The sequence below is a fragment of the Gossypium hirsutum genome, chromosome A09, assembly GCF_007990345.1.
Source record: "Gossypium hirsutum isolate 1008001.06 chromosome A09, Gossypium_hirsutum_v2.1, whole genome shotgun sequence".
Lineage (NCBI taxonomy): Eukaryota > Viridiplantae > Streptophyta > Magnoliopsida > Malvales > Malvaceae > Gossypium > Gossypium hirsutum.
The window spans coordinates 84,191,876-84,252,509 of record NC_053432.1 but is presented as its reverse complement, the minus strand read 5'-3'; the positions used below and the strand labels follow the sequence as shown (position 1 = coordinate 84,252,509).

Sequence of the window (60,634 nt, the reverse complement as noted above, 5' to 3'; positions counted from 1 at the left end):
ATGAGCGAGAGTTCTCTAGATTGAGCAGGTATGCTTTAGAATATGTTCCAACCGAGGCTGATAGTTGTAAACGATTTCTACGGGGACTGCGAGATGAAATCAAGATTCAATTGGTAAGTCTCAGAATTACTGAACTTGTTGATCTGGTTGAGCGAGCAAAAATGATAGAACAAGTACTGGGTCTGGATAAAAAATCAGAAATTGGTAAATCAGTTGGGAAATGTATGGGAACTACTAGTTCTAATCCATTACCGAAGAGATTCAGAGAATCAAGAAGTGACTGGAGATCCAGTTTTAGTTCAGATAGAAGTGGTAGAAGCAGAGGTAAAGAGATGACAATATCTACTTGTAGTGTGAGAGGTCCATCCCGAAGTATAGAAATTCCAGACTGTGAGCATTGCGGAAAGAAACATTTAGGTGAATGTTGGAAGATAACTCGACGATGTTTTCGATGTGGGGCCACAGATCATTTCATTCGAGATTGTCCGAAAGGTGAAAGTGCCACACCTGCAACATCTCAAAGATCAGTACCTACTGTTCGTGGCAGAGGATCTAGTAGGGGTGGTTTGGGTTCTGTGTCTAGAGGTGGAGGTGTCAAAAGAAACAGCAATATAGTTACACAACAGTCAGAGGCCAGAGCACCGGCCAGAGCGTACATAGTCCGGACCCGTGAGGAGGGCGATGCACATGATGTTGTTACAGGTATATTTCTATTGTATTCTGAGCCTATTTATGCTTTAATTGATCCAGGTTCGTCACACTCATATATAAATTCAAAACTAGTCGAATCGGGGAAATTAGAATCTGAAATGTCTAAAGTTTCTATAGAAGTGTCTAGCCCTTTGGGACAAACGGTGTTAGTAGATAGAGTATGTCGGAGGTGCCCGTAAATAATACATGATAAAATGTTTCTTGTGGACTTGTTGATCATGCCTTTTGGTGATTTTGATATCATTTTGGGTATGGACTGGCTATATGAACATGGGGTAGTTTTGGATTGCTATAAAAAGAGGTTTAGTATTCAGACAAAAAATGGGAATAGAATTGAAGTGAATGGCATCCGTACCAGTGGTTCGACACGCATTATTTCAGCGATTTAGGCTAATAAATTACTGCAGCAGGGTTGTCCAGCATACTTGGCATATGTTATTAATTCTGATTCAGTTGGGAGTCAGTGCAGTCAGATTAGGACTGTACGTGAATTTCCAGATGTATTCCCAGAAGAATTACCGGACTTACCACCTGACAGAGAGGTTGAATTTGCTATTGAGGTGTATCCAGGTACAACACCAATTTCTATACCTCCGTATCGAATGTCGCCCACTGAGTTGAAAGAGTTGAAGGTGCAGTTACAAGATTTACTAGATCATGGATTTATTAGACCAAGCATTTCACCCTGGGGAGCTCCAGTATTGTTTGTTAAAAAGAAAGATGGCTCTATGCGACTTTGTATTAATTACCGACAGTTGAACAAGGTAACAATTAAAAATAAGTACCCGTTGCCTCGCATTGATGATTTATTTGATCAATTGAGAGGAGCTTCTGTGTTTTCGAAGATTGACTTAAGGTCGGGTTACTATCAGTTGAAGGTAAAAGAAAGTGATGTACCGAAAACAGCTTTTCGTACGAGGTATGGCCATTATGAGTTCTTGGTAATGCCATTTGGGTTAACAAATGCCCCAGCTACTTTTATAGATCTCATGAATCATATCTTTCAGCTGTATTTAGATCAGTTTGTGGTGGTTTTCATTGATGATATATTGGTATATTCGAAGACAGAGGCAGAACATGATCAGCATCTTCGAATAGTTCTACAAATTTTACGAGAGAAACAGTTATATGGAAAGCTTAGTAAATGCGAGTTTTGGTTATCAGAAGTGGTATTTCTGGGACATGTAATATCTGCAGATGGAATTCGAGTTGATCCGAAAAAGATCGAAGCAATTGTTCAGTGGAAGGCGCCAAATAATGTATCGGAGGTACGTAGTTTTCTCAGTTTAGCTGGGTATTACAGGAGGTTTGTAAATGGATTCTCGAAGATAGCACTACCAATGACTAAACTATTGCAGAAGAATGTTCCTTTTTTTTGGGATGATCAATGTCAGAAAAGTTTTGAAACATTGAAGCGAATGTTAACCGAAGCACCAGTTTTGACATTGCCAGAATCGGGTAAAGAATTTGTAGTGTATAGTGATGCTTCTTTGAGTGGTTTGAGTTGTGTATTGATGCAGGATGGGAAGGTAATAGCCTATGCATCTCGTCAATTGAAATCACATGAAAGGAATTATCCCACTCATGATTTTGGGTTAGCGGCTGTGATTTTTGCATTGAAGATTTAGAGACATTATCTTTATGGTGAAAAATGCTACATCTATACTAATCATAAGAGTTTGAAGTATCTTCTTTCTCAGAAGGAATTGAATTTGCGACAAAGGCGTTGGATCGAGCTTCTGAAAGATTATGATTGTGTTATAGACTATCATCCGGGAAGAGCTAATGTTGTAGCTGATGCATTAAGCAGAAAAGCTGTAATTGAATTAAGAGCAATGTTTTCACGGCTTAGTGTAACAGCCCGATTTTGACTCTAATTGGACATAGTGGTTTCGGGACCACAAGTCCGAGTTAAAAAAATATTTTAATATTATTTCATGTGTTTATTATATGTTAATTTACATGTGTGAAAATTTCGTGAATTAATTTTATTGTTTGTGTGCTTAATTTAATAAAAGGACTTAATCGCATAAAATGTGAAATTGACTAATTAATGTGTAAAGTGCTAACTTGCTAATGTCTTTATAATGTGAAGTCCTTAATAGGAAATTAGGCCATTATTCAAGATAGTGGATCGCATTATGCTTATAAATTATAGTTTTTATATTATGTATAAAGGTTATAATAATATATTATATTATAATGTTAATATATTAAAAGACAAACAAATTAAAAGCCACATTTTTCATCTTATTTTGACCGAAACTAGAGAAAAGAAAAAGAAAGAAACCTAAGCTAGGTTCGGCCATCTTTTGAAGCTTAATTCAAGGTTAGTTTTTGTTCGGTTTTTGATGATTTTTACGTTTTTGAGATCGTTGCTTTGAATACTTCAAAACCCATGTCTTAATTTTGTGAATTGATGAATATTTTGAATTATGCCATTGATGAATATTTGTGTTTTGGGATGTTTGATGATGAATAATGGAAGATATGTCTTAGATTAACATGTTTTGTATTGGTATTTTTGATGAATTTGAGTATTTAGGGCTAAATTGTGAAAATAAATTTTTGAGGGACTAAAATGTGAAATAAATGCAATGTGTGGACTTGTATGAGAACCATGAATATTCGGCCCTTGTGTGTTATGGGCAAATTTTGTGTATTTTGTGTTTTGTGCAAAAAGGACTAAATTGCAAAAAGTGCAAAATGTTAGGGGCAAAATGGTAATTTTCCCATTTATGTATTGTTGGACTCAAATGAATGTTTTGATGAATAAAAAGGTTAAATTTGACTATGTTTAGATCAAGGAACGAAGAAAACGAATTTGGATCGGGGGAAGTCGAAGATAATCGAATAGTCGATCGTGTTTGCTGATATCCGAGGTAAGTCTATTAGCTATTTAATGTCATAAAATCAGTATATAAATAAGTATATGAGCTGTTTTTGGATTAATTATAATTAAAAATATGATAGTTGAAATAATTAAAAGTATGAGTGAATTATATATATATTATGCAAATCTACATCTATATGTTCTCGTATTGAACTTAGGTATGCCATTTATACAAGTTTATAAGGGGTTCGACTATGCAACTATGCATGTATATGTTCTTGTGATAAATTTAAGTATGAAACTTATATATGAAAAAGGGAGATTCGATTAGGTATGTATGTTCTTGTAAAGGTTCTTGAACGGGGTTGAAGAGATGAAATTATTAGCTTGGATTATCTTAATGTGTTCGAAAGTACGATATTAATAGCATGCTTCAATGTGTTAAGTTATATATATATATATATTCGGATGTATAATTTAGATATTGAGTTGAATTTGATGACTGAACTTTTTATACCGATGTGGGTTAAGGATATAGTTGATAAATTATTGAGCTGAATTTTTATTTGAATTCTATATACCATTATGATATACAACTCCTATGAATTGAGATTCTTTTGTTAAAGCTCAGTATCATTCGGTTTATCGTTAGTGACATAATTCAGACTATAAGTCTAGCAGGCTTAATGCCGGTGACACATTTCAGACTATAAGTCTAGCAGGCTTAATGCCGGTGACACATTTCAGACTATAAGTCTAGCAGGCTTAATGCCGGTGACACATTTCAGACTATAAGTCTAGCAGGCTTAATGCCGGTGACACATTTCGGACTATAAGTCTAGCAGGCTAAGAGCCGGTGTATTGAATCAGGTTTTAAAACCTAGCAGGCTAAATGCCGGTGAATCCGTTTAAAGCATGTGATAATATACAATTGATACCTCTATGATTTTGATTATATGAAATCGATGTATACATAAATGTTCAATCACATGATTTTAGTCATATTAACTTGATGAGCATATATATATACATATATTTGGTCTAAGCAATTGATAGATATGTATATATATATATATGTTGCATTCGGCATAGGTGGATATATTTATGTGTATGCATTCGGCATAGGTGAAAATAAGTGTATGTATCTATGCATTCGGCATAGATGGGTATAGGTGCATATGTGCATTCGGCATTTATGGATGATAAGCATAAAAATTTGGCTTTTGATATATGTAGTTGAATAGTTGTATTTAAATGGATTCGATGAAGTGCGAACAATAAGTACTCTAGAAATCAGTATATGCTGTTAAGGATTATGCTAGTAACTTGATTATATGCATATAATGTATATACATTTGTCCGTTTATGTGTATTAGATAAATATACATCCTTTTAGACTTAAACAAAATGACTCAATAAAGTAGTGTTTGATTAGTAATCATATTTGATGATTGTAATTTCAATAAATTTACTTAAAGAATTATATGATTCTTTTATATGTATTATAGATATGCTCTAGACTTACTAAGCTATAAAAGCTTACTTTGTTTGCTTTCGTTCATTCGTTTTTATAGATTTTTTTTGAGACGCGTTACGAGCTCGGGGATCATCAGCACCGCCCATCACACTATCGACTTCTTTTGGTATTTTGTTAAATATTTGAACTCGATCTTATGGCATGTATAGGCTTGATAATGTTTTGGATAATTTTGAATCCTATTGTGTAAATAGCAATGCGAAAAGAGTTTAACTTCCATGCTTGAATTTGATTATATATGTTCATGAATTGGACTTGCATTTGGAATTAGATATTAAAGTTATATTTATGTGGGCTTGGTTTCGTAATGCCTCGTAACCCTGATTCGGCGACGGAGACGGGTTAGGGGTGTTACATTTTATTGGTATCAGAGCTACGGTTTAGTCGATTCTCGGAACTAGCGTAGCATGTATGAGTCTAGCTATACATGCCATATTTTTATATCGAGATAGTGTGATGACTGCTGACGTCTAAAAATGTGTTTTCGTATAGTAATGGATCCCGAACGAGCCGTAGCTGATGATGTTGAGAGTATAGCGCCTGCTCCCGCGCAAGGGACAGAGCCAGTAGATTCTCGACCAATCTCGAGTAACCAGGAGGGAGAGGCTAAACAAGCCTTCTACCAAATGATGAATGACTGGTTTACTCATTATGTCCGAACTAATCCGGTTACACAACAACCTCCACCCCCGACTAATCCATCTTCGATTCCTGTTATACCCCAAGTAAGTGATCCGATGAGATTACTTAAGCCTCCGGTTGACAAAATTTGAAAACACGGGGCCGAAGAGTTCAGAGCTACTGATGATGATGATGCTGAGCGAGCTGAATTCTGGCTTGATAATACTATTCGAGTGTTTGATGAGTTGTCTTGCACCCCTGATGAGTGCTTGAAATGTGCCATATCCTTGCTACGGGACATTGCATATCACTGGTGGAATACACTAGTATCGGTGGTTCCGAAAGAGCGAGTGACCTGGGAATTCTTTCAGACTGAGTTTCGTAAGAAATACATCAGCCAGAGATTTATTGATCAGAAACGTAAGGAATTTCTTGAACTGAAACAGGGTCGTATGACAGTGACAGAATATGAACGGAAATTTGTGAGACTTAGTAGATATGCTCGAGAGTGTGTTTCAACTGAAGCTATCATGTGTAGAAGATTTGAAGATGGGCTGAATGAAGATATTAAACTGTTAGTTGGTATACTTGAGATAAAAGAGTTCGTAGTACTTGTTGAACGAGCTTGTAAAGCTGAGGAGCTCGGGAAGGAGAAGAGGAAAGCTGACTATGAAGCTCGAGATTCTCGTAAAAGATCATTCAGTAAATCATTTCAGTCGACCTCAAGGAAATTCAGAGCGGATCATAGCCAATCTAAAGCTACTGCAGGGTTTCCTAAGTATGATCGAGATCGACCCCCTGTGAGTTCACGAGCTACTTCAGTTGCTAGCGTTGGTAGTGTTCGACAAAATAGATCAGAGTGCAAGCATTGTGGGAAATGGCATCCTGGGGATTGCAGATTCCATGATCGGTCTTGCTTCAAGTGTGGTTCAAAAGATCATTTCATTCGAGAGTGTCCGATGGTAGCTGAGCAAAACACTGTGCAGGATACCAGACCGAGTAATGTGCCAGTCCGAGGTAGACCGCCGAGACAATTGAGTAATGTAAGTGGTAGTCAGAGAGGAACCAGGGACACAGCAATTCGATCTGAGGCCCGTGCACCTGCCAGAGCTTATGCCATCCGTGCTCGAGAGGAGGCTTCTTCTCCAGATGTTATTACTGGTACTTTCACTCTTTATGATACTAATGTTATTGCATTGATTGATCCTGGTTCGACTCATTCTTATGTGTGTGAGACTTTAGTATTCAGTAAGACTTTGCCTGTTGAGTCTACTGAGTTTGTAATTAAAGTATCGAACCCCCTGGGCCGGTGTGTTTTGGTTGACAAAGTGTGCAAGAATTGTCCGTTGATGATTCGAGATTTATGTTTTCCAGCTGATTTGATGTTGTTACCATTCGACGAGTTCGATATAATTCTGGGTATGGATTGGTTAACTCTGCATGATGCTATTGTAAACTGCAAACGGAAAACTATTGATCTACGGTGTCAGAATGATGAGATTATTCGGATCGAATCTAATGATCTGAATGGTTTATCAGCAATAATATCCTCGATGTCGGCTCAGAAGTATGTGAGAAGGGGTTGTGAAGCTTACCTTGCATTTGTTCTTGATAGTAAAGTGACCGAAAAGAAGATTGAATCTGTACCAGTAGTGTGTGAGTATTCAGACGTGTTTCCCGAAGAATTACCGGGTTTGCCACCTATTCGAGAGGTAGAGTTTGGTATTGAGTTAGTACCAGGGACGACTCCCATATCGATAGCTCCGTACCGTATGGCACCGACCGAATTAAAAGAATTGAAAGTACAGTTGCAAGAGCTGACTGATAAAGGTTTTGCACGACCGAGTTTCTCTCCTTGGGGTGCACCAGTTCTATTTGTGAGAAAAAAAGACGGAACGATGAGAATGTGCATTGATTACCGGCAACTCAATAAAGTGACTATAAAGAATAAGTATCGTTACCACGGATTGATGATTTGTTTGATCAGTTGAAAGGGGCTACTGTGTTTTCAAAGATAGATCTGAGATCAGGCTACTATCAGTTGCGAGTTAAAGACTCTGATGTGCCAAAGACTGCTTTCCGAACTAGGTACGGACATTATGAGTTTCTTGTTATGCCTTTCGGACTTACTAATGCACCTGCTATTTTCATGGATTTGATGAATCGGATCTTTAGGAAGTATCTGGATCGGTTTGTGGTAGTATTTATTGATGACATTTTGATCTACTCTCGAGACGAAAATGAGCATGCTGAACATCTGAGACTTGTGTTACAAACTTTGCGAGATAAGCAGTTGTATGCAAAGTTTAGTAAATGTGAGTTCTGGTTACGTGAAGTCAGTTTTCTGGGCCATGTTGTATCAGCATCGGGTATTTGGGTTGATCCGAGTAAAATTTCAGCTATACTTGATTGGAAACCTCCGAGGAATGTTTCGGAAGTTCGAAGCTTTCTGGGGCTCGCTGGCTATTATAGACGTTTTGTGAAAGGGTTCTCTATGATTGCGACCCCGATGACAAGGCTACTACAAAAAGACGTTAAGTTTGAGTGGTCAGAAAAGTGCCAGAAAAGTTTCGATCAGTTGAAAGCTCTTTTAACCAAAGCTCCAGTCCTAGTTCAACCCGAATCGGGTAAAGAGTTTGTTATCTATAGTGATGCATCTTTAAATGGTTTGGGCTGTGTATTGATGCAGGAAGGCAAAGTTGTAGCCTATGCCTCGAGACAGTTAAAGCCGCATGAAAAGAACTATCCGACGCATGATCTGGAATTGGCCGCTATTGTATTTGCGTTAAAATATGGCGTCACTATCTGTTTGGGAAAGATGTCATGTTTATTCCGATCATAAAAGCTTGAAATATTTGATGACTCAGAAAGATCTGAATTTGAGACACGTCGATGGTTAGAATTGTTGAAAGATTACGAGCTCGTGATTGACTATCATCCGGGAAAGGCTAATGTTGTGCTGATGCCCTAAGTCGAAAATCACTGTTTGCTTTGCGTGCAATGAATGCACATATGGTTATGTCTGATGATGGTGGATAGTAGCTGAGTTGAAAGCAAACCGTTATTTGTTCAACAGATTTGTGAAGCTCAAAAAGCCGATGATGATTTAATTGCAAAACGAACTCAGTGTGACTTAAATGTTGATTCAGAGTTTCTAGTTGATACTGAGGATTGTTTGAGATTCAGAAACCGATTATGTGTTCGAAAAATCCAGAGTTAATTCAGATGATTTTGAATAAGCCCATAATAGTCGATTTTCTGTTCATCCGGGTAGCACGAAAATGTATAATGATCTGAAACAACACTATTGGTGGCATGGAATGAAACGAGACATTTCTGACTTTGTTTCGAAATGTTTAATATGTCAGCAAGTAAAAGCCGAGCATCAGGTACCTTCTGGATTGCTGCAGCCGATCATGATACCTGAATGGAAATGGGACAGAGTTACGATGGATTTTGTATCCGGTTTACCGTTAACACCCAGCAAGAAAGATGCAATTTGGGTTGTTGTTGATAGATTGACAAAATCGGCTCACTTTATTCCGTTCGTATTGATTATTCGCTTGATAAACTTGCTGAATTGTACATTTCTCAGATTGTAAAATTGCACGGAGTGCCTATTTCTATTATTTCGGACAGAGACCCGAGATTTACATCGCGGTTTTGGAAGAAATTACAAGATGCTTTAGGTACGAAACTACATTTTAGCACAGCTTTCCATCCGCAAACAGATGGTCAATCGGAGCGAATTATACAGATACTTGAGGACATGTTGAGATGTTGCATTCTCGAGTTTGAAGGTACGTGGGAACGATATTTACCTTTGATTGAATTTGCTTATAATAACAGCTTTCAATCTAGTATTAAAATGGCACCTTATGAGGCTTTGTACGGTCGTAAATGTCGTACACCACTGTATTGGACCGAGCTCAGTGAAAATAGGATACACGGGGTTGATTTGATTAAAGAGACCGAACAGAAAGTGAAAGTGATTCGGGACAGCCTGAATCAGCATCAGATCGTCAGAAATCTTATGCGGATTTGAGAAGAAAAGATATAGAATTTCAGATCGGCGATAAAGTGTTTTTGAAAGTCTCACCGTGGAGAAAGTACTCAGATTCGGTCGTAAAGGCAAATTGAGTCCAAGATTCATTGGACCGTATGAGATTATAGAACGTGTCGGACCGGTTGCTTATAGATTGATGTTACCACCTAGTTAGAAAAGATTCACAATGTATTTCATGTTTCGATGCTCCGTAGATACCGATCTGATCCTTCACATGTGATTTGTCCGACGGAGATTGAAATTAACCCTGATATGTCATATGAAGAAGAACCGATTAGCATTCTGGCTCGTGAGATCAAGGAATTACGAAATAAGAAAATTCCGTTAGTTAAAGTATTGTGGCATAAACACGGAGTTGAAGAAGCAACTTGGGAGTCAGAGGATACAATGAAGGAGCGTTATCCAAACCTATTCACCGGTAAGATTTTGGGGACGAAAATCCCTAAAGGGGGGAGAGTTGTAACAGCCCGATTTTGACTCTAATTGGACATAGTGGTTTCGGGACCACAAGTCCGAGTTAAAAAAATATTTTAATATTATTTCATGTGTTTATTATATGTTAATTTACATGTGTGAAAATTTCGTGAATTAATTTTATTGTTTGTGTGCTTAATTTAATAAAAGGACTTAATCGCATAAAATGTGAAATTGACTAATTAATGTGTAAAGTGCTAACTTGCTAATGTCTTTATAATGTGAAGTCCTTAATAGGAAATTAGGCCATTATTCAAGATAGTGGATCGCATTATGCTTATAAATTATAGTTTTTATATTATGTATAAAGGTTATAATAATATATTATATTATAATGTTAATATATTAAAAGACAAACAAATTAAAAGCCACATTTTTCATCTTATTTTGACCGAAACTAGAGAAAAGAAAAAGAAAGAAACCTAAGCTAGGTTCGGCCATCTTTTGAAGCTTAATTCAAGGTTAGTTTTTGTTCGGTTTTTGATGATTTTTACGTTTTTGAGATCGTTGCTTTGAATACTTCAAAACCCATGTCTTAATTTTGTGAATTGATGAATATTTTGAATTATGCATTGATGAATATTTGTGTTTTGGGATGTTTGATGATGAATAATGGAAGATATGTCTTAGATTAACATGTTTTGTATTGGTATTTTTGATGAATTTGAGTATTTAGGGCTAAATTGTGAAAATAAATTTTTGAGGGACTAAAATGTGAAATAAATGCAATGTGTGGACTTGTATGAGAACCATGAATATTCGGCCCTTGTGTGTTATGGGCAAATTTTGTGTATTTTGTGTTTTGTGCAAAAAGGACTAAATTGCAAAAAGTGCAAAATGTTAGGGGCAAAATGGTAATTTTCCCATTTATGTATTGTTGGACTCAAATGAATGTTTTGATGAATAAAAAGGTTAAATTTGACTATGTTTAGATCAAGGAACGAAGAAAACGAATTTAGATCGGGGGAAGTCGAAGATAATCGAATAGTCGATCGTGTTTGCTGATATCCGAGGTAAGTCTATTAGCTATTTAATGTCATAAAATCAGTATATAAATAAGTATATGAGCTGTTTTTGGATTAATTATAATTAAAAATATGATAGTTGAAATAATTAAAAGTATGAGTGAATTATATATATTATGCAAATCTACATCTATATGTTCTCGTATTGAACTTAGGTATGCCATTTATACAAGTTTATAAGGGGTTCGACTATGCAACTATGCATGTATATGTTCTTGTGATAAATTTAAGTATGAAACTTATATATGAAAAAGGGAGATTCGATTAGGTATGTATGTTCTTGTAAAGGTTCTTGAACGGGGTTGAAGAGATGAAATTATTAGCTTGGATTATCTTAATGTGTTCGAAAGTACGATATTAATAGTATGCTTCAATGTGTTAAGTTATATATATATATATATTCGGATGTATAATTTGATATTGAGTTGAATTTGATGACTGAACTTTTTATACCGATGTGGGTTAAGGATATAGTTTATAAATTATTGAGCTGAATTTTTATGTGAATTCTATATACCATTATGATATACAACTCCTATGAATTGAGATTCTTTTGTTAAAGCTCAGTATCATTCGGTTTATCGTTAGTGACATAATTCAGACTATAAGTCTAGCAGGCTTAATGCCGGTGACACATTTCAGACTATAAGTCTAGCAGGCTTAATGCCGGTGACACATTTCAGACTATAAGTCTAGCAGGCTTAATGCCGGTGACACATTTCGGACTATAAGTCTAGCAGGCTAAGAGCCGGTGTATTGAATCAGGTTTTAAAACCTAGCAGGCTAAATGCCGGTGAATCCGTTTAAAGCATGTGATAATATACAATTGATACCTCTATGATTTTGATTATATGAAATCGATGTATACATAAATGTTCAATCACATGATTTTAGTCATATTAACTTGATGAGCATATATATATACATATATTTGGTCTAAGCAATTGATAGATATGTATATATATATATATGTTGCATTCGGCATAGGTGGATATATTTATGTGTATGCATTCGGCATAGGTGAAAATAAGTGTATGTATCTATGCATTCGGCATAGATGGGTATAGGTGCATATGTGCATTCGGCATTTATGGATGATAAGCATAAAAATTTGGCTTTTGATATATGTAGTTGAATAGTTGTATTTAAATGGATTCGATGAAGTGCGAACAATAAGTACTCTAGAAATCAGTATATGCTGTTAAGGATTATGCTAGTAACTTGATTATATGCATATAATGTATATACATTTGTCCGTTTATGTGTATTAGATAAATATACATCCTTTTAGACTTAAACAAAATGACTCAATAAAGTAGTGTTTGATTAGTAATCATATTTGATGATTGTAATTTCAATAAATTTACTTAAAGAATTATATGATTCTTTTATATGTATTATAGATATGTTGTAGACTTACTAAGCTATAAAAGCTTACTTTGTTTGCTTTCGTTCATTCGTTTTTATAGATTTTTTTGAGACGCGTTACGAGCTCGGGGATCATCAGCACCGCCCATCACACTATCGACTTCTTTTGGTATTTTGTTAAATATTTGAACTCGATCTTATGGCATGTATAGGCTTGATAATGTTTTGGATAATTTTGAATCCTATTGTGTAAATAGCAATGCGAAAAGAGTTTAACTTCCATGCTTGAATTTGATTATATATGTTCATGAATTGGACTCGCATTTGGAATTAGATATTAAAGTTATGTTTATGTGGGCTTGGTTTCGTAATGCCTCGTAACCCTGATTCGGCGACGGAGACGGGTTAGGGGTGTTACATTTTATTGGTATCAGAGCTACGGTTTAGTCGATTCTCAGAACTAGCGTAGCGTGTATGAGTCTAGCTATACATGCCATATTTTTATATCGAGATAGTGTGATGACTGCTGACGTCTAAAAATGTGTTTTCGTATAGTAATGGATCCCGAACGAGCCGTAGCTGATGATGTTGAGAGTATAGCGCCTGCTCCCGCGCAAGGGACAGAGCCAGTAGATTCTCGACCAATCTCGAGTAACCAGGAGGGAGAGGCTAAACAAGCCTTCTACCAAATGATGAATGACTGGTTTACTCATTATGTCCGAACTAATCCGGTTACACAACAACCTCCACCCCCGACTAATCCATCTTCGATTCCTGTTATACCCCAAGTAAGTGATCCGATGAGATTACTTAAGCCTCCGGTTGACAAAATTCGAAAACACGGGGCCGAAGAGTTCAGAGCTACTGATGATGATGATGCTGAGCGAGCTGAATTCTGGCTTGATAATACTATTCGAGTGTTTGATGAGTTGTCTTGCACCCCTGATGAGTGCTTGAAATGTGCCATATCCTTGCTACGGGACACTGCATATCACTGGTGGAATACACTAGTATCGGTGGTTCCGAAAGAGCGAGTGACCTGGGAATTCTTTCAGACTGAGTTTCGTAAGAAATACATCAGTCAGAGATTTATTGATGAGAAACGTAAGGAATTTCTTGAACTGAAACAGGGTCGTATGACAGTGACAGAATATGAACGGAAATTTGTGAGACTTAGTAGATATGCTCGAGAGTGTGTTTCAACTGAAGCTATCATGTGTAGAAGATTTGAAGATGGGCTGAATGAAGATATTAAACTGTTAGTTGGTATACTTGAGATAAAAGAGTTCGTAGTACTTGTTGAACGAGCTTGTAAAGCTGAGGAGCTCGGGAAGGAGAAGAGGAAAGCTGACTATGAAGCTCGAGATTCTCGTAAAAGATCATTCAGTAAATCATTTCAGTCGACCTCAAGGAAATTCAGAGCGGATCATAGCCAATCTAAAGCTACTACAGGGTTTCCTAAGTATGATCGAGATCGAACCCCTGTGAGTTCACGAGCTACTTCAGTTGCTAGCGTTGGTAGTGTTCGACAAAATAGATCAGAGTGCAAGCATTGTGGGAAATGGCATCCTGGGGATTGCAGATTCCATGATCGGTCTTGCTTCAAGTGTGGTTCAAAAGATCATTTCATTCGAGAGTGTCCGATGGTAGCTGAGCAAAACACTGTGCAGGATACCAGACCGAGTAATGTGCCAGTCCGAGGTAGACCGCCGAGACAATTGAGTAATGTAAGTGGTAGTCAGAGAGGAACCAGGGACACAGCAATTCGATCTGAGGCCCGTGCACCTGCCAGAGCTTATGCCATCCGTGCTCGAGAGGAGGCTTCTTCTCCAGATGTTATTACTGGTACTTTCACTCTTTATGATACTAATGTTATTGCATTGATTGATCCTGGTTCGACTCATTCTTATGTGTGTGAGACTTTAGTATTCAGTAAGACTTTGTCTGTTGAGTCTACTGAGTTTGTAATTAAAGTATCGAACCCCCTGGGCCGGTGTGTTTTGGTTGACAAAGTGTGCAAGAATTGTCCGTTGATGATTCGAGATTTATGTTTTCCAGCTGATTTGATGTTGTTACCATTCGACGAGTTCGATATAATTCTGGGTATGGATTGGTTAACTCTGCATGATGCTATTGTAAACTGCAAACGGAAAACTATTGATCTACGGTGTCAGAATGATGAGATTATTCGGATCGAATCTAATGATCTGAATGGTTTATCAGCAATAATATCCTCGATGTCGGCTCAGAAATATGTGAGAAGGGGTTGTGAAGCTTACCTTGCATTTGTTCTTGATAGTAAAGTGACCGAAAAGAAGATTGAATCTGTACCAGTAGTGTGTGAGTATTCAGACGTGTTTCCCGAAGAATTACCGGGTTTGCCACCTATTCGAGAGGTAGAGTTTGGTATTGAGTTAGTACCAGGGACGACTCCCATATCGATAGCTCCATACCGTATGGCACCGACCGAATTAAAAGAATTGAAAGTACAGTTGCAAGAGCTGACTGATAAAGGTTTTGCACGACCGAGTTTCTCTCCTTGGGGTGCACCAGTTCTATTTGTGAGAAAAAAAGACGGAACGATGAGAATGTGCATTGATTACCGGCAACTCAATAAAGTGACTATAAAGAATAAGTATCTGTTACCACGGATTGATGATTTGTTTGATCAGTTGAAAGGGGCTACTGTGTTTTCAAAGATAGATCTGAGATCAGGCTACTATCAGTTGTGAGTTAAAGACTCTGATGTGCCAAAGACTGCTTTCCGAACGAGGTACGGACATTATGAGTTTCTTGTTATGCCTTTCGGACTTACTAATGCACCTGCTATTTTCATGGATTTGATGAATCGGATCTTTAGGAAGTATCTGGATCGGTTTGTGGTAGTATTTATTGATGACATTTTGATCTACTCTCGAGACGAAAATGAGCATGCTGAACATCTGAGACTTGTGTTACAAACTTTGCGAGATAAGCAGTTGTATGCAAAGTTTAGTAAATGTGAGTTCTGGTTACGTGAAGTCAGTTTTCTGGGCCATGTTGTATCAGCATCGGGTATTTGGGTTGATCCGAGTAAAATTTCAGCTATACTTGATTGGAAACCTCCGAGGAATGTTTCGGAAGTTCGAAGCTTTCTGGGGCTCGCTGGCTATTATAGACGTTTTGTGAAAGGGTTCTCTATGATTGCGACCCCGATGACAAGGCTACTACAAAAAGACGTTAAGTTTGAGTGGTCAGAAAAGTGCCAGAAAAGTTTCGATCAGTTGAAAGCTCTTTTAACCAAAGCTCCAGTCCTAGTTCAACCCGAATCGGGTAAAGAGTTTGTTATCTATAGTGATGCATCTTTAAATGGTTTGGGCTGTGTATTGATGCAGGAAGGCAAAGTTGTAGCCTATGCCTCGAGACAGTTAAAGCCGCATGAAAAGAACTATCCGACGCATGATCTGGAATTGGCCGCTATTGTATTTGCGTTAAAAATATGGCGTCACTATCTGTTTGGCGAAAGATGTCATGTTTATTCCGATCATAAAAGCTTGAAATATTTGATGACTCAGAAAGATCTGAATTTGAGACAGCGTCGATGGTTAGAATTGTTGAAAGATTACGAGCTCGTGATTGACTATCATCCGGGAAAGGCTAATGTTGTTGCTGATGCCCTAAGTCGAAAATCACTGTTTGCTTTGCGTGCAATGAATGCACATATGGTTATGTCTGATGATGGTGCGATAGTAGCTGAGTTGAAAGCAAAACCGTTATTTGTTCAACAGATTTGTGAAGCTCAAAAAGCCGATGATGATTTAATTGCAAAACGAACTCAGTGTGACTTAAATGTTGATTCAGAGTTTCTAGTTGATACTGAGGATTGTTTGAGATTCAGAAACCGATTATGTGTTTCGAAAAATCCAGAGTTAATTCAGATGATTTTGAATGAAGCCCATAATAGTCGATTTTCTGTTCATCCGGGTAGCACGAAAATGTATAATGATCTGAAACAACACTATTGGTGGCATGGAATGAAACGAGACATTTCTGACTTTGTTTCGAAATGTTTAATATGTCAGCAAGTAAAAGCCGAGCATCAGGTACCTTCTGGATTGCTGCAGCCGATCATGATACCTGAATGGAAATGGGACAGAGTTACGATGGATTTTGTATCCGGTTTACCGTTAACACCCAGCAAGAAAGATGCAATTTGGGTTGTTGTTGATAGATTGACAAAATCGGCTCACTTTATTCCAGTTCGTATTGATTATTCGCTTGATAAACTTGCTGAATTGTACATTTCTCAGATTGTAAAATTGCACGGAGTGCCTATTTCTATTATTTCGGACAGAGACCCGAGATTTACATCGCGGTTTTGGAAGAAATTACAAGATGCTTTAGGTACGAAACTACATTTTAGCACAGCTTTCCACCCGCAAACAGATGGTCAATCGGAGCGAATTATACAGATACTTGAGGACATGTTGAGATGTTGCATTCTCGAGTTTGAAGGTACGTGGGAACGATATTTACCTTTGATTGAATTTGCTTATAATAACAGCTTTCAATCTAGTATTAAAATGGCACCTTATGAGGCTTTGTACGGTCGTAAATGTCGTACACCACTGTATTGGACCGAGCTCAGTGAAAATAGGATACACGGGGTTGATTTGATTAAAGAGACCGAACAGAAAGTGAAAGTGATTCGGGACAGCCTGAAATCAGCATCAGATCGTCAGAAATCTTATGCGGATTTGAGAAGAAAAGATATAGAATTTCAGATCGGCGATAAAGTGTTTTTGAAAGTCTCACCGTGGAAGAAAGTACTCAGATTCGGTCGTAAAGGCAAATTGAGTCCAAGATTCATTGGACCGTATGAGATTATAGAACGTGTCGGACCGGTTGCTTATAGATTGATGTTACCACCTGAGTTAGAAAAGATTCACAATGTATTTCATGTTTCGATGCTCCGTAGATACCGATCTGATCCTTCACATGTGATTTGTCCGACGGAGATTGAAATTAACCCTGATATGTCATATGAAGAAGAACCGATTAGTATTCTGGCTCGTGAGATCAAGGAATTACGAAATAAGAAAATTCCGTTAGTTAAAGTATTGTGGCATAAACACGGAGTTGAAGAAGCAACTTGGGAGTCAGAGGATACAATGAAGGAGCGTTATCCAAACCTATTCACCGGTAAGATTTTCGGGGACGAAAATCCCTAAAGGGGGGGAGAGTTGTAACAGCCCGATTTTGACTCTAATTGGACATAGTGGTTTCGGGACCACAAGTCCGAGTTAAAAAAATATTTTAATATTATTTCATGTGTTTATTATATGTTAATTTACATGTGTGAAAATTTCGTGAATTAATTTTATTGTTTGTGTGCTTAATTTAATAAAAGGACTTAATCGCATAAAATGTGAAATTGACTAATTAATGTGTAAAGTGCTAACTTGCTAATGTCTTTATAATGTGAAGTCCTTAATAGGAAATTAGGCCATTATTCAAGATAGTGGATCGCATTATGCTTATAAATTATAGTTTTTATATTATGTATAAAGGTTATAATAATATATTATATTATAATGTTAATATATTAAAAGACAAACAAATTAAAAGCCACATTTTTCATCTTATTTTGACCGAAACTAGAGAAAAGAAAAAGAAAGAAACCTAAGCTAGGTTCGGCCATCTTTTGAAGCTTAATTCAAGGTTAGTTTTTGTTCGGTTTTTGATGATTTTTACGTTTTTGAGATCGTTGCTTTGAATACTTCAAAACCCATGTCTTAATTTTGTGAATTGATGAATATTTTGAATTATGCCATTGATGAATATTTGTGTTTTGGGATGTTTGATGATGAATAATGGAAGATATGTCTTAGATTAACATGTTTTGTATTGGTATTTTTGATGAATTTGAGTATTTAGGGCTAAATTGTGAAAATAAATTTTTGAGGGACTAAAATGTGAAATAAATGCAATGTGTGGACTTGTATGAGAACCATGAATATTCGGCCCTTGTGTGTTATGGGCAAATTTTGTGTATTTTGTGTTTTGTGCAAAAAGGACTAAATTGCAAAAAGTGCAAAATGTTAGGGGCAAAATGGTAATTTTCCCATTTATGTATTGTTGGACTCAAATGAATGTTTTGATGAATAAAAAGGTTAAATTTGACTATGTTTAGATCAAGGAACGAAGAAAACGAATTTAGATCGGGGGAAGTCGAAGATAATCGAATAGTCGATCGTGTTTGCTGATATCCGAGGTAAGTCTATTAGCTATTTAATGTCATAAAATCAGTATATAAATAAGTATATGAGCTGTTTTTGGATTAATTATAATTAAAAATATGATAGTTGAAATAATTAAAAGTATGAGTGAATTATATATATTATGCAAATCTACATCTATATGTTCTCGTATTGAACTTAGGTATGCCATTTATACAAGTTTATAAGGGGTTCGACTATGCAACTATGCATGTATATGTTCTTGTGATAAATTTAAGTATGAAACTTATATATGAAAAAGGGAGATTCGATTAGGTATGTATGTTCTTGTAAAGGTTCTTGAACGGGGTTGAAGAGATGAAATTATTAGCTTGGATTATCTTAATGTGTTCGAAAGTACGATATTAATAGTATGCTTCAATGTGTTAAGTTATATATATATATATATTCGGATGTATAATTTCGATATTGAGTTGAATTTGATGACTGAACTTTTTATACCGATGTGGGTTAAGGATATAGTTTATAAATTATTGAGCTGAATTTTTATGTGAATTCTATATACCATTATGATATACAACTCCTATGAATTGAGATTCTTTTGTTAAAGCTCAGTATCATTCGGTTTATCGTTAGTGACATAATTCAGACTATAAGTCTAGCAGGCTTAATGCCGGTGACACATTTCAGACTATAAGTCTAGCAGGCTTAATGCCGGTGACACATTTCAGACTATAAGTCTAGCAGGCTTAATGCCGGTGACACATTTCGGACTATAAGTCTAGCAGGCTAAGAGCCGGTGTATTGAATCAGGTTTTAAAACCTAGCAGGCTAAATGCCGGTGAATCCGTTTAAAGCATGTGATAATATACAATTGATACCTCTATGATTTTGATTATATGAAATCGATGTATACATAAATGTTCAATCACATGATTTTAGTCATATTAACTTGATGAGCATATATATATACATATATTTGGTCTAAGCAATTGATAGATATGTATATATATATATATGTTGCATTCGGCATAGGTGGATATATTTATGTGTATGCATTCGGCATAGGTGAAAATAAGTGTATGTATCTATGCATTCGGCATAGATGGGTATAGGTGCATATGTGCATTCGGCATTTATGGATGATAAGCATAAAAATTTGGCTTTTGATATATGTAGTTGAATAGTTGTATTTAAATGGATTCGATGAAGTGCGAACAATAAGTACTCTAGAAATCAGTATATGCTGTTAAGGATTATGCTAGTAACTTGATTATATGCATATAATGTATATACATTTGTCCGTTTATGTGTATTAGATAAATATACATCCTTTTAGACTTAAACAAAATGACTCAATAAAGTAGTGTTTGATTAGTAATCATATTTGATGATTGTAATTTCAATAAATTTACTTAAAGAATTATATGATTCTTTTATATGTATTATAGATATGTTGTAGACTTACTAAGCTATAAAAGCTTACTTTGTTTGCTTTCGTTCATTCGTTTTTATAGATTTTTTTTGAGACGCGTTACGAGCTCGGGGATCATCAGCACCGCCCATCACACTATCGACTTCTTTTGGTATTTTGTTAAATATTTGAACTCGATCTTATGGCATGTATAGGCTTGATAATGTTTTGGATAATTTTGAATCCTATTGTGTAAATAGCAATGCGAAAAGAGTTTAACTTCCATGCTTGAATTTGATTATATATGTTCATGAATTGGACTCGCATTTGGAATTAGATATTAAAGTTATGTTTATGTGGGCTTGGTTTCGTAATGCCTCGTAACCCTGATTCGGCGACGGAGACGGGTTAGGGGTGTTACACTTAGTATCAATGATGATGGGAGTTTTTTGGCCAAATTAAGAGTAAAATCGGTAATGTTTGATCAGATTAGATCAGCTCAGTTGGAAGATGACAAATTATTGAAGAAAAGAGAGATGGTACAGAATGGCATAGCAGAAAATTTTAGTATTGATGATTGTGGATGCTTGAGGTTTCGAAATCGGATTTGTATTCCAAATACTTCTGAGCTCAAAGAGTTAATTCTACGTGAAGCTCATGATAGTTCGTTTGCTATGCACCCCGGAGGCATGAAAATGTATCGAGATTTAAGAGAATTATACTGGTGGCCAGGGATGAAAAGAGACATAGTAGAATTTGTAAGTAAATGTCTGACTTGCCAACGGGTAAAGGCAGAACATCAGGTTCCTACTGGATTGCTTCAGCCTATTAATATTCCTGAATGGAAATGGGATCGCATCACGATGGATTTTATTACGGGATTACCGTTGTCAGCAAGCAAAAAGAATGCTATTTGGGTGATAGTTGATAGACTTACCAAGTCAGCACATTTTATAGCAGTCAAGACTGATTGGTCGTTGCAGAAGCTTGCAGACATGTATATTCGAGAAATTGTTAGACTACATGGCATTCCGATATCAATAATTTCAGATCGAGATCCTCGGTTCACATCGAGATTTTGGAGACAGTTACATGAGTCGTTGGGTACTAGACTTAGTTTCAGTACAACTTTTCATCCCCAAACTGACGGACAGTCCGAACGGGTAATTCAGGTACTAGAAGATATGCTTCGAACTTGTATTATTGAGTTTGAAGCAGGTTGGGAGCGATATTTGCCACTAGCTGAGTTTGTCTATAATAATAGTTTCCAATCTAGTATTCAGATGGCTCCGTATGAAGCGTTATATGGTCGAAAATGTAGATTACCGGTATGTTGGACGGAATTGAATGAAAGAAAAGTAATTGGGCCAGAATTGATTCGTGAAACAGAAGAAACAGTCAAGAAGATTCAACAGAGATTAAAAGCAGCTTTTGACAGACAAAAATCTTATGCTGATCTGAAACGTCGGGACATTGAATATTCAGTTGGAGACAAAGTATTTCTTAAGGTTTCTCCTTGGAAAAAAGTTTTGAGATTTGGTCGGAAAGGTAAATTGACCCCACGTTTTATTGGGTCGTATGAAATAGTGGAAAGAATTGGACCAGTTGCATATCGATTAGCTTTACCTTCTGAATTACAAAGGATTCATGATGTTTTTCATGTTTCGATGCTACGGAAATATAGATCAGATCCTTCTCATATAATTTCTACAGAAGATATTGAAGTTCGACCTGATCTATCATATGAAGAAGAGCCGGTTCAAATTTTAGCACGAGAAGTGAAAGAATTAAGAAATAAAAAGGTTCCTTTAGTGAAAGTCCTATGGAGAAATCATAATGTTGAAGAAGCGACTTGGGAACCAGAGGAAACTATGAGAGTACAATATCCTCATCTCTTCTCAGGTAAATTTCGAGGACGAAATTTATTAAGGGGGGAGAAATGTAATGACCTGAAATTCACGGGCACCGGAAAAGTGAGTTATAGGGCCTAGTGGTGTGTCTAATTAGGATCTAATTAAGTGAATTTAGCTTAATTTAGAGTAAGTAATAAAAAGGATTAAATTGAATAAAGGGTAAAAGTTTAATTATAAAGCAATAGAAAATAAAAAGGATTAAAATGACAATTAAGCCATTGACTACAAATGAGGTGGCATATTGGTGAAAAAAAATCAAAGATTTTTTTTAGGTTTTATATATTATAATGATTATTATTATGGTTTTATATTAAATTGTTATGATTATTTAATTGATATTATATTATAAATAAATTAAATAGAAGACAATTGTATGATAATAAAATATACATGTGTAAGAATTGTATGGGTACATTTGTAATTTAAATATTTAATTACTTATAATTTAAGTATAAAAATATTTTATAATTATTAATTGTATTAATTAAATCATGAGATTTTTATTTAATAAGCAAATTAGATAATGACATTTGTAATAATATAAATATGTACACTTGTTATATAATTATTAATTTACTTAATATTAAAGTAAAATATATTTTAATATATTATATTAATATTATATTATGTTAATAAAATAATAAAGTATAAAAGAATTAAAGAAATAAAGAAACAAAAGGAAATAGAAACAGAGTTGAAAATGGGAAGCAGGGGAGAAAAAGAGAAAGAAAAAGGGAAAGAAAAATAAAAGAGAAAACTAAGGATTTGAAGCTTGGAGTTAATTTGGTAAGTTAATTAAGTCCTTTTTAGTTAATTTTGATGTTTTTGGAGCTTTGAAACAAGATTTTGATGAAATTAAGTTGATAGTTCAAGAGTTCATATGTTTCCAAGTAGGGTTCATGTTGGAAAAATTATGGAATTAGGGATTTAATTGAATGAATTCTAAGTTAGAATTGATTAAGGGATTAAATTGTAAACTAGGCTATAAGTTTTATGTTGTGGGGACTAAATTGAAGAAATTTCGAAATTAGGGAAATATGCTGGAAATTTTATAGTTAAATATAAGTTTAGACAAAATTTGAATAGAAAAAGAGAGTGAATTGGATTAAGAAAATAATTAAGTTTAGTTAGGATTAAATTGGGAATAAGGTAGGAGTTGTTTAGAAATTTAATTATTTATTATAATTAATGCTGTAAATAATAATGTAAATTACTATTATTTTCGTAGCCAACAAAGAACCGGAAGCATCAGCATCGAAAGGAAAGGAGAAAGTCATCGAGGACTAAAACGGGAGAATTACGGTGTGTATTACTATAATTCAAATTTTAATTATTATTGATTGCTGAAATTTTAATTGTTATGTATGGTAAATAAGACTTGAGGTAAGTATGTGAAATCGATATGAATATTGAGTGAAAATGAAAGTGATATAAATTGAATCAAGTTGAATTGAATAAGTAAATTATGGAATATGTGATTATTTGAAAATTGTATTGATTGAAAATAAATAAATTGTGACAAATGTATGGTGTTGATGGTATACACTTGTGTGAAAATTAAATTGTATATGAATTAAGATAATAGATATTTGGATTGAATGGGTATTGAAAATTTTTCTGTAAATGAAATTGAAATTAGAAAAAAAAATACCCTATTAACTTGTCGGACTAAATCCGATACAAATGGCATGCCATTGGATTTGTGATGTGATGAAGAGATTGTAGTTCGGCCGAGAGGATGTTTCTGTTATTATATACTTCGGTTTATCCGAATAGGCATTTAATGCCTTATTGGTGTGTTTGGGAGGATATATTATACCGGTGTGTTATGAAGGATTTACAATATTCCGGGTGTGTTTGGGTTGGACATTCTGGTGTGTTTGGATGGAATCCGCGTATCTGTCATAGTCCGAGCTTTGTTAATAGGGTAAATAATTGAAATGAAATTTTGAAAATGAGATTATTTGTTTTAGCACTATTGAAAAGTACGAGAAAGAATGTATGAACTAAATTATGAATTGAGTTAGTATGAGAAAAATAAATTATGAATTTAAGATTTATGAAGTAAAATAATTTTACATAAAAGTAGTTTAAATAATTATAAATTTTATGGTTGATGTTTGTAATTTATTAATGTTAAATAGTCTTGATTTATAGTAATACCACTGAGTATATCCATACTCAGCGTACGGTTGTTTCCGTGCGCAGGTTAGTAGGAATCAAGTGTCCCGGCTCAGGATCCAGAACAATCCCGACTCCAACACAAACTTGGTGATGTATATTTTTCTTTTGGGTAAAGGTGGCATGTACATAGGTAGTCACCTGAATATGTATATTACTTTGGGTAGTGAAGGATGAATTATAAAATTTAGATGGTTAAATGAAATGGTAAGGAAAGTACATGATATTTTGATACATGAACATTAAGTTGTTAAATGAATGAAGTTTTTAATCAATTTTGAATGATGCTATGATACTTATTAAATTAAAATTTTGTTAATAATATAAATATTAGTATATGAATGTGAAATATTGGTGTTGGTTGTTTTGGTTTGAATTTGCAGGAGGTTTAGGTAAAAATAAGCAGAAATGCTGCCAAAATTTTTATAAAAAAAATTGGAATACTCGAACAAGTCCCGTTCTACTTTTAATACGTGTTTGAACTTCGAGAGTTCAAGATAGGGACTTAATTATTATATTATACTATGAAAGTTATATTAATGGTAAATTATTCGTAAGTTGTCTGATATGTTCGGTAATGCCTCATAATCTCGTTCTGGTAACAATTTGGGGTTAGGGGGTTTACAGAGTTCCCTAGCATCCACAATTTCAACTGATGAATTCATCTATGTTCAAATCAATATTCAATAAATAACAAATCTTTCAAATTCATTAAACATATTACCTTACCTAGATTTTTCATTTGAAGAACAACTTACAGATAAGAGTGCATAGTCAGATCAACTGAACACACTAGACAGAAGCTCATAAGAGCTAATCCAACTGAAACACGCCGGACAGAAGCTCATAAGAGCTAATCCAACCGAAACACTCCAGACAGAGAGTATAACACGAGAGTTCATAACAACTGCTGAACCGCGGGTAATATACAAACATCTCCCTCCAATACCATCTCCACTCTAAACCCCTAAAACACAAATCACGATTGTACTTTATCCCGCGTTCAGTCCAAACCGAGCATCAAATTTAATATTTATATCAAATTACCATTAATTATCAACAATTAAAAATAAATATATAATTTGTACCATGTTAATCTACTCAAAAATTCATATTGATGTTAAATTCTAACTGTACAAATTTACCTAGCTAAATTGCAGAAATGTCAAAGTACATGGGCATTTTGGTAATTTTTTATTCTCATTGATTTTCCACTCGATCTTGATCTAAATTAATAATTTCATTCAATTTATTAATAAAGATAGTAAAAAAATTATTTTATGCAATTTAGTCATTTTTGACATTTTTACAAAATTGTTTCTAACATTTTGCTTTTATTCAATTTAGTCCCCGAACCTAAAACATGTAGATTAACCATTTTTACCCAATTTTGAGCTTAGCTGAGTGTTTATAGCTCCCAATACAGCCCATATTTATAAATAAATTCACATAAAATCCCTGTATTTTTATTATTTTAACCATTTAGTCCCTAATCGGGAAATTCATCAAAAATTATTTAACAAAATACTTTTAAATACTAACTAACACTTCAAATTAATTCACAAAATTCTTCAATGGAAAAATTCAATATCTTTGACAGTTTCAAAATCGAAGGTACAAACTAGCTAGACCTAGTTGCAACGATCTCAAAAACATAAAAATTAAAAGAAATGGGTGAAAATAGCTTACAAAGCACCCCCAAAAAACTGGCCGAATGGGTTTTCATCACCCACCATAACCATTTGGTTAAAGCATTTGAAACAAGGAAGAAGATGATAATTTTTGGTTAAGTTATTTTAGTTTATATTAATTAATTATATTATAACCTTTAAAATTTAGAAGATTTACCATGCAACCTTCCTAAGAATATCCACTCACATTAAATATGGTACAATTACCATCCAGGTCCAAGAATTTACCTTTCCATATCTATTAGATCCATTTAACTAATATCATTCAACTTTTGTACATTTTTCAATTTAGTCCTTTTCACCTAATTAACCTTTTAAATATTAAAATTTCATAACGAAACTTTAATACAACCTTAATAACACTCCATAAATATTTATAAAAGTATTTACAACTTGATATATAGAAACGATGTCCCGATACCTCATTTTCTAAAACTACTTGACTTTAGGGTTTTACAACTTCAACTTAATTTATCATTTATATAACATAAATTACCAAATCAAAAACCTTTTTAAAACCGTATTTGACTCATAAATATTAAATGATAATAGTTATAAACTTACTCGTCGGATTTGTGGCCCCAAAACCACTATTTCTGATACCACTGAAAAACAGGTTATTACATATTGTCTATGTATGAATCTTGCGATAGTGCTATCACTTTGTTCTTTCGATCAGGATTCGAATGCCCAGAACAAAATTAACTTCTCCCAAGTCCTTCACTTAAACTATTGGGTTAACCATAGTTTAAACGATGACAATATCCCTACATTATTCTCAACTAGTAGAATTTCACCTGACATATAGAACGAGAAAGACCACCTTTTCATCCCCTAAATGTTTATAAACACAATGTTCTTCTATGTTTTGCTCAAATTCAAAAATATTAACCGCTTGATCAAATCCTTGATTCCATAAGCGGGATGCTTGCTAAAATCCATATATAAAAATATATATATAAAAAATAAGATTGATTTTTTTATTAATTTTTAATATTATATTAGTAATTATTACTTAATAAACTATTTTTTTTATTAAATCTTGTAATTAAGTTTGATAATAATCATTTTATTAAATCTATTTAAAGTAAGGTGTCTACATCAAGAAAACAACATTATCAATCCAAATAATCCTTCTAAAATATATATTAAATTAAGTTCAATAATATTTAAACGTTGACTTAATTTTTGGGTTTTGTAAACATCATTATTAAGTGAATGGAAACAACAACTCGGAAACCAATAAATTCAACATATATACATAGATAGATAAAAGATTAAAAAAACTGTTTACTAATTAGTAAAAATGACATAATTAGAACAATGATATGATAATAAGCATACTAATGGCGTTGGTATTGATAATAAGCTGTTTAGACTCCAAGGACCATGTCGGGACTATAGGGAATGCCGGAACTCGGAATCCAAGTCTCGGATTCAAGATAGACGCGAGGAGTCCATTTGTTGGCTTCATTTATATCTATCTTTTTTATACCTTTCCAAGCCACCCTACGGCTGGTATCGGCACCGGGTCCCCTGTTTCCAAACTCGGCAATAAAAGAAGTGTCTATTCCTATGGTGCCTGTCATGGGGGCATAACCCTCTGGTTGAATAATGTCGTCGATCTGAGATTGCATTATGATAGACCTAGCGAATTGATTCCAGGGACGCCCCAAGTATGCCTTGTTCGTATCTTTCACTGGGATGTAATCAAGGGCGCCCGAGATGGTGCAGTTTTGAAGCACAATGGCTGAGTTTGTTCCAAGATCATTCCTTCCCTGTGCAGTAACCATGCAATTTTAGCCAGGCCCTGGCTTCCTCACGATGAGCATACAGTTCTGGAAAATGCTCGCCGCATCCCCGAAGATGAAATCCACCGTTCCAGTAATGAGACAGTTGGTATATAGCTGTCTCTCTCTATGAGCGTAAAGAGTGTCTTGGTACCCAGTGAAATGGCAGTTGAACATGATGACCCTATCAGCAGTGGCCCTAAAAGCCACTGCTTGATGACCTTCGGGTCCTGTTGAGTTATCGAATCCAATGTCCTTGGCCATGAAACCAGCCCCATCCACACCTAAAATATTTCACAAACATACATACATATATACTAGTTAGCCACCTCACCTCACCACTAAAACTTATATATGTCTATAATACTGCTTACCAACAGTTGCAGTGCGGTATGTTCTAACCGGTGGATTCTTAGCGACACTAATGTCATTTGTGATGACGGTCTTGGTTGGGCCATCACCGATGAATATAACATTAGTCATCTGCTTGGTCACGTTGATTTTTTCCTTGTAAGTACCAGCCTTAATGTGAATAACAAATCGATAGGGACTTTTCACGGGGACTTCAGCCAATGCCTTGTTAATAGTATCATATTTCCCGCTACCATCTTTAGCAACCACAACGTTAGGCTTCAAATCCATTGGTTTTGCTTGAAGGAGTTTCCGGTCAGCTTGACTAATCCACTCAAGCATATCCTCAGCCGAAAAAAGCTTACAATTGAACCCCGTGCTGTCGACGTTACCGACGTTTGGAATGTTAAGTTCCTTCACGATGGTGGATAACCTATTAAGCATCGCTAAAGCATTGCTAGTAATCTCCATGCTAGTCTTCAAGATTGATTGCATCTTCTGCGATGATTCGTTACTTGATTGCGCAAATGAGTCTATACATGTCTGTTGACTCGTGAATGCACCGCTTAGCCAGGTCTTCAGTTCCAAAAGGTATTTTCCAATCTTGCTCATGTCATATTCCCCTAGCATGTCGAAAGACTTTTGAAAGTCATCAATGGCTAAGTCCAACACCTATTGGCAGACACCAAGTGCCGCTTTGTTGTTCTCATCCTTGATCAACTCTTGGACTGTCACTGAATGGGCCAATACGTTCTTTATCTCGACTAGCCCGGCTTGGAAACCTGTCCTCATCAGCTCCTTAACGTCGCTAGAATTTGACGACGCCAAGCTTTTCTGGCATGTCTCTTTATAATTCGTGGGTTGACATAAGGCTTGCACAGCTTTGTTCGAACTCGATATCTCTTCACCATCGTTCTTGCTTTTTATGTGCGTAACACCCACCACCACGGCTACCACCATGGCCACCAGGAACACCGTACAGATACCAATAATAGCATTATTTGCCATTTTTAAACAACTTTTTTACAAAAAAAAGTATCTTTTTCTCTCTTTCTTTCCCCTGAAGAAAAGAAAGCAAGAAAGAAGAAAACCTTATTTGAAGTTGTGGGGCTGTTTATTGCTTATCACTTATGGCCCTTTGAGCAAAGGCTTGAATAATATGCTATTGAAGGTCCATATTTATATTGAAAAAGGAATCAGGTAAAACTAAAAAAATGGCCATATTTAGTTTAAAATGTTTCACGGTGGAGAGTGCCCTACGGATGTGAGAATTTGTTTATATTTCATGGATATTAATCGCTCTATAAAACTATGGTGTTTTAATCTTCGATTTCTTATTCTTCTAAAATCTCTGACTTTGAAGTTGTTTAAAAAAAGGCTAATGCTAGGATGTAATTTATATACTTTTTTTATTTATAAATGTTTGAGTAAAATATTTTTTAGATAAATTGATATTGTAAGTATCGAAATAATTAATATATAAATTTAATTTAAATGCTAAATTGTAAATTAAATATCACTTTTTTAAATCTTTTCACATTCCACAAAAAATTAACTTTCGTATTTTACTATTTTTCTTTGACACTTATAAATTAAAGCTTTGTGGATTAAATGGTAATTAATGTTGTTCGAAACATTTGTAAGAAATAATATCATATTATATCATAAATAATATAATATAATAATGTATATATTCATTCTTTGTGGCATTCTTCTTTTCTCAAATTTATTTTTTAATTAAAATATTATTATGTAAAATTATTTAAAAATTTATTTTTATCTAATATGTTTAAATTTTGACTGTTAATATGCATTCTTTATAGTGAAAGCAAACCTGTTCATAAGTTGAAATTGTAATAATAATAATTACTATAATCATAATATTAATGCGGTACAATAATATTACATATATTTAATTCAAATCATATTATTAAATAAGTTTGCTGCCTCCTTCAAGGATGACGAACATGGCGGTAGATGTGATGTCTAAAGGGGTTAGAGATTGCGCAATTGGGTTGTACGTCTTCACACAGCCACTTTTAATAGTGCAGGACATTTTTTTACAGGATCAGTGTTAAATAATGTATTTGATTTTTTGGTTGAGGCTTAAACTTAACTTCCTATTTTGTAACTAAGAAAACTTTATTGTCTCCTTTGGCTATATACTCCTATTCAATTGCCTCTTCGTAATTTCAACCAATTCCTTGCCTGCAGTTATATTATCTCCACCCATCACCTCAGCTATTTCAACGTAACCTTCTTCCCATCTGAATGGCCCACCGCTAGTATCCGATCCATCTTGAAATTGGACTTGCCAACACTTACTTTCCTTGCCTCAGTTATTTACTCCCACTTTAATAGTCTCGTTTACACCCATGTTATCAGAACTAAACAACGTCACCCCATTCATGTCCCCTTCAATATTTGACTTTCTACCATCACCAACCCATAATTCAACATATTCACTCATATTCGACAAAACTTGCTTGTCAATAATATTTTTTTTCCAATTCCCCGCCGTTAGCAGTAGTTGTCTCTAGCCATCTTCTCTCGTGAGCACCTGTTCAACTCCATCTTTTTCCAATTGCTTGAAATTTTCACCCGTAACTGTAACTTCCCTAACTCAAACCAGACATTATGATTGGATCATAAAAGCTACATTGGCCACCGAAATTGCCTAATAGAACAATTCAGTTTTCATAACTTTTATTTTTATGATTTTTAGAAAACTTAGAGTAGTATCATATCTTTAGCAAAAACATAAGATTTTACATCGATTTAAACTTAAGAGTCCAAATTTAATGTGTTGTGACATTTTTGGGTAAACTTAGTTGATTTTTGTTTTGTCATTTTACTTTCAAAACTCTTGTTTTGCAGCGAAAAAAGTGAAACCATCAGTTATTACTTTAAACCATATTCTATAAGAAAATTAATTTGGTTTGTTCAGTTTAATGAAATTGAATGCATGCAAAAATCCGAACTTAAAAAGAACCCATGCCATAACCCAAAATTAAAAAATTATAGTCCCAAAAACCACAACAAAATAAATTTAAATTTAAATTGTTTCATCAAATATGTGGAGAATGCTTCTATTAGGCCCAAACAGTTAGTCTTGTCCCGATGAGAAACGAAAGCTCTTCTCGACGACGTGAATGTCTTGACGTCCTTACTAGTAGAGTGCTGGGAAATGCGCCCACATTGTGGTGAACATATAATTGTTTTCTATTGATTGAATGATGAATAAATAAATGAAGTTAATTTCATTTTATGTCTTTTATATTTTGCATGCATAACTGATCTATCATAATTCGGTGTAGCAGATCAAACTAGTTTTCGTATTTGAAGAGTTTGAATACAAGCATTTTCGTTACGTTTTAGTTAAGTTTTATTTACTTTTAATAAAATGTGCAAATTGAGTCTTTTATTAACCTTATGGGTAGAATAAGGCCTAAGGGATAGCTAACGCACTTGGTGAGTGTGCAGAAGACCTTTAGAAGGTGTACTAAACTAATATTGGTCGCTATGTTACAACATGCGATGCTTGATGTTGCAACATAATAAGCAAAATGAAGAAATTTCAAGACTACCATCAATACGACACAGACTAAAGGTGTCGAGGCACAGACTGAAGATAGCTACAGAGGAGTATATTGGTTGCTAGGTCGCGATACAGTTCCTAGTATGTCACGACATCGACTCTGTGATGAAATCAAAACACGAAGTAAGGGTATTTTGGTCTATACAATTAAACATTCAAGCTCGGGAACATCAGCTAACCCAGGGTTAAGGATGATAGCCACCTGAAGGCTATAAATAGACTCATTTGTCACTTGTTATGGACATCAATCCTTTGGCCTAAATTCTCTTTGTAAAATTCAGTGTAAATTTTTTTCGTTTTTAGGTTTTAGATTTTTTTTCGGTTGTTTTTGTTGATTTCAAGAGATCTAAATTGTTGAAGCATTCAAACATTGGGGATTCACAATTGACATCAATACAATCAGACTCTTTCATTTACTTTATCTTATCGTTTTAATTAGTATGTTTTCTCTTTATATTGATTTCATATTGTCTATGAAAGCCATGAGGAACTAATCCCTTTATGGGGGATTAGCGAGTGGATGTATGATCTATTAACTATTTTGTAGGGTTACTCAACGGATTAACTATTTGGAAAAGGAAGAACATAAAACAAACCCTAGGCTTGGCAACCCCGAAAAGTCATCAAGGTGGGAATTAATCCAAATTGGTACTTTCCATTCATGAACACCTTTACCCTAAACCAACCTAAACTGTGAGGTCAAAAGATAAGTAGTTCTTGCTGACTTGTTATGTTAGTGGAAGGCCAGAAGATCCTGCTAGGGTAGCGACTAGTTGATTGACGAGGAACCCGAAGTGACAGCTGATGAGGATTACTAAAGCGAGCTAATCACCCATAATCAATATTTGATTTACTCTACTCTTCTATCTATTGAGTTTTGAAAAAAAAATAAAGAACACACAAATTTTACGTGGAAACTCTTTCGGGAAAAAACCACGGGCAGAGGAGAAGAAAATTCACTATGTCGAAAAATTGAATCAATACAAGAGGAATAGACTATGTCTAGTTATAGGCTTGTAAAGCCATATTCTAGTAGGATTGAAACACCTTATCCTAATCAATATAAAATAGATGAAATTTAATAAGGTTTAAAAAACCTTATTCTAAAATAAAATAAAAGAAGTCTAGTTCTATATGGATTTTACTTTTATTTTATTTTCCATCGTATTTTATTTAAATAAGAATTTAGGTCACTTAATTCTAACAATCTCCACCTTGACACAAATTCTCAATGAACAAGTTCTTCATTGCGAACTTTCAATAAACAAGTTCTCCACCTCTTCCATAAAACCCCTTAAGGGTTTAACTTCAACAATGAACACCAATCAAGTCTAAGCAATGCTTAAACTTGGTTATAGGAAGTGACTTAGTCATCATATCTGCAGGATTTTCATGAGTACTAATTTTGCTCACAACAATATCACCACGAGCAATAATATCACGAACAAAATGATACCGAACATCAATGTGTTATGTTCTCTCATGAAACATTTGATCTTTTGTAAGAAAGATGGCACTCTGACTGTCACAAAATATTGTGCTGATTTGAAGGTCTTCATTGAGTTCACTAAAGAGTCCCTTCAACCAAATAGCTTCTTTACAAGCCTCAGTAATCTCCATGTACTCAGCTTCAGTGGTAGACAAAGCGACTGTAGACTACAAAGTAGCTTTCCAACTGATTGCACAACCTCCGATTGTAAAGACATAACCTGTGAGAGATCTTCTTTTATCAAGGTCTCCAGCGAAATCAGCATCAACATACCCTATGACTCCATCTTTAGTTCTTCCAAACTGTAAGCAAACATCAGTAGTACATCGTAAGTATCTTAGAATCCACTAAACTGCTTTCTAATGTTCTTTACCAGGATTCACCATGTATCTGCTAACTGCACTGACTGCATATGATAAATCTGGACGTGAACAAACCATAGCATACATGAGAGATCCCACTGCACTAGAGTATGGAACATGTGACATGTACTCAATCTCATCATCTGATTGTGGATACAAAACTGATGAAAGTCTGAAATGGGCTGCTAAAGGATTACTAACAGGCTTAGCACTCTGCATATTGAACCTGCAAAGAACTTTCTCAATGTACCTCTTCTGACTTAGGTACAATTTATTTGTTTTTCTATCTCTGAGAATCTCCTTTCCAAGTATCTTCTTTGCTGGTCCTAAAGCTTTCATCTCAAATTCTTTACTTAGTTGTGTTTTGACATTTCTTATCTCTCCTTTATCTTTTGCTGCTATCAACATGTCATCAACATAAAGAAGTAGATACACAAAAGAACCATCACTGTTTTTCTTAAATAAACAAAACTGTCAAAACTACTTTTGAAATCATGAGAAGTCATAAAGGAATCAAACCTCTTGTACCACTGTCTTGGTGACTGTTTCAAACCGTAAAGGGACTTTTTCAACAAGCAAACATAGTCCTCTTTTTCTGAGACAATAAAACCCTCTGGTTGTTGCATGTAAATATCTTCCTCAAGTTCTCCATGCAGAAATGCAGTTTTTACATCTAACTGCTCAAGCTCCAAATCATGCATGGCCACAATACCAAGCAAAGCTCGAATCGAACTATGCTTAACAACTGGAGAGAACACATCTGTGAAGTCCACTCCTGAAATTTGACTGTAACCCTTTGCAACAAGTCTTGCTTTATATCTGGGTTCTTCAACTCCTAGAGTCCCTTCTTTCCTTTTAAACACCTATTTACAACAAACAACTTTTTTACCTTTAGGAAGTTTCACAAGGTCCCATGTTCTGTTTTTGTGGAGTGATTCCATCTCTTCTTGCATAGCAAACATCCACTTTTTTGAGTCTTCACAGCTAACTGCCTCAGAATAATTAGATGGCTCTTGATTCGTATCTATATCTTCAGCCATATTTAAAGCATAAGCAACTAGATCAGCCTCAGCATACTTCTTTGGAGGTTTAATTTCTCTTCTAGTTCTGTTTTTGGTGATAGAGTATTGTGGTGAAGAAGCAATTATATTCTCAACTTTTGTTCTGGCTTGAGGAGTTGACTCTGTATTAATCTGATGCTCCACCTGTTTTTGATTTTCTTTATTGGAAGATTTTTTAAGAGATAACTTAGGTAGCATAGCAGTTTCATCAAAAACAACATCTCTGCTAATCACAACTTTTCTATTTTCAGGACACCATAACTTATACCCTTTTACACCAGCTTTATAACCAAGAAAAACGCATTTAATGGATCTCGGTTCTAATTTTACATTATCAATATGAGCATACACAGGACACCCAAAAATCTTTAAATTAGAATAATTAGCAGGGTTATCAGACCATACCTCTTGTGGAGTCTTTTTCTCAATGGCAACGGATGGAGATCGGTTGATTAAAAAACATGCAGTAGAGGCTACTTCTGCCTAAAATGACTTCGATAAGTTGGCATTTGACAACATACATCGAACCTTCTCCATGATCGTTCCGTTCATTCGTTCTGCAATGCCGTTTTGCTGTGGAGTATGACGAACTGTCAAGTGTCTCATGATCTCTTCTGACTTGCACAATCTATTAAACTCATCAGAACAGAACTCTAAGCCATTGTCTATGCGGAGGTATTTTATCTGTTTTCCCGTCTATTTTTAATCATAATTTTCCAAGACTTAAATGCGGAAAACACATCGCTTTTCTGCTTTAGGAAGAACGCCCAAACTTTTCTGGAAAAATCATCAATAAAGGTTAGCATATAATTAGCTCCATCTCTCGAAGGCACTCTGGATGGCCCCCACAGATCAGAATGAATATACTCCAATATTCCCTTCGTGTTATGGATTCCTCTAGTGAATCGAACTCTCTTTTACTTCCCAAAAACATAGTGCTCACTAAAATTTAGTTTGCAAATTCCTTGCCCATCAAGAAGTCTTCTTTTACTCAATTCTACTATGTCATTCTCACTCATATGCCCTAGGCGCATATGCCAAAATTTAGTAATATCATCATCTGACAAGGAAGAGGAAGCGACAGCTGCATCACCAGTAATAGTAAAACCCTACAAAACATATAACTTGGAAGTTTTTCTTTGCCCTTTCATCACAACAAGGGAACCTTTGGAAATCTTTAAAATTCCACTTTCAGCTGTATATTTGTACCCTTTTGAATCAAGAGTACTCAACGAAATTTAATTTCTCTTTAATTCTGGAACATGTCGTACCTCATAACTGTTCTGACAACTCCATCAAACATCTTAACTTTAACTATTCCAACACATGCGATTTTACACGAAGCATTATTTCCCATCAAAACAACACATTCAGATACTGTTTCGTAAGTTGTAAACCAATCTCGATTGGGACTCATGTGGAAGGTGCAGCCTGAATCAAGTATCCATTTCTCGCTTACTTTAGAATCATTGATAGAAGCAACTAGAAGTTCATCATCGCTGTAATCTTCTACAACATCAGCTTCATCGGAATTTTCTGGTTATTTTTCCTTTTGATTCGCAGCCTCCCTTTTAATCTTATTTTGTAGCTTATAGCACTCAAATTTAATGTGCCCTTTCTTCTTGCAGAAGTTACAAGTTTTACCTCTATTTGAAGACTTCGATCTACCTTTAGATTTACCACGAGGATTTCGTTCCTGTATCCTACCACGATATCATCAGCATTCTGATCTTGTCTCCCACGAACAATGAGACCCTCTCCCTAAGAGTCGGGTTTAACCACAAGATACTTCATCTTATCATACAAGGTTAAAGAATCATAAACCTCATCAACTGTGAGAGATTCGCGGCTATATAAAATCATGTCTCTAAAGGTTGAATAAGACGGGGGCAACGAACAAAGTAGAATCAACCCTAGATCTTCCTTATCATACTGAACCACCATGGCCTCCAAGTTTGAGAGAATTTCTTTAAACACTGTTAAGTGTTCGTGTACAGATGCACCTTCCTCCAAACGATGAGCATAAAGACGTGCTTCATATGCAACTTGCTTGTTAGAGTTTTCGACATACATATTTGTTCTAACCTCTTCCATAATGCAGCGGCAGTCTTCTCTTTCATCACATCCTGCAAAATTTTGTTGGACAAATGCAGATGTAATTGTGTTAACTCCTTTCGATCCTTACGCTTCTTCTTTTCATCTGTTAATGTCGAAGGCATCTTATCTATCCCTAGCAGGGCATCCTCCAGATCCATTTGTGCAAGAACTGCTTGCATCTTAATTTGCCACAACGCAAATCTAGTGTTCCGATCCAACAGCGGAATTTCATACTTCAAAGATGCCATTACCGTGATCGAGATGAATTACCCGGAAGCTCTGATACCAATTTGAGAATAAAATAAAATAAAAATAAAGAACACACAAATTTTACGTGGAAACCCTTTCGGGAAAAAACCACGGGCAGAGGAGAAGAAAATTCACTATGTCAAAAAATTGAATCAATACAAGAGGAATAGACTATGTCTATTTATAGGCTTGTAAAGCCATATTCTAGTAGGATTGAAACACCTTATCCTAATCTGTAACAGCCCGATTTTGGGCCTAGTAGAAATAGTGGTTTCGGGACCACTATTTTGAGGCTAGAGAAAATTTTTTTAGTATTATTTTATGTGTTATAATATAATTTTATAAGTGCATGTAAATTTTGGTAAGTTAATTTTAGCAATTTCTAGTCCAATTTCAAAAAAGGACTAAATCGCGTAAAAGGTAAAAGTTGTGTTTTAATACCTAAAGGTGTTAAATTGCCTTGCATCTTAAATTGGGGGTATTTAAAGTGAAATTAGGCCATTGAAAGTGTGATGGCCGGCCATGGGAGACAAAATTGTTGAAAAGTCAAAATTAGGAATAGCCCGATTTTGGGCCTAGTCGAAACAGTGGTTTCGGGACCACTATTTCGAGGCTAGAGAAAAATTTTTTAGTATTATTTTATGTGCTATAATATAATTTTATAAGTTCATGTAAATTTTGGTAAGTTAATTTTAGCAATTTCTAGTCCAATTTCGAAAAAGGACTAAATCGCGTAAAAGGTAAAAGTTGTGTTTTAATACCTAAAGGTGTTAAATTGCCTTGTATCTTAGATTGGGGGTATTTAAAGTGAAATTAGGCCATTGAAAGTGTGATGGACGGCCATGGGAGACAAAATTGTTGAAAAGTCAAAATTAGGTGAAATTTGGTCACCAATTTTGACTAGTTTTATTATTAACAAATCAAAAAGAAAAAGCTATCATTTTTCTCTTCTCCTTCACCGAAATATGCAGCAAAGAAAGGGCTTTGAAGCTGGAAAATTTCAGCAACATATTTCCCTTGCTTGTAAGTGATTTTAATGTCTTTGCTTGATGATTTTTACATTTTTAGAACCCCTAAAGCATGAGCTTTCATATGAGTGGTCTATTTTGCAAAATGATGAAGAGTCTAGGGTTTTGCCATGAGAGTAAATGTGTTGTTTGCTGTATTTTTATGGAAGATTATGAGTCCTAGTTGTCTAATAAACAACTTTTGTGAAAGAAATTGCATGAAAACACCTTAAAAAGGGCTAGATTGCTAAGTTGTAAAATGAGTTGTAAATGTGTGAAATAGTTGAAATTATGAGTTGCTACAGTTATGAAAATGGTTCATCTAGACTCAAGAGTAAAGAAATGTGATAAAAATTATTTTACGAGCCTAGGGGTAATCTGGTAGTTTTGGCAAAATATAGGGGCAAAATTGTAAAAATTGCCAAAGTGTGTCAGTGGACTAATTTGATCAGTACATTATTTTAATAAGTTGAATGTGATATTTTAGATGATGAAAATCGAGATTTGGACCTAGAACGGAAAGAAATCGATTAAGGGATAATTACGTTTTTTTTTTCACCTTTGTGGTATCGAGGTAAGTTCATGTGTAAATAATGTAGCATAATTGTTATTTTTAAGTTATTGATGTTAAATATATGATATGCTGATTTTTATCATGAAATATATGCTTTGTGGTTATTTTCGAATAAAATGCAAGTTATGTGTATTATCTGTTATTTTACGGAAGATGGCAAGGATATGTGTTCGAGGAAAATCCCGTTTGAACCTTAGGAATAGATTAGGATACAAATGACATGTCACTAGGATGGTTGAGCATCCGAACTCGTTGATTTGAGTCCGAGTTCACTTATGGATGCGAACGTTCGAACTCGTTGAGTTGAGTCCGAGTTCGTGAGATGTAACTAGGCATCCGAGCTCGTTGAGTTGAGTCCGAGTTCACTTATGGATGCGAACGCCCGAGCTCGTTGAGTTGAGTCCGAGTTCACTTATGGGTGGGTTACATGGTAGCTTGGCTACATATGTGGCACTTATGTGCAAACTTTCCATGTATCCGAATTATATTCCGATGTGTTCAACACGTAAAATTCTACTCAAATGGAGGAATACTCGAGATGAAAGGGACGTATTGATAAATGTTGTGAAATGGATACTTTGAACAGGTATGTACTTAACCCTTGGGTTGAAAACTCAACATAACAACAATATGGTAAGATGGTAAATGAAAATGTGATATGAATGTCTCGGTGATGATTATACAAACGATGTTGTATTAATTTTGTGAACAATGATCATGAATGAGTAATTTAGCCTTGACAGATTTGAGTTACTGCAGTAGTGTAACTTTGAAAATACACTAAAAATAGTGTAAAATGAGTTAGAGGCATAATAAAATATGGGATTAAAGCTTAATGAGTCTATTTTCACATGAAAGAAATAGGGGAACAAAAAGAATTCCATATTGTGTGATATTTGAATTCTTGTGAAACAGGGTCTGAATGAATTCAAGATCCCATGTTCTGACTTTAGAAATTCACCATAAATTTTAAAAAAATTAGTAAGAGTCATAACTTACATGCATGGATTCCTTATTGAGTATATTTTTAAGGAAAACAAATGGCATGGTCATTGGAATTCTTTACAGGGAGAAATTCGGTTTGTAGTGCACAAGGGTCAGAGTAGTCATACCCTGAAATAGGGGAAACTTTAACTAATAAACTGTACTAAATGGCTTGACCAAAAATTCTAGAAAAAAATTAGTAAGTATACATATGAGTCTAGTTTCAATAGAAATAGACGAGAACATTATTAAGGTCTTGTACTATGAGATAATTGAACTTTAGTACAGAAGGGTCGGAACTGTCAGACAGTGAATTAGGGGTAACTTTGAGAAATAAACTGTACTATTTGGCTTAACCAAAAATTCTGAAAATTTTATGGAAGAAATTAAAATAAGTCTAGTTTCAGGGAAAATTAACGGAACTTAATTCGGAGTTTTGTATCTCCAGATATAAATAATTTAGTGACCATTGGTCAGAAAGACAGCTTGTAGTGAACTTGAGAATATGTTGTAAACATTGATAAAACAAGTTAATGAGTGCTTATTATTTTCATATGAACTTACTAAGCGAAAGCTTACCCCCCTCTTCTTTTCCATGTTTTCTAGAGTTTCCAAGTTAGCTCGGGCTGGAGGCCGTCAGAGATATTATCACACTGTCAAGCTAACGCTATTGGTGTAGTGATTTCAAGTACTTTGAGCCTACGGCATGTATAGGAGTTTAAATATTAGAGTATGTGATATGGCTTTAATCATATGTGTTGGCCTATTTTGATTATGGGGTTGTAAATCTATTTTAATTATGCATGCATGTGCTATTGTATTATGTGATGAGTTTATAATGATTATAGTATGAATGTGGTAAAGATGTGAGTAAAATCTATGATATCTATTGCATGTGAAATTGCCATAATCATGACATGTTAGGAATGTTTAAGTACCTAATTTTGCCATGTTGTATGTTATTGTATAAGCATGCGTGTATCTATTGTGACTGTGACAAAATGGCTTGGAAAATAGCCTTGTATTTGTCCAGGTTTTTGGACACGGGCGTGTCCCTAGCACATGGGCGCGTGCTCTATACCCACACGGGCGTATGAAGCCTTGATGCAAGAGATTTTTTAAGTTTTTCATGAGTTCTCGGTTGGGTCCCGAACCACTCCGGATGTATGTTTTGGGCCTCGTAAGCCCGTATATGGGACAGATTGTATGTGAAAATAAAAGTTTTTAATTATTTGAGATTTCATGGCCCTGTTTAGTATGGAAGTGTTAGTAAAAGTCAGGTAGCACCTCGAACCCCGTCCCGGCGTCGGATGCGAGCGAGGGTTGTTACACTAATTAATATAAAATAGATGAAGTTTAATAAGGTTTAAAAAACTTTATTCTAAAATAAAATAAAAGAAGTCTAGTTCTATATGGATTTTACTTTTATTTTATTTTCCATCGTATTTTATTTAAATAAGAATTTGGGTCACTTAATTCTAACAAGTTTTATTTCTTTTATGTTATTTGATTTTATTATTATTAAAAACCTTAAAAAACCCTTTTTTATATACTTTCATATTATAATTTATTTAAAGTGCTAATTAGATCTTTTGGTATTTAGGTTAGAATTAATCTAACACTTGCTTTTCTTGGGTACGATCATCGGAGTACTCACCTACTTCGTTGTAAAAACTATATTACAACTCGACCCATATAGTTGTTGATACTATATCGTAATTATCTATTTTATTGCAGTATTCACACTCTGGGCGTTAGTACGTCTAAAGGCGGTCAAGTTGTTAGCGCCGTTGCCGGGGAGGCAACGTCACTAGATTGATTTTAATTTTTTTCATTTTAAAAGAATAATTAGGAAATTTGTGGTTTATAGTTACAACTTTCAAATTATTTTGTTAATTACATTTGTTTATTCTTAGGAATCCTAGGCACAAAACAACCAGTCAGCACAAAGCCATGGATTATTTCTATTATATGTGGTTCGACGAAGACTTTGATTATGATCAAAATACTTACGAAGAAGGAGTGTATGAAGATTAGGAGATCCAAGAGATTCAATGATTACTCTTACTCGAATTAAGTCAACTTCGAAGAGAAACCCCAGATCTTTCCCAAGATAATAACAACCATATTGATATACCATCAGAAAGGTACCATGATGTGCTAAGTCCGAAGTTGAGAAAAGAAGAGAATGACATTATAGACGCTTGTGAAGAAGGAGAACTCCTAGACTATTACTCATATAAGCAGACAAAAAAGTATCTAAATGAGTTGAACACCACTACAGAAGGGGAAGACATAGAGCTAGTGGGGAAAATGGCTAGCAAGCTAAAGAATTAGACCATCATGGAACTCATTGTCTTAGAACCATTGGATTGTACCAATAAATTTGAAATACAGTAGTAGCATAATGCAAATCAACCAATAGAAACATTGGTAATTAAGGTCGAGCTAGTAGAAGAGTGTCTATTGATACAAGAATTTTTAAGGCAAAAATGGAAAAAAATAATAGACCCAATTGATAAACTTGAATTGATTAGGCTTTGCATGCCTTTAGACTTTAACCATGAACCTTGGGGATTTGAAGGTCAAGGAATTTTCTGGATGTTAAACAAAATTGGAAATATGTATATATATATAGATAGATAGATAGATAGATAGATAGAACTTATGCTTATATAGAATGACTCAATCAAGTTGGGCAGTTAACAAGTATAGATGTTGAACGGCAAGCATCGCAGAGTGCACTAACATTGCAAGAGACATGTCATCAACGAATGAAGCAATGCAGTAAACCAAGAATTGAAGAACTTAAAATTTTTCAGATCTGGTATTTAGGAAGTTTAGTACAAATTCCCTTGCTAATTCATTTAGCAACACCTGTGCCAACCATTACCTCGAGTATATCTGAAAAGCCAGTTTGGAGCAATGACACAAGTAGAGACATGATAAGTGACAAGTTTAAACCATACTTTTCACCTTTCTTACGAGGCAAAAAATGCTAAGTGCAGGCTACTGTGGTTGTGTAATCATGTGGCATTGCAAATCATCAATCATTGTGACCTATGAAAAGAGTTGTCAGTCATTAAAGTAGGCTAAAAAGGTAAATTCAGAGAAAGAAACAATCCTAGATAGATAGAATGGCATGATGGGTGTTTGACTAATACAAATAGAAATGAACTACAAGTAGCCTATCAATGCATCTTGACTAAGCTAACGGACGAGTCCAGCAGCAAAACCTAATATTTTCTATTAATTGATCATTATTAACTGTATTAACTATTTGTCAGTGTCTTAGTCTTGGATTCACCTGATATCAACTCGCCAAACCTACTGTAAAATAGATATCCGATTGCATGCACAACATAGCATACATGAGACTTCCTATTGTTGAAGCATAATGAACCCTTCTTATGTTCTCATTTTCTTCTGATGTCTTAGGACAATACCTCAAAAAGAGGTGAATTCTCGATATTAGAAGATTGATTACCTTTCTTTGAATCAGTTATAACATAGCGCTACAATATATTGCCTATGTGTGAATCTTGCGATAGTGCCATCACTTTGTTCTTTCAATCCCTTAGAATTTGAATACTGAGAACAAAATTAGCTTCTTCCAAGTCCTTCATCCTAAACTGTTGGGTTAACTATAGTTTAAACGATGACAATATCTGTAACAGCCCGATTTAGAGCCTAATCGAAACAGTGGTCTCGGGACCATAAATTTGAAGTTTGGAAAATTATTTTTATTTTTATTATAAGGTTATAACATGATTATATTAGTGTATGAAAAATTTGGTGAGTTAATTTTGATATTTGCGAGCCCGATTGCTAAAAGGGACTAAATCGCAAAAAGGGAAAAAGTTGCATTTTAGTACCCCAAATGTGTTAAATAGCTAGAGAACTAAAATTGAGGGCCTTTAAAGAGAAATTAGACCCTAGAAAAAAGGTGGCCGACCATAGGAGACAAGTTTAGTAAAAAAGGTCAATATTAGGTGGCTTGATGACATAATTTTGTGATAAAATAATACCTATGAGCTTAGCTATTATTTTCTTTCTTCTCCACACCTTCTCTCCACCGAAAATATCAAAAAAAGAGGGGTTTTGAAGCTTTGAAATTTCAGCAACTTATCACCTCAACAAGTAAGTGATTTCCATGTCCTTAGTTGATGATTTTTATATTTTTGGAACCCCTAAAGCATGAGCTTTCATATGAGGGGACTATTTTGAAAAATGATTAAGAGTTTAGGGTTTTTTCATGGATGGACTTGTGATGTTTTCTGAGTTTTTATGGAAGAATATGAGTCTTAGAAGATTTCTTAACAACTTTTGTGAAAGGTGTTAGCATGAAAACACCTAAAGGGGCTATTTTGCATAAGTTGCAAAATAGGTGATAAGTGTGTGAAATAGTGGGATTTTGGGGTTTCTACAAGAGTAGAAAGAGTTCGGCTAGGCTTGAAATACGAATAAATTTGATAAAAATTAATTTTCGATCATTGGGGTAAAATGGTCATTTTGCCAAAGTCTAAGGGCAAAATGGTCATTTTATCAAATATGTGAATTTACGGTAGCCTAATTATAATTAATGACTAAACGACCGCATTTTTTATTCTAGATCAAGTTTTTCAAAAACCGAATCTAGACCGAGGGAAAGCCAAGCAAATCGACTAAACCAACTAGTCGAGTACATTTTGTAAACTGAGGTAAGTTGTATGTAAATAATGCAACTATATCAATAAAATAGGTGTCTAATTGTTATGGAATGGATATAGCATGAATTGCTTAATTAAGTATTGAGAATGCATAAGAACAATGAGATGGCAGAGATTCCTTTAAAATACTAGGAAATGAACTGGATGTTCAAACTGAGACATCCGGGTCCCTTATGTGAGCTAGTGTAAGACATGTCTGGAAAATGTATCGGCCACATTATGAGAGCCAGTGTAAGATCATGTCCGGGACATGGCATCGACATTGATACGAGGGCTAGAGTAAGACGTGTCGAGGACACACATCGGCCTCGATAATGATAGTCAGTGTAAGACCATGTCTGGGACATGGCATCGACTTGAGATTTGAGCCAGTGTAAGACTATGTCTGGGACATAGCATCGGCACTTTATCCCTAGATCAAGGTTTATAGAATGACCAGTAGTGTACCCATTGGTTCAATGGTGCAAGTATGCTTGCTAGTTAATGATGGAAGCATAACCATGTTGTAAGTGATACAAGTACCAAATTGGTACATATGAGAAATGAGCTCATTGGAGAGCACATGACTTGTATGGGTGGTAATGAGTAAGTCATACTTATGCTTATCCTTGTGTTATGAGCATGACAACTATTGATGAATTGTTGTTGTATGTTTATTTATATGCAACTTACTAAGCTTTTATGCTTACCCTCTTTTTCTTTCCATTTTCTTATAGTGTCGCCTAATTAGCTCAAGGATCACTTGGAGTCAGAGATATCGATCACACTATCGTCCAAAACCTTCGGTATAATTGGATTTATATTTTTGAATATGGCATGTATAAGGCTTAGATTTGATTATTTTGTGCCCTTAAGCATTGGTTAGAGGTGTAGGCTTGGGATAAGCCCCACACTTTGTATTTAGCCTTGATGTTGACTATCACTCATTTTGATCATATGCAAAGATGATATTTCCTGGTTTGAGTAAATTGCCTTATGAAAGAATGTCTATAGTAGTTGAAGTGGTTGTATGGTATAGGCTAGAATTGGTGTTGGTTGAGTTTGTGTTAATTTATATCGGTAGGGGTGGCAAATAAGCTTGGTAAATAGCCTTATTTTGTCCACACTGGTAGGCACACGGGCGTGTGTCTAAGCCGTGTGTGACACACGGTTAGCCCCATAGGTGTGTGATGGGGCCGTGTGTCCCCTGCACGTAAAAATTTCAAGTCAGTATGCATGGTAATAAACAAACGGGCAGAGACACGGCTGTGTGACTCAGCCGTATGGAGAACATGGCCTAGCACACGGGCGTGTGCTATGGCCGTGTGACATGGTGGGTATGCTGACGTCAGAAATAGAATACTCAAGCTTTCTCACACGGGCTAAGGCACGGGTGTGTCAAGGCCGTGTGAGCAACACAGGCCAGGGACACAGGTGTGTGTCTAGGCCGTGTGAAGTCTACACTTGAATTTTTTAAAATGGTGTAAATAATTGGCCACAAGGGTAAGGGACACGGGCATGTCCCTAGATGTTTAGGCCGTGTAAAACACACGGGTCATCAACACGGCCATGTTAGGATGATTACACGGGCGTGTTACCTTCCCACACGGGCGTGTGCCCTGTTTTAAATGCAAAGTTTACATAGATTGGATAAGGACCTGGAAAAATTTTGAACGGTTTCCAATGGTCGATCTAGGCCTCATAGGCCTATATTAAGAGGTTTAAAGTAGAAATTGAAAATGTTTTAAATTGGACCGAGTCTTGGTGACTTAAAATGGATTGAATGTACGAGATCAAGTAGGTAATGCCTTGTACTCTGTCCCGGCTTGGGTTACGTATATGGGGTGTTACAATATCCCTACATTATTCTCAACTAGTGGAATTTCACTTGACATATAGAACGAGAAAGACCACCTTTTCATCCTCTAAATATTTATAAACACAATGTTCTTCTTTGTTTTGCTCAAGTTAAAAAATCTTTACCACTTGATCAAATCTTTGATTCCATGAGCGGGATGCTTACTTAAGTCCATATATAAAATATATATATATAAAAAATAAGATTGATTTTTTATAATATAATTGTTTTTATTAATTTTTAATATTATATTAGTAATTGTTGCTTAATAAACTATTTTTTATTAAATCTTGTAATTAAGTTTGATAATAATCATTTTATTAAATCTATTTAAAGGAAGGTGTCTACATTAGGGAAACAACATTATCAATCCAAATAATCTTTAAAAAATTATATTAAATTAAGTTCAATAATATTTAAATGTTGACTTAATTTTTGGGTTTTGCAAACATCAAGTGAGTGGAAACAACAATTGGGAAACCAAAAAATTCAACATATATACATAGATAGATAAAAGATTAAAAAAACTGTTTAATTAATTAGTTAAAAACGACATAATTAGAACAATGATATGATAATAAGCATACTAATGGCGTTGGTATCAATAATAAGCTGTTTAAACTCCAGGGACCATGTTGGGACTATAGGGAACGCCGGAACTCGGAATCCAAGTCTCAGATTCAAGATAGACGCGAGGAGTCCATTTGTTGGCTTCATTTATATCTATCTTTTTTATACCTTTCCATGCTACCCTACGGCTGGTATCAGCACCGGGTCCCCTATTTCCAAACTCGGCAATGAAAGAAGTGTCTATTCCTATGGTACCTGTCATTGGGGCATAACCCTCTGGTTGAATGATGTCGTCGATTTTAGATTGCATTATGATAGACCTAGCGAATTGTTTCCAGGGACGCCCCAAGTATGCCTTGTTTGTATCCTTCACTGGGATGTAATCAGGGGCGCCCGAGATGGTGCAGTTTTGAAGCACAATGGCTGAGTTTGTTCCAAGATCATTCCTGCCCTGTGCAGTAACCATGCAATTTTGGCCAGGCCCTGGCTTCCTCACGATGAGCATACAGTTCTGGAAAATGCTCGCCGCATCCCCGAAGATGAAATCCACCGTTCCAGTAATGAGACAGTTGGTATATAACTGTCTCTCTCTGTGAGCATAAAGAGTGTCTTGGTACCCAGTGAAATGGCAGTTGAACATGATGACCCTATCAGCAGTTGCCCTAAAAGCCACTGCTTGATGACCTTCGGGTCCTGCTGAGTTATCGAATCCAATGTCCTTGGCCATGAAACCAGCCCCATCCACACCTAAAATATTTCACAAACATACATACATATATATTAGTTAGCCACCTCACCTCACCACACCACCAAAACTTATATATGTCTATAATACTACTTACCAACAGTTGCAGTGCGGTATGTTCTAACCGGTGGATTTTTAGCAACGCTAATGTCATTTGTGATGATGGTTTTGGTTGGGCCATCACCGATGAATACAACATTAATCATCTGCTTGGTCACGTTGATTTTTTCCTTGTAAGTACCAGCCTTAATGTGAATAACAAATCGATCGGGACTTTTCACGGGGACTTCAGCCAATGCCTTGTTAATAGTATCATATTTCCCACTACCATCTTTAGCAACCACAACGTTAGGCTTCAAATCCATTGGTTTTGCTTGAAGGAGTTTTCGGTCAGCTTGACTAATCCACTCAGGCATATCCTCAGCCGACAAAAGCTTACGATTGAACCCCGTGCTGTCGATGTTGCCGACGTTTGGAATGTTAAGTTCCTTTACGATGGTGGATAACCCATTAAGCATCGCTAAAGCATTGCTAGTGATCTCCATGCTAGTCTTCAAGATTGATTGCATCTTCTGCGATGATTCGTTACTTGATTGCGCGAATGAGTCTATACATGTCTGTTGACTCGTGAATGCACCGCTTAGCCAGGTCTTCAGTTCCAAAAGGTATTTTCCGATCTTGCTCATGTCGTATTCCCCTAACACGTCGAAAGACTTTTGAAAGTCATCAATGGCTAAGTCCAACACCTCTTGGCAAACACCAAGTGCCGCTTTGTTGTTCTCATCCTTGGCCAACTCTTGGACCGTCACTGAATGGGCCAACACGTTCTTTATCTCAACTAGCCCGGCTTGGAAACCTGTCCTTATCAGCTCCTTAACGTCGCTAGAATTTGACGACGCCAAGCTTTTCTGGCACGTCTCTTTATAATTAGTAGGTTGACATAGGGCTTGCACAGCTTTGTTCGAACTCGATATCTCTTCACCATCGTTCTTGTTTTTTATGTGCGTAACACCCACCACCACGGCTACCACCATGGCCACCAGGAACACCGCACAGATACCAATAATAGCATTATTTGCCATTTTTAAACAACTTTTTTTGTTTCAAGAAAAGTATCTTCCTCTCTCTTTCTTTCCTTTGAAGAAAAGAAAGCAAGAAAGAAGAAAACCTTACTTGACCTTACTTGAAGTTGTGGGGTTGTTTATTGCTTATCACTTATGGCCCCTTAAGCAAAGGCTTGAATAATATGCTATTGAAGTTCCATATTTATATTAAAAAATGAATTAGGTAAAACCGAAAAAATGACCATATTTAGTTTAAAATGTTTCATGGTGGAGAGTGCCCTACGGATGTGAGAATTTGTTTAAATTTCATGGATATTAATTGCTCTATAAAATTATAGTGTTTTAATCTTCGATTTCTTATTCTTCTAAAATCTCGGGCTTTGAAATTCTTCTAAAATATTTTTTAGATAAATTGATATTTTAAGTATCGAACTAATTAATATATAAAAATAATTTAAACGCTGAATTGTAAATTAAGTATTAATTTTTTTTAATCTTTTCACATTCCACAGAAAATTAACTTTCGTATTTTAGGTTTTTTTTTTACACTTATAAATAAAACTTTGTGGATTAAATGGTAACTAATGTTGTTCGAAACATTTATAAGAAATCATATCATATCATAAATAATATAATATAATATGGTATATATTCATTCTTTGTGGCTTTTTTTTTTCAAAATTATTTTTTAATTAAAATATTATTGTTTAAAATTGGCTAAGAATAATTTTTTTTAAAATAATATTATAAAATGCATTATAATTATTTATTTTAATCTAATAGGTTTAAAATTTGACTGTTATTATACTTTTTTTTTACCGTGAAAGCAAACTCTGTGCATGAGCACCAATTATATTAATTTTTATTATAATCATAATATTATCATGTAAAATTATGGGGTAAAATAATATTACATATATTTAATTCAAATAACTTCATATTAATGAATTCTATTTTTTATCAATTTTTTAATATTTCTATATGCAACTCACCTAGACCTGCGAAAGTCCGCTCGAAATGTGGAATGATTTAGGCAAAAATATAGTTCCAAAAAATGAGTTTGGATAAAAAAAAGCCCGTTTAAAAAATGTGTCGGGCCTTGGGTAATGAATTTTTTGCTTGAGCCCAGCCCGGATCCACTAAATGACAAAAAAGATTTGTTTTTTTAATATTATTTTTGTATTATTTTCTCTTTATTTTACTACTATTTTACTATTATGTTGCTATTATTTTGTTGTTATTGTGTGGATATTGTATAAAACTTATTTTATTGTTAATTTTGTTATTATTTTAGAGATAATTGTTTATTAAGTTGCATCTATTTTAGTGTTATTTAAGTATATATATATTTTAAAATTTATTTTCAATTTGTTAGGAAATATTTATTTTGATATTTTTAGAATTTTTGATGTATTATATATTATTTAAAATAATATAAAAATTAATATGGCCGGGCCGAGTTGAGCCCGAGTTTTAACATTTTTATTCAAATCGAGCAAATGTAACATTTTAAGCCTATTTTTTGGGTCAGATCTAGACCTAACAAACAGTTCTAAATTTTTAATTGAGTCTGGCCTGGTCATGCTCACCTCAAGTCACTCTCCAACTTCAATTTATTTAATATTTATTTATTTATTTGCTCTCCATTACTTTCATTTAACTTTCAAACACCGTGGTTTCATCTGTCTATGAGACTTTGACAATGAACCCAAACAGCATTCAAAATCAAGAGAGTTTCGTATTTTAGAGAAACATAGATAGTTTGCATGCTAGCGCCGGGCATTCATGGGAAACATTAGGAGAGGTTTAGAGAAGAAAGTTTGAGGATACTGACAGGTACACCAAAGAAAAAACAAAATCAAACTTTCTTCAAAGCTAACTCTATTGCTGCCAAATCTCTCAAAACTCCATCCTCATCTCCATCAACTTGTAGACTTAGTCCCACAATCTTACCCAACTTCAACGCCTTCCTCCTGTTTTTGAAGTCGGAATGCGTTCACCACTGGCCGTTAGTTTCTTCTTTCTCAATTTTCTTTACTTTTACTGCATCCTTTGGCTATGTACTCTTCAATATCCTCATCGTAATTTCAACCAATTCCTTGCCTTCAGTTGTATTATCTCTACCCATCACCTCAACGGTTTCAACGGAACCTTGATTCCCATCTGAATGGCCCAACGCTAGTGTCCGATCCATCTTGACATTGGACTTGCCAACACTCACCTTCCTTGTCCCGGTTACTTACTTCTACTTCAACTGTCTCGTTTACACCCATGTTATCTATACTAAGCAACGTCACCCGTTCCATGTCAATATTTGACTTTCTTCCATCACCACCCCATAATTCAACAGATTCTCTTATATCCGACAAAACTTGCCTGTCAATAGTAATATTTTCCAATTACCCGCCGTTAGCATTAATTGTCTCTAGCCATCTTCTCTCATGTGCACCTGTTCAACATTTATTTTTTCCAATTGCTTGAAATTTTCAGCCGTAACTTTAGATTTGTTGTTAGTATTCCCTATGAAATTGTCGACTTTATGCCCCGAACAGTCCAGCTTATCGTCGTCAACCTTTGTTCGCGACCCTTCATCTTCACTTGAAGCATTCTGCGGAAAATCATTCGCCATGTTTGTTTTGGCTGGATCTTCATTTATATCATGGCTTCTCGACTCGACATCATCACCTCATTCCCACAGCAATAAAATCTACTAGGAATTACTGCTTGATCAATCTCAGCTACTCTTACAAAGTGCTCTTTATTTCGCACCTTCAATTTTATCAGCTATTCTATTCTCCCTTATATTTGTACTAATTTGTATGTTCATCCGGTAAAATAAATGATTGTATATTGCTAGTGTCACTGTCGATCCTAATGAAATTTCCCCAAAGGCTGGAAGGTGGAAATATTCCATGCTTGTAAAGGTAACCCAAAATAAGAGTTGTATTTTTAATTTCCAGGTTCTCTCCACAGAGCTAAAAATATTAGAAAAGGCCTCCCATCCCCTTTGCTGCAGTTTGAAAATAATCTCTTCATTTTTAAAGAACACGTTACCTGAAATCCTCCTATCTGCGGTGTTTCTCTATCTTCATTTGAATTTCATTAACTGTGAAATGTTGACTTGTTTTACCGCTAAACTTTTTTCTAGTGTAGATTTTCATTACTTACTGTACCAATAACTTCCTTCCAAGCTCAATTCTGTTGTCGTCTGAAAGTGTGGCTGCCGAAAACATAAAGCTAAAAATGATTTAAAATATTATTTCGGCCAAAATAAACATTTCTAACTTTTAAAGGCGAAGAAAATTTTTTATCAATTTTTAATGGGTCTAAAATGTTTTTTTTAAGAGACTAACTTTTAAGCGATGTAAATAACTTTTAATAAATCTAAAACATCATTTTATTGTTTTCTCTAGGGTGTAAAAATATCAAGAACGGCCTACTTCCTTCATCATCGTATCTTTTTCCTTCTTTCCTGATTCATCCACCAAACGTTTCTCGTTCTTCTCCTTATCACTTTCAGATTTTGCTTCCTCCATTGCTTGTTATCATCAGTACTTGGTACTTGGTCAGCTATCTTCTTTTAACCCACTTTGGTTCAGTTTTACATGTTTCCCAGCATCATGACCAAATCGATCTTGTGCCGTTTTCCTTCTCCAGTAGTATTTCTTGGTTGAAATCTTGCCAACTTCACTTAACCACTCAACCTCGAAACTACACCCATTGCTTCATCGAGATTATAGAATATTACAAACCCAAATTTTGATCCATTTACACCTGTTTTTGTAGGGATTAAAGCATCCGCCACATCACCATACTTGATGCAGCTCGTCTTCAACCATCTCCACTTTACCTTCGATGGAATGTTGTTGTACACTGTCGAGACTTGCTGCAGATACTTTTTTTTTTCTTTTTTTTGATAAAAAGACCCGACGGTCAAAACTCAATTTATAGCATCATTCAAAACAAGATCATGGACCTCCACAGGATAGTCCATTTTAAAATCCTTATTACAAGCATTAGTCTTAGCCCAACTACAAAGGCAATCGGCCACTTTATTGCAACAACGCGGGCCCCATTTAAACGTAAAATAACTAAAACAATGAGTTTGCCTCTGTATCTCGCGCAGACGATGACCTAGCATAGTCAAATCATGGCTCTGATTTTTAAAACGGTTCACTAGGCTGGCACAGTCAGATTCCAACTCCAAGGCAGTCCAATTATTAGACCGGGCAAACTTTAAACTTTCATCCATGGCCAGCATCTCAGCCCTCTCAATATGCATCTCCTTATCCACAACCCCCATCCGCCCCCATGAACAAAACCTTCAGAATCTCTGGCAACCAACTCGAAAAACACTTTCTTTCCAAAAACAGAGGCGTCAAAGTTAATCTTGATCATCGCGGTTTCCTCCAAACTTTATCCTTAGCTTTCTTAGGCAACATTGGCTCCTCCAGCAGGTTAAAAATTCGAAAATCCTTGCTCAAAGCTGCTGCTCTTTCCCAGGTCACTTTGGCCCCGTCCTCGATACCCCTAAAGATCCGGTTATTTCTACTATTCCAGACATTCTAAAGGACGGTTATGGGGTCAGAGACCGCCTTATAATCCAAATCTCGCGCCATGTCTTCGATCCAGTCAATGCACCTGGAGTAATTCCCGACCAAAAACTTATTATTAAGCCCACGATACTCAAGCACTTCACGAGCCATCTGACAGTCCTTCATTGCATGAATAAGGGTTTCCATATCTTTACCACACCTCGGACAAGAATCGTCAAAACCATTACGAAATCTGGAAATCTTATCGTACGTAGGCAAAATATTATGCCCAATCTCCAGCAAAGAACCCGAATTTTCGGGAGGGTTTTTAATTTCCACGTGATTTTCCAGAAAATCCTGTGAGGTCCGAAACCTACCTGTTTAAGCACCAACCACGAGCAGGCAGACTTTGAAGAAAAAATGTCGTGGGGGTTATGAAACCATGCACGTCGATCTTCAGGTTATGAATAATGGGAATATTGCAAATATGGTCCCCCATATTATCACCATAGATATCCCGAACCCTATTTCTGTTCCAATCATCCTTACTACAGTTGAACAAATCACACACCTTTTCTTCTTTGACCTGCCCTTTTTCAAGACAAATGGAATTACCAGACAGCCCTTCGAAACCCCAGTTGTCGTGCCAAACTCTAATACTTTTTCCATTACCAACAAACCAACCAAAGCCCTCCTGAAGAACCATAGCAGCCTTAGCAATACTCTTCCATGTAAAAGAGGGCTTATCCATACTTTTAGGATGAAAGACATCTCCGTCAGGAAAATACTTAGCACTTAAAACTTTATAGCAAAGAGTATCCCTACAATTAATGAGACGCCACACCTGTCGACCCAACAAAGTAATGTTAAACAGTCGAATATCCCTAAAACCAAGGCCTCCCATACCTTTCAGGTAACACAACCGGTCCCAAGGTAGCATGTACCACCCTTTCTTCTTATCCCCACCGCCCCACCACACACGCCTCGTCAATGATTGGATCTCCTCTAAAACCCTCTTAAGAGCCAAAAACACCGAAAAAGCATAGGTAGGAATCGCTTGGAGAATCGACTTAATAAAGATTTCCTTGCCACTATATGACAAAAGGCGTTTTGACCAACTATTGATTCTGCTCGCGAGACGGTCCAGGATGTTTTGAAACATGCTTGACCTTTTTTTAGTAGTAAGGATGGGGAGACCAAGGTAGCCATCGAGCTTATCCACCACTTTCAGACAAAGGAGTTCCCCCAAAATAGCACGTTGTGTCACATGGGTGTTGGGGCTAAAAAACACCATGGATTTTTCCAAATTAATGTTCTGACCTGACATCTTTGTAAACTTGTCCAAAATTCTCATGAACGCTTCCACCTCACTGTGTTGATTCCTGACAAACAAAAGAGCATCATCAGCAAAAAATAGATGGTTAATTCTAGGGCTATTCTTACTCGCATGGATGCCCTTAATATTTTTGTTCTCTTGGGCTTTGAGCAACATGCGAAAGAAGACATCCATACAGAAAAGAAATAGGTAAGGGGAGAGGGGATCCCTTTAGCGAAGACCCCTCCCTGGGACAATGAGATCGATGAGGTTAATATTGCATTTAACTCTATAACGGACCGTGCAAACACAATGCATTATTTTTTTAACCCAAACACTAGAAAAACCCATTCTTATCATCACTTTCTCAAGGAAAATCCACTCGACCCGGTCATATGCTTTGCTCATATCAAGCTTGATTACACAACCCTTATTAGGGCCATTTTTGAAGCTCCGAAGGAGGTGCATGAGCTCATGAGCAACAAGGATGTTGTATTGAATCATCCGGTCGGGGACGAAAGCGCTTTGATTTTGGCTAATACAATTGGGAAGCACAACTTTTAGCCGATTAGCCAAAGCTTTAGAAATCATCTTATAAATGACCCTACACAAGCTTATCGGGCGGAAATTTGTCATCTCACAGGGATTCTTGATCTTAGGAATCATGACCAATAAAGTATCATTGATGCAATCCACACTTTGGTCGCCTTGTAAGACATCCCTGCATAACCTTAAAACATCTCCTCCCACCGTCGACCAATTTTCTTTAAAAAAACTCCCCGGAAGCCCATCCACCCCAGGAGCTTTTCGGGGATTGATCGCATTATTTCGTGATAGGTTTTAAATATTTATAATTAATCATTTTTGAAACTAACTATTATCGCGATGTAGGCAAGTGTACCTATCGAACAGTAGTATAGTTTTAGCAAGACCGGATTGTCAAACCCAAAGGAACTAAAAGTACTAGTAATGACTGTCTTTTTATTATCTAGCCTAAGAATAAAGAGGTTTTGTTTTAATTAACTAATTATCTAAACTAAGAACTCACAATGAAAAGAATTGGGGAATTGCTTTTGGGGAAAATCGATTGACTTAAGACAATACCTAAGGAAAAATCCACCTAGACTTTACTTGTTATTTTGGCTCCGAATCGGACGATTTATTCATTCAACTTGTTCCGTAGAGATCTCTAAGTTATGTTATTATCCCTGTTCAAGATTAACAACGTCTAATCCTTAGATAGAATAATTGAGATTTTTCTCTAGTTAACACACGAGGGTTGCATTAACTCGATTTATGGATCCCCTTATGAGGTTTCACCCTAATTCGGCCGTAATACCCCCTACCTGTATTCATTACCGGAATAGGGTACGAGGTATTTTCGGAGTTTACGATTTTTTTTTTAATTCAATATAGACCCCTTTATAAATATCTAACCTTCCCTGCAATATTAAATCGAGATCAATCCACTTCAACCAAACCAATTCAACATATTTTCAAGATAAATTCATGCATATTTATAAGATAACGTCATCATATACCCAAAACCAGGTTTGTTAACCATACTAATGGCTAACTTTATATTCATTTCACGTTAACATTTACTTTATTAGCTTATACATGCCATTAATTTCCAAAATAAAGTTTCTTTATATACCGAAATCCTGAGGTTGATAGTGTGATGTGTCTTCGACCAAATTCGACCTCCGAGCTCTTAACACTACAAAACAGGAAAAAGGGAAATGGGGTAAGCACTTCGTGCTTAGTAAGCTCATGTAACAAGAATTATACTTACCTAATATTTTCAATACAATACAATAAACATTCATATATCCATTCAATGCATTATTACCCTAATATGTACAAACTCAACATTCAAGTTAGTACAATAATTTCCATGTACCAATAATATATACCATGATTGATGATCTCATCAATATCATTGTAATACCCCATACCCGCACCTGAGACTGGGATAGGATACGAGGCATTACCGAAATTTTCAGAATAATTTCAATTAATTTATATTATTTAGTATTGATTTTTATGTTTCATGTAACATCCTTTTCACATATTCAATTCAAAATATCATATAAAACACGATACAATACTTAAATTTTCATATTTACATGCTCATTCAGGGTATCCGAACCTACCTGACTAAATTACAAAAATACCAAGATTTAGGGGCATATTGGCAATTTACTATTTTCCCAAATTTCACCCAATCTTAAATTGATAATTTCATTTAATTTATTAATTTAGATAATAAAACAATTTATTCCCTTCAATTTAGTCATTTTTTGACATTTTTACAAAATTTCCCCCTAAATTTTTACTTTTATTCAATTTAGTCCATGAGCTTAAAACATGCAAATTAGCCATGCTAACTGAATATTCATATATATTTTTCATCCTCCTCCTCTCCATTCCACATCCTTAATGTATATAACATTCTTGTAAGTACGATTTCACAATTTACTTATTAATGCTCACATCAATCTGTTCACACGAGTCATAGTCACTCAATTATTTATAATTCGAGCTAAAGAGCTCAAAATTAAGATCCGTAAATTTTATATAAAACTAGACTCACATATCATTCCACCATAAAATTTTAAGAATTTTTGGTTTAGCCAATTAGTACAGTTTATTCATTTAAGTTTCCCCTATTTCACTATCCAACAGTTCTGACCTCTCTTCACTAAAAATTAATTATATCACAGTAAAAAACTCGGATAATGTTCCCATTGATTTCTATTGAAAATAGACTCATTAAGAATTCTAAGCATATAAATTTGAGACTCTAATTAATTTTCTTCAATTTTTGGTGATTTTCCAAAGTCAAAACAGGGGAACCCGAATTCATTCTAACCTTATCTTACAAAATTCATTATATCTCATAATTTAGAAATCCATTACTTACACCGTTTCTTCTATGAAAAACTAGACTCAATAAGCTTTAATTTAATATTTTATTTATCTTCTAATTCGATTTCTATAATTTATGGTGATTTTTCAAAGTTAGTCTACTTCTGCTGTCCAATATTGTTGTAATTCGAGATGTTTATTACCATTTTTCCTCTAAATTTCAAAGGTCATACAATTCAGTCCTTGCTCAATTAGCCCATCTATTAAGCTAATTTTTCTCAATTAACATTTTATTCCATCATTCTAAACTATTACACAATCTTTGAAAATCAGAATTTTAACACTAAACCTTAATTCACAACTTTTTCACAATTAGGTCCTAAAATCAATTTCTATTGAAATTACTTGATAAAATCATCAAACAACAAAATCAAAGCTTCAAATTCATTTTATTTCATCATAAACAGCTAACACTTATCAATGATAGCTTTTAATTTTGTTAATAAAATCAAAAACTAATGAATTAAACACTTGGATCTAATTGTAAAAGTCACAAAAACATAAAAATCTCAAAGAAAAGGGTAAGAATTGAACTCACATATGTCAAAGTATGAAAAACCAGCAGCTTTCAGACCTCCCATGGCGTTTTTTCTGAAGAAAAATTATGATATCTCTAGATTTTTCAAATTTGTCTTGTTTTATATGTTTAATTTGCAAAATTTCCCATTTTGCCCTTGTTTCTCCTTGTCTTTTTTGCTGATTTTCTTGCCCAACCGTCCAGCCCATACAATTTGGGTCCAATTCCTTTTAAATCCCTCCTTTTTAATCACTTAAACTATTTATCACAATTTAATAAATTTTGCACTATTTTCAATTTAGTCCTTTTTAATTAATTGACTAACCAAACGTTAAAATTTTCTAACGAAACTTTAATACTAACTTAATAACACTCCATAAATATTTATAAAAATATTTATGGCTCGATTTATAAATCCGAGGTCTCGATACCTCGTTTTCAACCAAATTTACCTGATTAATTCTTTTAAAATTACAAAATTCACTAATTAAAAATAATTCTTTTAAGTTCGCGCTTGGCCTATAATTATTATTTGTTAAAATTTCTAAACTTACTCGTCGGATTTAGTGATCTCGAATCACTGTTTCCGACACCACTGAAAAATTTGGCTGTTACAATCATAATTTCTATTTCCTTGTTATTTTTCCATATTTATCCCGTTGAATTTATCGGAATTTCGATGGATTTTCAGAGGTACACTTTTAGTGCACAATTCCAGGTCTGTCAATTCATATTCATGTGCGCACATTTCCATTTCAGAGAGCACACTCCGCGAACCTCAACCTTGCAGTGGGATTACCAGTCCAGGCTAAATCCCCTGCAATATAAACTCATAGAGTATTGTCGGGATTAACAGTCCAGGCTAAATCCCCTGCAACGACAATTACTCTAATGAGCTTGGATCTGAATTACCAGTCCAGGCTAAATTCAGACCCTAATTCAGATTACCTGTCCGGGCTAAATCCATTTTACACATATTCTTCAGGAGAGCTATATCAAGATAGGATCACCCGTCTGGGCTAGATCCTTTTTACCGTCAATTCCTTTTCAGAGATCCATCGAATTTTCCTTTCATTCAACCGCGATTTCTTCCCATTTTATCAAATATATCAATGTTTCATTAATTTTCATACAATGAACATTCAAATCATATTCACATCAATAACATACAATCTCAAGCATTTAAGAATATAATTCAAGTTACATGAACTTACCTTGATACTTGTTTGTAAACAAAAAAAAATCTACTAATCCCAAACTTTTTCCTTTCCTCGATCTAGCTTCATATTTGAATCTTCTGGATCTAAATAAATAAATTTAATTATCAATTTAATACATTTCATGTTCATATGCAACATTCTCCATAATTCAACTATTATTATTTATAGTTTATTCAAAGTTATCTATTTGAGTCATAGTCACTAAATTATTTATAACTCGAGCTACGAAACTCCAAATTAAGATCCGTTAATTTTACCTGAAACTAGGCTAATATATCTTCTTACCAAAAAATTTTAAGAATTTTTGGTTTATCCAATAAATACAGTTTATTCTTTAAAGTCACCCTTGTTCTACTGTCTGATAGTTCTGAACCTTATTCACTAAAAATTAATTCTCTCTTCATACAGGATTCAAATAATGTTCTTGTTTGTTTCTTTTAAAAATAGACTCATTCAGGATTTTATACATATAAATTTAAGCCCCAAATTATTTTTATTCAATTTTTTATGATTTTTCAAAGTAAGAACAGGGGAACCCGAATTCATTCTGACCTTGTCTCACAAAATTAATTATATCTCAAAATTTACAAATCTATTACTTACACTATTTCTTCTATGAGAAACTAGACTCAATAAGCTTTAATTCCATTTTTTTTCATCTTCTAATTCGATTTCTACAATTTATGGTGATTTTTCAAACTTAGTCTACTGCTGTTGTCCAAACTGTTTTTGTGCAAGCTGTTTATTACCATTTTTCCCCTATGCTTTTAATAAATGATAGTTTCGTCCCTACTCCATTAGCCTCTCAATTGAGCTGATTTTTCTCAATTAACATTTTATTCTATCACCTTAAACTAGTTTACAATCTTTAGGAATCAGAATTTCAGCAATAGACTTTAATTCCAAGCATTTTCACAATTAGGTCCTAAAAATTAATTTCTATTAAAATTACCTAATAAAATCATCTCATAAACAAATTAAAGCTTTAATTTCATTATATTTCATCATAAAATTACAGAACTCAACCATGGTGACTTTCAATTTCATCCATGAAATCAAAAACTAATGAATTTAATAGTAGGACCTAGTTGTAAAAGTCTTAGAAACACAAAAATTACAAGAAAAAAGGAAGGATTAACTCAATTGGTGCAAAAATTATGGAACACCAGCTTAGAGAACCCTCCTATGGCGTTTTTAGCTGCTGTAATTGAAGAGAAATGAAGAGAAATCTAGATATTTCCTATTTAGTCCTAGGTTTATTTAGTTAATTTTGCAATATTCCAATTTTGTCCTTAATTTATCAATTTTCCTGCTGATTTCATGCCCTTGCCGTCCAGCCCAAATAAATTTTGGGTCTAATTGCCTTTTAAATCCTTTCTCATTAGACTCTTAAGCTATTTAATCATTCTAGCAACTTTTACACCTATTACAATTTAGTCCTTTTCATTTAATTGACTACCCAAACATTAAAATTTCCTAACTAAATTTTAATACCACATTACTAACATTTCATAAATATTTATAAAATTATTTTTGACTCGGTTTTACGAGATAGAGGTCCCAATACCTTGTTTTTA

At 35.0% G+C, this 60,634-nt stretch overlaps 2 protein-coding genes across 2 annotated transcripts; both read right to left on the bottom strand.

Annotated features, from left to right (window-relative positions):
- Window positions 1-27,329: 27,329 nt before the first annotated feature.
- On the bottom strand, window positions 27,330-29,340 carry LOC107940921 (probable pectinesterase/pectinesterase inhibitor 58). The gene is made up of 2 exons (XM_016874384.2): window positions 28,217-29,340; window positions 27,330-28,126 (listed from the first exon to the last, which is right to left on the bottom strand). Exons 1-2 carry the CDS (start codon window positions 28,821-28,823, stop codon window positions 27,852-27,854), a joined length of 882 nt encoding a protein of 293 aa, XP_016729873.1. The 5' UTR covers window positions 28,824-29,340; the 3' UTR covers window positions 27,330-27,851.
- Window positions 29,341-46,678: 17,338 nt separating this feature from the next.
- On the bottom strand, window positions 46,679-48,709 carry LOC107940915 (pectinesterase). The gene is made up of 2 exons (XM_016874380.2): window positions 47,573-48,709; window positions 46,679-47,477 (listed from the first exon to the last, which is right to left on the bottom strand). Exons 1-2 carry the CDS (start codon window positions 48,555-48,557, stop codon window positions 46,777-46,779), a joined length of 1,686 nt encoding a protein of 561 aa, XP_016729869.2. The 5' UTR covers window positions 48,558-48,709; the 3' UTR covers window positions 46,679-46,776.
- Window positions 48,710-60,634: the final 11,925 nt, after the last annotated feature.

What these genes read in the sequence shown, in the direction of transcription:
- LOC107940921 (XM_016874384.2), bottom strand. Translation starts at nt 28,823, where the DNA reads ATGCTAGGGGAATATGACATGAGCAAGATTGGAAAATACCTTTTGGAA. An exon ending in ATACCGCACTGCAACTGTTG is followed by an intron (nt 28,127 to 28,216) that starts GTAAGCAGTATT and finishes GAAATATTTTAG; the next exon opens with GTGTGGATGGGGCTGGTTTC.
- LOC107940915 (XM_016874380.2), bottom strand. Translation starts at nt 48,557, where the DNA reads ATGGCAAATAATGCTATTATTGGTATCTGTGCGGTGTTCCTGGTGGCC. An exon ending in ATACCGCACTGCAACTGTTG is followed by an intron (nt 47,478 to 47,572) that starts GTAAGTAGTATT and finishes GAAATATTTTAG; the next exon opens with GTGTGGATGGGGCTGGTTTC.